General features: G+C 40.6%; 2 protein-coding genes across 16 annotated transcripts; one reads left to right on the top strand and one right to left on the bottom strand.

Moving 5' to 3' along the window:
- Positions 1–2,439: 2,439 nt before the first annotated feature.
- On the top strand, positions 2,440–59,333 carry USP28 (ubiquitin specific peptidase 28). Of its 15 annotated transcripts, none has more exons than XM_029208276.1 (29): positions 2,472–2,582; positions 3,186–3,267; positions 11,265–11,393; positions 12,601–12,662; positions 12,831–12,894; positions 14,004–14,096; positions 15,803–15,880; positions 16,889–17,021; positions 23,864–23,969; positions 24,885–25,044; positions 30,413–30,499; positions 31,209–31,346; positions 32,292–32,365; positions 33,901–33,980; positions 35,248–35,396; positions 37,142–37,269; positions 40,042–40,137; positions 43,157–43,336; positions 45,347–45,564; positions 46,444–46,514; positions 47,919–48,147; positions 50,011–50,205; positions 50,808–50,947; positions 53,080–53,258; positions 53,361–53,439; positions 54,236–54,315; positions 54,881–55,004; positions 56,454–56,649; positions 57,791–57,966. In XM_029208276.1, the coding sequence occupies exons 7-29, from the start codon at positions 15,812–15,814 to the stop codon at positions 57,964–57,966; spliced, it is 3,087 nt and encodes a 1,028-aa protein (XP_029064109.1). In that variant the 5' UTR covers positions 2,472–2,582; positions 3,186–3,267; positions 11,265–11,393; positions 12,601–12,662; positions 12,831–12,894; positions 14,004–14,096; positions 15,803–15,811. The 15 variants fall into 15 exon arrangements, with proteins under 15 accessions (XP_029064119.1, XP_029064105.1, XP_029064114.1 ...); XM_029208274.1 differs by having other exon boundaries at positions 2,557–2,582; positions 3,049–3,267; XM_029208277.1 differs by lacking the exons at positions 3,186–3,267; positions 11,265–11,393 and having other exon boundaries at positions 2,473–2,582.
- An 11,048-nt stretch (positions 59,334–70,381) lies between these two features.
- Positions 70,382–71,073, bottom strand: CLDN25 (claudin 25). The gene is given in 2 exon segments (XM_029207343.1): positions 70,382–70,752; positions 70,755–71,073. Coding segments are annotated over 2 exon segments (690 nt in total).
- Positions 71,074–71,625: the final 552 nt, after the last annotated feature.

The raw sequence follows: 71,625 nt of genomic DNA on the forward strand, positions 1-71,625 counted from the left end.
AAGGCCATTTTCCTAACTGCTGAGAAGCTGGCTCTAAGGACATTCCTGCCTAGATCATTCCTGGAAAGGAATCCATAGCTCAAACAACAGTCACACCTGTTAGTCAGCCTCAGCCATCAGCTTTCAAATCCAGTTGCAAAATTATTTACGGAGTGAAGCAGAGAAGAAATATAAGTACACATTGCTTTCTTTTCCCTTTTTTCCTTTCCTAACATTTCCCCTTCATTGTCATTTAGCCCACACAAGCTCCACACCAGTATTCAATAACACTGAAATGGGATCATTTCATTAAAACAAACTATACTTTGGAATTGAGGTAAATCAGAGGTAGAAATATAAATTCATTGACTCAGAAAATAATTTAGCATTGGGACAAGAAGATTTCCAGGAGAGGAAATTTTCTCTTTGGGAAAATACTCTGGAAATGATTCTTTTTTTAAACAAGTCAATTATTTGCTACTGCTTGTTATTATTTCTTTTTTTCCTGAATAGTCTTCAAATGATTATCAACTAACAACGCAATTATTCTGGAGCCTTCAAGTATGGTTTTAAGGACAAATGAGAAGGGGTTTTCTGTAGTGACATTCCATGATAGCTACTTTTTATATTTGATCACCATGAAGATTGCCAGCTGATGGCCAAGCAATGACATAGAGTATTCCTTAAATACTCTGGTTGGACGGGGGGTCTCTAGCTGATTACTACATCCAGGACCAAGTGGTAGTTAAACCCAAGGGGGCTAAGAGGATTTACCAGATCTACGGCTCTCAAATTATAACAAATTTATTAGATCTGGAGCCCTGTTTAGAACCATATAGCAGAAAGACACTTAATCAAAACTCAGGGGCCTGTATTTACAAAATGGCTATGCATACCTCTTTCAGATATATAGGTGTAGAAGGTCTCTGGAGGTCTTTTAAGGAAATTTTCATAAACAAGAGTTATAGGTTTCCACCGCATTTAAACACATTAAATAAGCAATTTCCTAAAATCAATGTGCAAAGGCAAACGAGTTGCTCCAGAGACATGGTAAAGACACACGGAAACAGAGCTTTCTGACAATGTAGAAGTATGCAATGCTGCAAAGAAAGTGGACTGAGAAATCAACTTATTTTGCTATGACCCCCAGGTTGAGGCCAGGAACACACGTTTTGATTACCCAGGAGAAAAAAAAAAAAAAAAGTCAAAGCCACAAGCATAAAGAGTCCTACAACCATCAGACATAAACACATAGCCTGCTGAACGTGGAAGATTATGATCACGCTGCCAGTTTACCTGCCAGGGAAAAGAGACCCCCTGAATCTCCAGGTGAAGGAAGTAGCAGCAGTCGTGGTCTGGGCTCCTGAGAATAATCAGGTCTCCCATGGGAGCTGCACCTGCTCTGTACCTGTCTCCTTATGCCTCAAGCTGTGCTTCCATGCAGACTAGAAACGCCTGCAGGTGAAACATCACAATCACATGAGCACAGGAAAGGCCACCATCCACATAAAATTCACACTGAAGGTGCTGCCCAAGGGCTAGACCAGGGCAACCAGATAAGCACTACCCTCTAAAAGAGGCCCTTCCCTACCCAGCCTCCACACAGATTTGGACCAAAGTGTGCCAAGTGGATTGTCATTGCGATACATGTGAATAAACGTGAGACAGGGTTTAGCAGTTACAATTTCCATCAAATTGTTGAAAACACGACCCAATTGAGGACACCTTAGCTCTTAATGTGCCATCATAAGCATCTGGCTCAAACTTAAAACCCTATAAAATTTCAGTTTGAACGCTATAAAATCTAAAATGGGAAAACTGGGCAATTCTTGCTCCCCATGCCCAGGTCGGTGTTAGGGCACTTCCCTGAGCACCAGTGAATCCAGGCACTGGTCCGTTTGGTTAGCTTTACCCGTCAGACCACTCCATTAAGCCTCTGCCTTTCCTTTTCTCCAGGATGATAAATTTTTCGTGTCACTGGACTTGGAAATGGCTCCACCGCCAGGTGGAAAACCCTCTATTACGCGGTCCCTAGACAGGTTCCCCAAATGGGGAGCAGCCTGAACTCGTCTGTGAGGAGTCTTGAGCCGGTGGTGAGTCCTAAAAATGAGCAGGTTTGAGGGACGACGGCAGAGAAAGAGACTTGGGAAACCAGGGTCCACAACGCACACCACCATTTCCTGGGCGTCAACCGCCCAGAACACACCGCTCGGGGGCAGACGCCGACCGTTAGGCGCGGGCGGGGCCTCGGTCACGTGACCGGCGCCGGGTCCTATCCCAGCGTATGCGGGAGCACGTAAAGAGCGGCTCGGCCCTCGGCCGCGCGCTTGGCGTGCGCGCGCAGACCGGGGGCGGAGCGTGTGGGCTGAGCCGCCGGCGCGCGGCGGGGCGGAGGCGGGGCCCTAGCGGGGTGGAGGGCGGGGGCAGGACCACCTCCTCCACCTCCTCCTCCTTCTTCTCTTCCTCCTCCTACTCCTCCTCCTCCGGCGAGGCTGGGCTGGCCGCGGCGGCGGGAGGTGGGTGACCCGCGGAGCGGCGCCTCGGCCATGACTGCGGAGCTGCAGCAGGACGACGCGGCCGGAGCAGCCGACCGCCACGGCTCGGTGGGCCCCGCGGCGGCGGGCGGGAGCCGGGGGGGCTGGCTCCGGGTCCCGCGGGAGTAGGGGGTGCGGGGCCGGGGCGGGAGCGGCGCGGGGCGCGGGCGGGCGGGCGGGCCTGCGGGGCTCCGGCGCGGGGCCAGGCGGGAGGGGGCTGCGGAGGGCTCCCGGGCCCGGCTGGGGAGAGGGCGGCGCGCCGGCCGGGGTGAGCCCCGGGGCTCGAGGAGGAGGGTGAAGTCTCTGCAAGGCTCGGTCGCAGAGATTGAGGACCCTCTTCGGGTTCGGGGACGGGCTGAAGTTCGAGGGAGATTAGCTAATTTGGAAAATCAAATATAAAGGGCTGGACGTGGGCTGTCTGCATCAGGGATCTCTAAGAAGAGCGCTCCTGGCCCCCGACCAAGGGTGAGAAACTTCCGAAAGGGGCAGCTTTGGTGGTTTTTGTTTTTTGTTTTTGTTTTCGAATCCGTTTTAGGGCAGTGCTGTTCTAAGAGTCTAAAGCAGACCGAAGTTACCTAAGTTAAAGCCAGGATTTATCTACACCGTGTGAAAGACCAGGGGTCCTTGTTACCACTTCATGCCTTCCACACACACCCCTATTTTTTTAAGCAGAAAGCAGCCTTCCCAATTACTGCATTCATCACTCTAGATTTTTAAGGAAGGGGGAGGAACAGAACAGCGCGATGAATACAAGGTATGCTGATAATGCTTTCCCTTTTCTATTATCTAAGAAGATTGAAATCAATACGAGGATTTCTGGGCTAAGGTGGTGAGAGTAAAAGAATACTGGTTTGAGAGAAAATCAAACGGCTAATGTCTGTGCGAAAAAAAACTTGGGAAGTGGGCAATTTGAGAAAGTCTTCTAATGTTACTTTGGAATGTTATAACTTAAGACTACCCGTCACCCGTCAAGTGCTAAGCTGTTTCAAGACAGAATTGGAATCCTGTACCAAGTATTTAAATGCGAGTTTGGAAGTGAGGAATTTCATAAAATATTTACAGTACACAGCTGTCAGATACTTCCACGTGAGAAACCTTTTATGCCTTTTTGTTTTTCCTCTTCAGGCACTCGGGAGACCAATAGTGTGTAAAGTGACCGCACTTACTTTTTAAACTCCTGTAGTAAAAGATACCTCTGGGTCGTGGACTCAAAAATGAAAGTAGGCAGATGGTGTTTCATGTGCTGATTTGTAATAGAAAAATTGTTAGGTGTTTACCAATGCCTGTTGGAACCTGAGTCAGGATTTTCTTTGGTTTCAGAGATCAGTTCTGTTTGTTTTTAGGACAGTGAGTTAAAAACAGGTGGGAAAATCTTAGCTTTGAGACAGTCATGTTGATTTGGAGAAGAGACTCTTTTAAGGGAGAGCAAGTCATTTAAATTCGTTGGTTGACACCATGTGCCTTTTGGTCAGCAGCAACTGCATTTACCTCTGCTGCAGTTTGATAGGTGACCATTGTCTCAGCACTCTCTGTTTAAGAGTTCGTATGTGAGGTGTTTGATGAACACTTGTATATAAGTCATAGCTGTTTTTGGAAAGATTTGGAACTCCAGTGGCTGTGGCTAGCTGGAGGACCCTGATTCCTGGCAACCTGCAGAGTGATGACATTTACTGCTATTCTCAGTGATTCGCCCCATACAGACAGTTGATAAGCTTGGAATGCTTGATAATGTTTGCCCTTTTTGTTTTTGCTAATGTAAAATGCTTGAAGTTAGCAGGCTAGGCTGAAGGAGTCTTATATGAGGAAATTACCTTTCACATCTCAGAGGAAAGATTTTAATATCTTCTTCCTAATCGTCGTAAGTTTCATGTTAGAATGGACTCTATTTTGAATTCTCTGAAGCATTCTACATTGCCCTTAAAGGATCTTTAATTGCTGTAATTGAGGGGAGCTCTCCTCCCCTGACACTCAATCTATTTAAAACCTAGAATGCTTCCCTTCCATCATTGGTCATTTGTACATGGAACAGGCAGAACCCATGATAGCCGTCCAAGATTCGAGTGCAAGAAAAACGTAGTACTCTTGAAATATGTTCTCAGTATGTACTCGAGTCTAAAAGAGGGTACTATTTCAATCAATTCTTGACTTAGATGAAAACCAGCAGCAATGTTTACTGTTATTGTAGTTTACAACTTGAAGTCAGGTTGGCTCTTAGAAACCTGTGGTTCTTGGCAGCTAAACCAGGGCTCATCACACGTTCTGCTAACTGAAGCCCTGTGAAAACCTGTCAGTTTCCGTGAAAATTTAATGCTTTCTTTTGATTTTTTGGCTTTACACCCTCTTTTTTTTTTTTTTTTTTTTTTGCGGTACGCGGGCCTCTCTTGTGGCCTCTCCCGTTGCGGAGCACAGGCTCCGGACGCACAGGCTTAACGGCCATGGCTCACGGGCCCAGTCGCTCCGCGGCGTGTGGGATCCACCCGGACCGGGGCACGAACCCGTGTCCCCTGCGTCGGCAGGCGGACTCTTAACCACTGCACCACCAGGGAAGCCCTTTACACCCTCTTTTACCTTGTCTCATTAATTGTGATTTTTGGAACGTCAGTAAGTCAGTGCTTGGTTGGCTTCCACAACTCTCATGCCTCCAGCTACAAACAGTTCCTATTCACACAGTACTTTTAGTAAATTTATAAAACACATTGACAAGTAACACCTCACCAGGCAAGATCTTTCCATGTATTTTGTTTCATCCAAGAAATTTAAAGCAATAGCCAAGTGAAACATTTTTCAAGGAAAATAATGACGCTGATAATAGTAGTAGATACCATTAATTGATCATGTACTGTATGCCACACCCTGTGCTACGACTTTAACATATATTATCTCAGTACTTATGAGAGCTCCAGGAAATTTTCTTGTTAAATAATTTGCCGAAGGTCACCAAGCTAGTCAATGGTACAGCCAGGATTGAACCCAGGCGCTTCTGACTCCAAGGAGCCCAGGAAATCCCTGATCCTACTTCTTAGTCAGTGGACCCATTGTTTTGGGTCAGATCCTTTCTATTACTCTCTAGAACTGTCTTCCTGATGTTTTAAACTTCCAGTCCTCCCTGCACTCTTTCTAAATAGATAACCTTCCTTTCTACTTAACTGAGCTTGCTGATACGTTAAGAGCTCTCTGTCTCATATTTGGGTTTTTTTCCCTCCTCTTTAGCATCCCTTTTTCTCTCAGTGGAAGAGGTACCCTTCCCTTCTCCCTTCATTTCTTAGAGATGAATCTAAATCATTGGTGTCTAGAGACCTTTTTGATTGTGACTACTGGGGGAGAATGCTCCAGTAGAAGCCAGGGATGCTGCTAAACATCCTACAGTGTACAGGATAGTCCCCCCTAAACAAAAAGCTGTCTGGCCCAAAATGTCAATAATTTTGAGCTTAAGAAACCCTGATTTAGATGTCTCTCCTCACATGCCTAAGTTTTCTTACATCTTCCTTATCCGAACCTAACCCTCAGGCACCTTCACTGACTTCTGCTCCCTTGCGACTCAGAATATGGTCCATGGACCAGCAGCATCCACATCACCTAGGAGTTTGTTAGAAATGTAGAAATTTTGGGTGTGTTGTAGCCAGCTTGTACTTGTCCTGCTTCCAGACTTTTTTGACAGTTTATGAAGCACTTTAACATTTATTCTCATTGAATCCATGTAGCAACCCTATGAAGTAAAACTTAGTGCGACTAGGAAGTAGAATTTCCAAAGTGACACAGCTAGTAAGTGCTAAAACCAGAACCCTGGCACAGGCAGTTTTCTCCTAGGATATCAGTATTTTTACTACGACCTCTAGATGAGTTTTGTTAGATGGGCAGGTCACAATGTTTTACATTTAAAAATCATGTTTTCATTTTAGTAACAATTCCTGTATGCATTACTTCACTTCATAGTCACACCAGTGCTGTCAAGGCTTATGGTATACTTTATTTTCCAGGTGTGGAAATTGATGCTCAAGAAAGTTGAAATTTGCCTAGAGGCTAATGTGTGCTAAGAATCTGGGCTACTTAGTGCTATTTCCACCATCAAGGCTTTATAATAAAAAGGGAGGTCAAAATACCAGACATTCAAAGCCAGATTAAGGATCTGCGTGAATAGGGGCTGGCAGCTGCAGCGTGATGGTTGGTAGTTAGGTTAAACTTGAGATGCCCTAAACAAATATGTCCTTTTTCAATATTCCAGCCCAAGTTAGTACTTTCCTGGTGTCTTTTTTCTTCGTGTGTGTGTGTGTGTGTGTGTGTGTGTGTGTGTGTGTACATGCGTGCGCGCGATTGTGCAAAGCTTTCCCTTTTTATTCAGTTGAATAAATTCATATAATATAAAATTAACTATTTTAAAGTGTACATTTAGTATATTCACAGTATTGCACAACCACCACTTCTGTCTAGTTCCAAAATATTTTTAACACCCCAAAAGAAAACCCGCTAAGCTGTCACTCCCTACTCCCCCTCCCCCTGGCAACACCCGTCTGCTTTCTGTCTCTGCATTTACCTGTTCTGGATGTTTCATGTAAATGGAATTGTATAGTACGTGACATTTTGTGTCTGGCTTCTTTCACTTAGTTTAATGTTTTCGAGGTTCATCCAAGTTATAGCATGTATCAGTACTTCCTTCCTTTCAATAATGGCTAATATTCAACTCTATGTATCTATTACATCTTGTCTGTTTTTCCATTGGTGGACATTTGAGTTGTTCCCACCTTTTGTTTTTTATGAATAGTCCTTCTGTGAACATTCACGTACGAATATTTTGAGTACCTGCTTCCAATTATTTTGGATATATACCTAAAAGTAGAATTGCTGGATCATAGGGTAATTCTATGTTTAATGTTTTGAGGAACTGCCAAACTTTTCCACAGCAGCTGTACCGTTTTACATTCCCACCAGCAACGCACAAGGGTTCCAGTTTCTCCACATCCTCCCCAAACACTTGTTATTGTCCATTTTTGCTTTTGCTTTTTTAACATCTTTATTGGAGTATAATTGCTTTCCAGTGGTGTGTTAGCTTCTGCTTTATAACAAAGTGAATCAGCTCTGTACATATACATATATCCCGATATCTCCTCCCTCTTGTGTCTCCCTCCCACCCTCCCTACCCCCACCCCTCTAGGTGGTCACAAAGCACTGAGCTGATCTCCCTGTGCTATGTGGCTGCTTCCCACTAGCTATCTATTTTACATTTGGTAGTATATATAAGTCCATGCCACTCTCTCACTTCCTCATTTAGTTTTGATTTGCATTTTCCTAATGGCTAATGTTGTTAAGCATCTTTTCTTATGCTTATTGGCCATTTGCATCTCTTCTTTGGAGAAATGGCTGTTCAGGTCCTCTGCTCATTTTTGAATTGGGTTTGTTTGTCTTTGGTGGTTTGAATTGTAAGAATTTTAATATAATCTGGATGCTAGACCCTCATCAGATTTATGATTTGAAAATATTTTCTCCCATCCTGTAGGTTGTCATTTCACTTTCTTGATAACGTCCTTGGATGCACAAAAGTTTTTAATTTTGATGAAGTGCCGCTTACCTGTTTTTTCTTCTGTTGCTTGTGCTTTTGGTATAATATAAGAAGAATCCATTGCCAAATTCAAGATAATGAAGATTTACCTTTAACTTTCTTCTAAGAGTTTTATAGTTTTAGCTCTTATATTTAGGTTGTTAATCCATTTTGAGTAAGTTTTTGAATATTGTATGAAGTAGGGGTCAAACTTTACTCTTTTGGAAATGGATATCTAGTTGTCCTAGCACCATTTTTGTTTGTGGTGTGTGTAAATTTAAGGTGTACATCATGTTACTTTGGAAAATTTGTATATTATCAGATGTTTGCTCCTGTAATGATATTTATCATATGACATACTTATAGTGCAATATTATTGTCTACATTCAATAAACTGTACATTAAATCTCTGTGACTATTTTAGTACTTGTTACAAGTTTGTACTCTTAAACACCATCAATCTTATCCCTACAGCACCCCCAGTACCATGTTTTGAAGAGAATATTTTTTCCCCATCAAATGGTTTTGACACCCTTGTCAAGAATCAGTTGACCATAGATGTATAGTTTTTTTCTGGACTCCCACTTCTTTTTCATTTGTCCATATGCCTGTCCTTATGCCAGTACTACACTGTCACGATTATTGTAGTTCTGTAGTAGGTTTTGAAATGTTAAAGTGTGAGTCCTCTAACTTTGTTCTTTTTCGGTATTGTTTTGGCTCTTCAGGGTCCATTGAAATTCCATATGAATTTGAGGATCAGCTTTTCCATTTCTGCAAAAAAGGTCATTGGAATTTTGATAGGGGTTACACTGAATTTGTAGATCACTTTGGGTAGTATTGATATCTTAACAATATTAAATCTTTGTAATGATTAGTTTTATGTGTCAGCTTGACTAGACCAGAAGGTGCCCAGACATTTAGTCAAACATTATTCTGGGTATGTCTTCGAGGGTGCTTCTGGATGACATCAGCGTTTGAATTGGTAGGCTGAGTAAAGCTGATTGCCCTCCCTAGTGTCTGTGGGCCTTACCCCTTCAGTTGAAAACCTGAATAGAACAAAAAGCCTGAGTAAGAGGAAACTTTACCCACCTGACTGGGTGCAGGTCTTCTCCTGCCCTCAGACTGGAACTTATATCATCAGCTCTCCTGGTTTTCAGGCTTTCCAGATCTGACTGGAATGACACCCTTGGCTGGTTCTCCAGCTTGCCAACTGCAGATCTTGGGACTTCTCAGCCTCCGTAATCCCAAGAGCCAATTTCTAATAATAAATTTCTTAATTCACACGCACAGGAAACTAGGAATACAGGGTCTCTTCATGTGCTCGCACACACATGTGCCCTGTTGGTTCTGTTTTTCTGGAGAACTCTGACTGATACAGTCTTCCAATCCATGAACTTGGATGTTTTTCCATTTATCAAGGTTTCCTTTAAGTTCTTTCTCACTGTTACGTAGTTTTTAGTGTACAAGTCTTTCACCTTCTTGGTTAAATTTATTCCTAGGTGTTTTATACTTTTGGATATTATTGTAAGTGTAATTGTTTTCTAAATTTCCTTTTCAGATTGTTCATTGCTGCTGTGTAGAAACACAACTGATTTTTGCCCGTTGATCCTGTACTCTACAGCTTTGCTGAATTTATTTATTAGCTCTAGTGACTTTTTTGTGGATTCTCTGGGATTTTACATATCATGTCATCTGTGAATAGAGATAGTTTTACTTTCTCCTTTCCAGTATGGGTGTCTTTTATTTATTTTTCTTGCCTAATTGCTCTGGCTAGAACCTCTAGTATAATGTTGAATAACATTGGTGAAAGTGGGCTTCTTTGTATTCATACTGATTTTAGGGGGAACTCTTTCGGTCTTTCACCATTGTGAATGATGTTAACTGCGAGTTTTTTTAAATAAAGGCTCTTTATCATGTTGAGGAAATGACCTTCTCTTCCTAGTTTCCTGATTGTTTTTATCATCAAAGGGTGTTGGATTTTTTCTGCATCGACCAAGATAACTGTGTTTTTATCCCCTTCATTCTGTTAGTGTGGCATATTACATTGGTTGGTTTTTACTGGTTTCCTTTCATGTCTTCATCAATCACGTTTTCTTAGGCATCCATTTTCAAATATTTGGCTAAGCTTTATCTCTTCATTCTTTGAGATGTGCAGAGTATACTCTACCTTTCCATTTCTCCTGCCAGCTTCCTATCTCTGTCATCACACTTGGTTTATTCAGTACCCCTATAACTCATGGTTAAGCTTTCTTTCCCTAGTCTCATCCCACTTTAAACTAGTTGTTGACATGTGCTAGATGAATCCCCTTAAAGTACCTTTTTTACCCCTCATATTTCTTCCCTGCTGAGGAACCTGTAATAATTTTTTATTGTTCATTAGATCAAGTCTAAACTCATCCTGACATTTAGAACCCTTCATAATCCAATCCCACATCACCTCTCTGGTCCCTATTATTTACCAAAAATGGAAACTACACACTGAGGCCTATCTAATAATAACTTAAAATTTTACTGTTAGATTTCTAAAACTATAACCGTGTAAACTTGATTTCTTATATCTTTTCCCATATTTTCTTAGTTTCTCAATAAACCTTAGCAGTAGATTGCTGAATGGCATTTTCTTTAATTTTTGAAGATACATTTCATAAGACCTTATTGTAACAGTTTCCTGGCCTTGTTTCTTGTATTTAGTTGGGGCACATATGTATTTAAAGAAGTGAAAAAAATATTGTCTTAATGTATTCAAAAGTAAGAAAAAAACAAGGTGCAAGACATGATGTATAGTATGAAAGAATATATTTGTGTGCATAGACCATTTCTGGAAAGATATGTCAGAAACTATTAATAGTGATTACTCTTGGGAAATGGGACTGGATGGGAGGAAGAGGGAAATTTCCCTTTCATTTTATATCTTTTTGTGCTGTTAGAATTTCCTACTCAGTGAATGTGAAAAAAAAAAAAGATGAAAAAATTTGAGTAAATAATGATTAGGTTTTTTTTCTTGCTTTTAATTTTAGTTTAAACCCCACTATACCATTTAGAATTAGCTAACTTTTAAAAACTTTTAATGCTTTTTAAAAACTTTAAGCCAGTTGATGAACTGAAACAGTGATTTTCATCACATACGTAATTTTTGCACCATTAAAATAAGTTATCAAGTAGCCCATTTCGGGGGATTTAGTTTCATCCACTAAAGAAATGCTATTTGTCAATTGTAGAGTCATAAGGCACTTTAGATTTCTACGTTATGAGTAAATTGGACCAACATGGAGTTGTTGCTGGGAGAAAAACTGAAAAAATACCAGGGCTTTTGTGGACTTGTTCCTTGTTTCGTGGAAGTTGGAAAGGTTAGTGGCAGTCTCAGACTGTGTTGTTAAGACCCTGTTGTATAGGTTGGGTTTCTGGAGTTGCTGCTGTATATTTTCTTTGACTCCTAAAGTTATTCCTTTGCTTTCCTTGGGTATTTAAGTTTTATTTTAAAATTAGAAAACGAGATCTTTAACTTTGGAGGGAATTTTATTAGGCACACCTTGGTAGTTCTTTGGAGTAAAGTAACATTTATCAATTATGTACTTAGTTTTAAATTTAGAAATGGCTTTGTAAAAAGAGACAGTTGAGATCAGGAAATGTGTGCATGAGAATGATGAAAATAGCATCCCTGTTTGAAGGAATGGAATAATCTAGAAATTATAATAAGAAATAACTATAAAAAAGAAATCTAGCATCACAGTGCTAAACTGGGTATTTGAAGATTGTGAGATTAGTAATCTCACTAATTTGCTGATCAAAGATTTTAATTTAGTTGCAGTGGGATTAGGACTAAAAAACTTCATAGTTTAATGTTTTACTGGGTGACTAATCCTGTTTATTGCTTACTATAAGGTGAGTTATTGTCTTTGCTTTAAGAAAACCTCAGTCCTGAGAAGTTTTGCACCAAAACCACAGAGTAGTTGAGGTCGGAAAGCTTGAGTTCCTTCTTTCTAGAGATTTCTGTGTGCCTGTCTTTTTTCACTGCCTCTGGGCAAGAAAAGAGAGTACTCTTTGTTTTATGAAAATAATGTGTATTTAGCTATAGGGAAGTGCAAACACGTTGGCTCTTGCCAGTTATTTGACCTCATTATGACTGGAGCACAGGCTTTCTCTTGTCTCATGTTGGGTGTGTACTTTATATGTAGCATCATAGTTAGGGTGAAGTTAATATTTAAATCAGCTTCCTGTGAAGTTCCAGAAGAAACTGTGAGTTAGCAATACCGTAGGATCCTAATGAGCTTAGCTTGTCTGTTGTGGTAAAATTAACATGTCATATATAGTACTGATCGCGTTGTCTGTGTGAGAATTTAGGTTTACCTAAATATTTATAAGACTGAGTCATGTCATAGCAGTTGTTCATGTGTATCACTAGCATGGCTTAATCCTTGTGAAACTTGTTATTCAGACTCTTAATAGTTATTTTTGATTAATCTTTTAATTCAAGACACTTGATGACAAAATAGGTTTTGTAAACCTTAGTTTTCTAATTTGCACAATGAAGATAATGATTCTTAACTTTTTTAGGGTTGTTCCAAGGATTTCGTGTGCGTGTGAGGCATCTAAGGTTCCTGACAGAAAGGCGTTCAGTAAGTGTTAGTTACAGTTGTGAATAGCACTGTCCTATGGCTAATTCAATTCAGCTAGTGTGTTGTGTGATTCTTGCCTTTACAGAGGCAGGAATTTCACTTAGAACAGTTAGGAAACCACATGGTGAGAAATACCAGGTAAAGCCAGTAAGTCCTATTCCTTTGCAGGCTCATTCGTTCCCTCAACATGGGAAAGGGAGAGGATAGTGAGGGACCAGAGTTCTTGAAGGAGGTAAGATGAATATAATGTCGTTCTTGACACTGTACAAAATGATTTTATGTAGCTGTCATCTCTGCCCAATAGCTTTTAAAAAAGGGAAACAAAGAGTTTATTTTCCTTTCCTGAGTGTATTATTCTAGATGTGTTAATGTCCACTGCTACCTGTTACAAAGTGGAGACAGAGGAGTGGGACTTTAACCCACAGCCAAATGTAATGGTTAGTAAATTATTTATCATTTCCATACCGTATTTCATTGATTAGCATTTATTTGGCATTCTGAGATCTCTGAAATTGAGATGGTCCTTACGTTTACTATCACCCAAGCAGCACATGTGGTGTAGTTACCATAGTCTGCACATGTGTGGGCTTAGTCATAGCTGTTCCTGCCGTCATGGCAGTCGGGTTATATGCACTCTTGGTACCGCACGGTTAGTTTACTTGCCATTTAAAAGGGCTTTAAAAAGATCGAAAAAACTATGAAGAAAGGCATAGAAATAGAACAGCAGGGTACAGATTTGATTTCATGTGAAGTAAAATATTTGTCATTGGAGGAATGATTGCAGTTTCAAATTTTCTTGCAAAGCTACAATCAAGTGCATTATGGGACCTCAGAAAGGAACATACTATAGGTGTTTTAAGCTTTTTTTCGTTTTTGCTGAGAAATATGCCAAAGAATTATCTATTGCATGCCAGGCAGTGCACCTGGAAGTAGGGTTAATTGCTCTATTTCTCAACATAAATGAGACATTTTGGAGCTACAAGAAGCTGATGTGACCAATTCATGTGTCTCCTAGGACTGTCACGAAGGACTTCGTCACACTTCACTGTCATGAAGGCATTTAAGTGGCAGCCGTTTTTGTCTTTGGTGGTGCATAATAATGGTGCTTTTTATAACCGATGGCACTTTAGATTCCGTCCATTATAGTGTTTACCTCTCTACTTCCTGATGATAGCTTATTTGGAACTGATTGTACTAAGTAATCAAAATGGTGATTATATAAGGGCAGCTAAAATAGGAAACTTGTTAAGATGCAGAGATCAAGGTCAAAATATAAGAATAAAATGTTTGCATTGTTTTGCATTAAATAGGTATTCTTGCCTGTTTTCTTTGTTTTCTCAGATACAGCATGGCATAGAGGTTAGAGTGCAGACTCTGGAGTCAGGCAGCCTGGGGTCAAATCCCAGCTCCACCCCTTACTAGCAATAACTTTGTGTAAGTTACTTAACATCTCTATGCCTCAGTTTTCTGTCAAATGGGCGCAGTGTCTATCTCACAGGTTTGTTATGAGGGTTAAATGAGTTAATACATATGAAGTGTTTGGAACAGCACCTGGCTAAAAGTAAGCAGTGGGTGTGAGCCATTATTTTAACTGGGATTGTCTTCTGTGACTCCTGCATCAGTTGGTACACAGAGTAATTTGAGGTGAAGATGTGATTGTCTATCCACTCTTACCTTCTTGGTTCCAGTTCAGGGCTGATATGCTACGCATTTCCTCATCCTTTTATTCCACCCTTTTTTGGGTACATTGATTTGGATTTTTTAGAAAATTGGTTATGATTGACCTATATAGATTCACACACTTACACAATACGATCAGTGGAATTAGAATTTGTTTGGAAACAAACTTTTTAATACTTTATTTTTCTAAAAATCATATGCTGTGTTTTCAGTGTTTTCCAAGGTTAAATCTGGATACCTCTCAGTGTGAGAGTCACTCTAGCAGTGCCCAGGCGGTGACTGCCTTTGACAGACTCACAGCCTCCAGGGCTGCTGGGCTCAGCAGGGTAGGGTTCCATTTCTAGCCTATGACGATGACCTGTGACTAGAACAGAAAGACTGTTGATGCTTTTCCAAGGACTGTACAGGGGTGTTTCAGTTCGTTATTTCTAGTGGTGTGCTGCTTGAGTGTTGCATTGGGCCCTCAGCTGTTGAAGAACAGAGGATACTGTTTCTGTTACAGCTGGCAGTGAACTAGACTGCCTAATGCCTCTTGGAGACATAGTACTAACTGAAAGACAGTTAATGGTCAAGCATCAAGTATTGAATTGGGGCTTCATTCTAGTACAATGTTAAGAATAAATTAGATTTCTTCTCGCTGGATTAAATTTGAGCTATTTCGTTTTCAGCATTCATCTGTAAGATCACTGTGTCTTCACTTGGGCCAGCCAATTGTTTAAATTGTTGAAAAGCTTACTTGTAAATAGGTGTTTTGTGTTAACTTGTCAGTTGAAGACTTTAAGGCTGAAAAGGGTTATAAACTGATCTTGTAGCTGGAAGTTAATAAGAAAGGTTTTTCCATGATTCAGATTAATGAAGAGAAAACATTCCATACTTTATTCCCTCTGCAATTGTATTTATAATTCAGAAAATTCTAGCTTTATCTATACATTTTTTTAAGCAATCAAACCTAAAGTTTCAAATATGACATTGGTGGTATCATTTGTTAATTACATGATTGGAAACTTAATGTCAGTGAAAAATGACACACACAAATGGCATGTGCAGTGAAGCTTAAAATAGCACATCTTCACATCCATGCAAATTCCCTGGACTCCTTATAATGACCTACTTACATACTGCTCACAGAGAGAAACCTGAGGCACTTGAAGCATCCATTAAAGCTGGAATATTACATTCAAATGTTTTATGTATTTGTAGTTTTGCTATTTACTCATGTTTCGTCCACAAATGCCAAAAGCATTTTCCATGATTAAGCTTTAGAAAGAGCAATACATTTGGCATTTCAGAATGTGTCTGACAGTCAAGTACCTTGTTCCTTGGAGCTTGTTGGTTTTTTAAAGTAAACAATGCAAGTCTCAAGCCTGTTTACCCAAGATGCTGGTGTCTATTCTTTAAATGTGTCCAGGTTTACTTTCCGATTGACACGTGTGTGTGTTCTTTCTGTTTCTCAAATACAGAGCTGCCAAATGCTGTTAAATCAACTGAGGGAGATCACAGGCATTCAGGACCCTTCTTTTCTTCATGAAGCTCTGAAGGTTAGTCTCAAGGCCTCTATTCAACAGGTTTTAAAACTGTTGTTCATATCATAGTTATGTCAGTTCAAGCTATATTTATGCCAAGATGAATGTGCATACGTATAGGACGGAAGTTCTAAAGGTCAAATGACCCAGTATCTTCAACATGTAAATTATAAGAGCAGGAAAAAGTTGAGGAGGGGAGAGACTCATAGTGCGGGGGGAAACCTACAGAGATTTAAGGTACCTATCAACTAACTGCACCGTATGGACCTTTTGTGGATCCTGATTCGAACTAAAAAGTATTTGAGTCAGGGAAATTTGAACTGGTTATTTGTGTGAGGATAGCATTATGGGTTATATTTTTTTAAAAAGATACATTCTGAAATGTTGACTGATGAGATGATAAGACACTTAGAGTTTGCTTCAGAGTATCTGGGGGAGGAGAGGCAGAATAGGTAAAATAAGACTGACCAGGGCTCGGTAATTATCGAAGCCGAGTGATGGGCACATGGGGTTCAATTATACATTCCCTCTCCTGTTGTGTATGTTAGAATTTTTTCCTAAGAAAAGTTTAAAAAGTTAAAATGAAATAGAAGTGTGGTCATCACTTCATCACTATAGAATATGGTAACTGTTTGGCACCTTTACCGTAGGGGCTGACTTCACTTAGAATCTCTGTGTTAATCGCCAGCCCCCTTCTTGATACATCATGCCGTAGCTGTTCTGTGAAATCAGCCGGCATAGTATCCAAAGCAGTGAGATTTCATTCTCGTTTGCATGTTGTGGGAAATCAGAGCATGGCAACTCCCTTCCTGTAACTAGGAGTTTAATGGCAGTGCTTTAAGCATAATAGACCTACTATCCTCCACTGTACTCTGTTTCCTCCTTTATACCCTAGAATTATGCCTAGACTTATTCCGTATGTCACCAGGGTAGTAAGAGTTATAACCCCCAGACTAACTTGCTGCTTATTTTAAATGCTGTGATGCTTTACTTTTGAAATTTCTATTTTTTTCCTCCCCTCAGGCCAGTAATGGTGACATCACCCAGGCAGTCAGCCTTCTCACTGATGAAAGAGTTAAAGAGCCCAGCCAGGAGACTGCTGCTACAGAACCATCTGAAGTAGCGGGCAGTGCTGCCAACAAAGAAGAATTAGCAAGTAGGTATATCCTGGCTTGGTCCCGCTCTGAACTAGCGGAGAGTAAGAGATGAGTTTACGTGAGTGTCCTTTCCATCACATCAACCCTTCGGAAATAGTAGTAATAATGGCTAATTACTGAGCCATTACTAGGCGCCAGGCACGATTCTCAGCGCTTAAATGGTTCCATTCATTCGGCACTTATTTAATGAACCCCTATTATGTGCCAAGCCCTCTTTTAGGCACTGGAGATGAACAAAAGAAACAGGAATTGCTGCCCTGTGAGAGATGAGGCCATTGAGGGAACAAATGGGAGGCAGATCTTGCGGAGCCTTCATAGCTGCTTGGCATTTACTCTGACTTAAGAGGACTAGCCATTGGAGAGTTTGGTGCAGAGGAATGCTGTAAACGGGTTTCCTTTGGCTAAAGATCATTCTGGCTGCTCTGTTGAGAACAGAATGTGTGGGAGGGAGTAGCGAGCATGGGGCAGAGCAGGGAGCCCAGGACGACTCAGGAAGCTATTGCAGATGAAGGTGGTGTGGGCCAGGATGCAGTAGTGGAAGGGTGACAAGTGCTTGCTCTACAGGATTTGCTTACAAAGGATCTGAGGGTTGTGAAAGAGAGAGGGGTTAAAGATGACTCCAGGTTTGTTTCCTAAGGAGCTGAAAGGATGGAGTTGCACTTAACTGACATGGGAATAATTGCAGATGGAGCAGATTTGGGGTGGAAAATGAGGAGATCGGTTTTGGCAATATTAAGTTTGAGATGCCTGTTAGACATCCAGGTGGAGTATGAAAAAGGCAGTGGAGGTCCAAGTGTGCAGTTCAAGGGAGAGATCTGGACTGGAGGTGGATAAAACCTGGAATCATAAACCTGTAAATGGTACTTAAAGTTATGAGAAGGGATGAGCTCTCCAAGGGAGTGGGTATAGAAAACAGGAAAGGTTCAGTGACTCAGCAGTAGATCTTCCAGTGTTGAGATGTCTGGGCGGGGGGCAGGGGAGTAGGAGGAAGACCAGGAGAGTGGTGCTATGGAGGCCAAAGAGGCTTCCAGGAGGAGGGATCTATCAGCTGCGCAAGGTGGTGTTAATGGATATTTGAGCTTTTGGCAATTTTGAACTATTCTGAATAATGCTGCTGTGAATATTCTTGTATATGTCTTTCGGTGCACGTAGTGACTTTTTCAATCCACATTTTTCTTTTCGAGACGCATCCATGTTGGTTGTACCTGTAGTTATTTCTTTTGACTGATGTGTAGCATTTCTTGGTCTGAATATACAACAGAATTGATATATTTGTTGATTGACTTTGGGGTTGTTTTGAATTTTTTTTGCTGTTGTAAACAAGGCTGCTGTGAGCTTTTTTGATTTATGTTTCTTGTGCATGTATGCAAGAGTTTCTTTAGTGTATATGCCTAGCAGTGTAATTGGTGAGTATTAAGATGTGCTCATCTTCAACTTAGTAGTTATTATTAGTGACATTTTCCAAAGTGATTTTTTAAAAAAATATTTATTTATTTATTTGGTTGTGCCGTGTCTTAGTCGCGGCATGTAGGCTCCTTAGTTGCAGCCCATGGGCTCCTTTAGTTGCGGCAGGTGGGCTCCTTAGTTGTGGCATGCGACCTCTTAGTTGTGGCATGCATGTGGGATCTGTTTCCCTGGCCAGGGATCGAACCTGGGCCCCCTGCATTGGGAGTGCGGAGTCTTAGCCACTGTGCCACCAGGGAGGTCCCCAAAGTGTTTTTTTTTACATATTTATACTCCCACTAACAGGGTTTGAGAGTAACTCTTGCTCTCAAATTTGTTAGATTGTAAAATTGTTGCCTGTCTTTTTGATATGAAATGATAATCTTGTTTTTAATTAGAATTTTTAAAAATTAAATAATGAGATTGAACATCTTTTCCCTTTTGACCATTCATGTTTCCTCATGTGAAGTTTCTTTTCGTGTCTTCTGCTGGTTTTTCTGTTTGTTTGCCTCTTTTTATTGATTCCTGATATTCTTATTGATAATGACCTTATATTCTTGATATTAACCCATTTTTCTGGACTTGGGTGTTGCAGATATCTTCTCCTTGTTGATGACTTGTGTTTTTACACTATGGTGATGAACTAACAAATAGCTTTCACTTATTAATCTTCTGCTATGGTTTGTGTTTTTTGTTTAAGAACTCCTATACTGTGAAGTTATAGGATATTCTGTTATATTTTCTTCTAAAATTGTAATGTTTTGCTTTTCACATTTAAACCTTTAATTCATCTGAAATGGATTATCTTGGTAAGGCATAAGATAAAAACATAGTTCGATCCACCCCCTCACTTCCTCCAGCTATTCAGTTGGTTCAGGACCTTTTATTGAAAAGGCTATACTTACCCACTGTCAGATTTTCATGGTTTCCATTCTATTTCATTGAGTATCTGTTTTTAATTCTTTGGGATATATACCTAGGAGTGGAATTGCTAGGTCATATAACAATTCTGTGTTTAACTTAAAAAAAAAAACAGGACTCTTTTTTCATAACTGCAACAATATTATCACACTTAAAAATTAATAACAATTTCTTAATCTCATCAAATACCAGTGTAGAAATTTCCCTGATTGTCTCACTAACAATATGTGTGTAATTGGTTTGTGAGAATAATGATCCACATAAAATGAAAACATTAAAGTATGTTTGAAATGTTTTTTAAGATCCCTTTTATCTATATAGTCCCCCTCTCTTTTTTTCTTGCAGTTTAATGTTTGAAGAAATAAAGTCCTTTGTTTCAGGATTTTATTTGACAGGATTTGCATGATACCACATGATTGCATTCCTGTGGTATCCTTTAGTGGATTTTTATGTTCTCTGTCCTTCCTATTAATTTAGATGCTTATCTGGCATGACAAAGTCATAGGTAGTGGTGTGTGTATTTCTTCTATTTTGTCGTATCAAGAAGTAAATAATGTCTGGTCCATCTTTTTGTGCTGTTAAAATTGTTAGTGTGTTCAGATTGTTAGTTTGATTAATTTATCATAAAATTCCCCACCTAGTATTTCCAGCCACCATTGGTGATTATTGCTTAGATTCTTTATTTTATTGGAGATTTCAAAATGGTAATATTTAATCTATCATTGCTTAATAATTTATTAGTTGGAATTCTTTTTTTTTTAATTGTAGTTAAATTAAGTTTAATTGTAGTTAAAATGTAAATAAAATTTACATTTTAATCTTTAAAAAATTTTTTTTCATCATGGATATTTTTGGGGGGGACATCAATTTTAATTAATTAATTTATTTATGTATTGGCCACACCACGTGGCATGCTGGGTCTTAGTTCCCTGAGCAGGGATTGAACCCTGCCGGCTTCAGTGGAAGCAGAGTCTTAACCACTGGACCGCTAGGGAAGTCCCACATTTTTAAATGTACAGTTTAACCATTTTTAAGTGTACAGTTCAGTAGTGTTAAGTATATTCACATTATTGTATAAAAGATCTCTAGAACTTTTTCATCTTATAAATCTGAAACTTTATTCCCATTAAACAACCCTTTTCTCCCTCCCCGCCCCCAGTAACAGCCTTCTACTTTCTGTTTCTGTGAATTTGACTACCTTAGGTACCTCATATAAGTGGAATCATACAGGATTTATTTTTTTGTGACTAGCTTATTTCATCTAGCATAATGTCCTCAATGTTCATCCATGCAATGGCATGTGACAGGATTTCCTTTTTTTTTTCTTTTCAATTTTTTTAATTATGGTAAAATACACATCACATAAAAGTTACTATCATAACCATCTTTAAGTTCAGTGGTATTATGTACATTCATGTCATTGTGCAACCATCACCACCATTCATCTCCAGAACTCTTTTTTTGTCTTGCAGGACTGAAACTCTCTACCCATTAAACAGTAACTCCCCATTACCCCATCCCCCAGCTCCTAGCAACCACCATTCTACTTTCTGTTTTCTATGATTTTGACTACTCTCAGTACCTTATATAAGTGGAATCATACAGTATTTTGTTCTTTAGTAGCTGGCTTATTTCACTTAGCGTAATGTCTTCAAAGTTCATTCAGATTGTAGCACGTTAGAATTTCCTTCCTATTTAAGGTTGAATAATACTCCATTGTATGTATATACCAAATTTTGTTTATCCATTTATCCATCAATGGATATTTGGGTTGCTTCCACCTCTTGGCTTTTGTGAGTAGTGCCATTTGAACATGGATGTGCAAACAGCTCTTTGAGACCCTGGTTTTTCATTTTGGATATATTCCCTGAAGTGAGATTGCTCGATGATATGGTAGTTCTACTTTTAATTTTTTAAAAAGTGTGGGAACCTCCACACTGTTTCCCATAGCATTTGCACTATTTTATAATCCTGCCAACAGTGCACAAGGGTTCCAATTTCTCCACATCCTCGCCAATACTTGTTATTTTCTGGCTTTTGTTTTTTTGATAGCCATTCTAATGGATGTGAGGCATTATCACATAGTGGTTTTAATTTGCATTTCTCAATGATTAGTGACATTGAGCATGTTTTCATATGTCTGTTATCCATATTATATCATCTTTGGAGAAATGTCTCTTCAAGCCTTGTGCCCATTTTAAAATCAGATTAGTTGATTTTTTGTTGTTGTTGGGTTGCAGCAGTTCTTTATATACTCTGGATATTAACCCTTTATCAGATACATGATTGGCAATTATTTTCTCCCATTCTGTAGGTTGCCTTTTGACTCTGTTGATTGTGTCCGTTCATGCTTTAAAGTTTTTAAGTTTGATTTAGTCCCATTTGTTGATTTTTGTCTTTGTCGGTGCTTTTGGTGTCATATCCAAGAAATCAATGTCATGAAACATTTTATGTTTAACTTTTTGAAGAACTGCCAGCCTCCATTCTTCTAACTTCCACAACAGCTGCACCATTTTACATTCGCACCAGCACTACACAGGGTTCTAACTTCTCTACATCTTCACCAACATTTGTTATTTAGCCATCCAAGTGGGTGTGAAATGATAATCTCATTGTGGTTTTGATTTGCATTTCCTTAATGGCTAAGGATGTGGAGCATCTTTTCATGTGCTTATTGGCCATTTGTGTATCTTCTTTGGAGAAATGTCTAATGAAATTCTTTTCCTATTTTTAAAGTTGGGCTGTTTGTCTTTTTATTATTCAGTTGCAGGAGTTTATATATTCTGTATATAGGTTTCTTACTAGATACATGATTTGCAAAACTTTTCTTTCATTCTGTGGGCTGTCTTTTCACTATCCTGATGGTGTCCTTTGAAGCCCAAAGATTTTTATTTGATGATGTCAGATTTACCAATCTTTTCTTTCACTGCTTGTGCTTTGATTGTCCTCTCGAAGATGCCATTGTCTAATCCAAGGTCATGAAGTTATACCTGTTTACTTCTAAGAGTTTTGTAGTTTTAGCTCTTATCTTGAGGGCTTGATCCACTTTTGAGTTCATTTTTGTAAATGATGGGAAGGAGGGGTTAAAAGCCACTCTTTCCCTATTGAATTGTCTTGGTACCTGTGTTGAAAATCAGTTGACTATAACTGTGAGGTTTATTCCTGGACTGTCAGTTCAGTCCCACTCATTCTGTTCCATCGATCCATATGTTAGTTCTTATGCCAGTAGCACAAGGTCTTGATTTTTTGTTTCGTGTTCTTTGTGGTTTTTTTCTTTATAAATTAAGTATTTCATTGCTGATATATAGACATTCATTCAACTTTTGTTCATTGATCTTTTATCTAACCATCTCTTATTTTTTTTTACATCTTTATTGGAGTATAATTGCTTTACAATAGTGTTAACCATCTCTTATTAATTATAACTATTTTCCATAGATTATTTTGGGTTTCCCTTGTAGGTGATCATTATCTGTGAATTATGACAGGTTTGTTTCTTATTTTGCAATCTTTATTATTTTTTTAAAATTTATTTTATTTTGTTATCACACTGCCTGGAACTTTCAGAACCATGGTGAATAAAAGGCCTCAACAACAGACATCTTTGTCTTAGTCTTGGTTTTAAAGGAAATGCATGTAACATTTCACGATTAAGTGTAAAGTTTGCTGTGGGCTTTCCATGGATATTCTTTCTCAGCCTAAAAATATTCTTTTCTCTTCCTACTTGGCTTGGAGTTTTTATTCCTTAATGGAGGTTGAATGTTTTAAAATACTTTTTCTGTATCTATTGAGATGATCATTTTTTCCTTTAACTGTTAAGATAGTGGATTTTACTGGTCTGTTTTCTAACATTAACTCAGTATTTCATTCCTACAGTGAATTCAGCTTGGTCTTAATATATAATCTTTTTTGGTGTGTTAGCAGGATTCTATTTGCTTTTGTTCAGGCTCTTTGCATCTGTGATCATGCATGAGTTTGTCATTTTTCCTCTCTCTTACTGTTCTTGATTGGTTTGTGATATACCAAGGTGTTATGCTGACTTCATAAAATGAGTTGAGGAGTATATCCTCTGTTCTCTAGAATAGTTCCTGTGAGATTGAAAATATCCATTCTTTGAATGTTCAACTTTTAGCTGATAGTTTACAATGGTAAGTAAAGAGACTATTTAACCTACAGGTATGGGATATATTTCTGACTCTGTGAAGTAAGGCTGCAAAAGGGGGTATTTGACTCATTGCGTTTTAGCAGCTTGTTATTACTGTACTGTTAGCTAATCATAAGGTTACAGTGTAGCTGTAAGTTATTCATTTGATTCTAGCATAGAGTAATAAAGTTGTTTTTACACAGAAGAGCCATTGTATTGAGAGTTAGGGAGTGTATCTAATTTTGTGAATGCTTTTACCTTTTTTCCTACAATACAAACAGAAAGGCAATGTTTCCTGCATGTAGACTAATTAAATTTCTATTTATCTTACAGAAGTAATAGACCTTACTCATGATAGCAAAGATGATCTTCAGGCCGCCATTGCTTTGAGTCTGCTGGAGTCCCCCAAAATTCAAGCTGATGGAAGAGATCTTAACAGGTTATTGATTTAATTTATAGTCTTTGCTCTGCACATCAGTGTGTAGGTCAAAGGCAGTATCTCTGAAACAGTTCTGCCAAGCTTCTTTAATTGCACCTAAATGAAATTTCTTTCATGAGAAAATTTAAATTCACATTCGCTTACTTACTCCTTGGTTCACTTTTGAAAAAGCTAAATATGATAAGGGTCTTACTGCAGCCTGTGGTCTTTGAGTAGAAGCCTGCAAGGTTTTGTAGTTCATATTTGCTAGTGGGGAAAAAACTGTCTAGGGCAAATATCTGATAAATATGTATTCTCTTTATTAACTTTGAGCCTTTGTAAACTTTGAATGTTTTGTTGTTGGCTATTGAAAATGAAAGTTATCACTCAGCTGCCCTAGGACTAGGAGGATATATGTTTTGAATTGGTACTGATTTGGTGATTGTCTGGTATTGTTCACAGATACCCAGTTCCAGTGGTGCCCAGTCAGTTTCCAGACATGTTTATCCCCTCATACTGCCAAGTTGTTTCTTTCAGGGAAACATAGGGCCATGGTTTGTGTGCTAAGCAATTTCGAGGCTCTTATCTTTAGCAGAGTGTCTCTCCTGCCTCTTTCAATGGCAAGGTCTGAGATAAGGCACTATTGTTGAAATGTAAAACTTTTAATATGGTAGCCATAAATAGTCTTGAGTCTCAACTCATTTCCATCAGGGCCCTTGTTAGTAATAATCTCTGCTTTGGCAGGATTAACAACTCGATGTTTAAACCTTTTCACTTATGTTGCAACCTTATAGTTATTATATAGCCAGCGGTTACCCAGTAAATAGTTTATCTGGCATTTTGAGTTACCTGTGAAAGCTTACCTACATCCTCCATGTAGTATATTGTTGTTTAACTCTTTTCTTTTTTGATGTGTGATATGTTGGCACAATATAGGATGCACGAAGCAACCTCTGCAGAAACTAAACGCTCAAAGAGAAAACGCTGTGAAGTCTGGGGAGAAAATCCCAATCCCAATGACTGGAGGCGAGTTGATGGTTGGCCCGTTGGGCTGAAAAATGTTGGCAATACATGTTGGTTTAGTGCTGTTATTCAGGTATGGTATTAAGAGACAACTGTGTCTTCTGGAAACGATTTTGTAATTTATTAAACTGAAATGTAAGAAACATAGCTTTAAAAAAAAGGAAACAGATAAATAAAACTGGAGGGTTTTCCCCATGGCATTATTGTGTTTTGGTTGCTTTCTTGTGTTTTGGACCTAGATGCTCTTGTGTCTAGCTTGGTCAGTACTGAAAACGGAATCTTCTGTGGTTATAAATAGGTTGAGGAGGTGTTTTGGTGAATGCTGTATTACAGCAGAGCAAGAGCTAATAAGGAGAAATCAGTCTTTGGGAGGCTATCATAAATGACCAGGCAGGAAGGAAATGATGATGGCCTGGAATAGAGAAGTGGCATAAGCCATGGAAGGGAGGAGTCAAAGCATTCACGAGGTATTTAGGAGATCAGATCTATAGGATTTGATAAGCAACTGGGTAGGGATATGTGCAGGAGGGGCTGAGAAAGACTGCAAGGTTTCTAGCTTGAGGTACCAGGTGGACGATAGTGCCATTTAACACTGGAGGAAGAATAATTTGCGTGAGTGTTAAACGGGGGATTTCAGTTCGCTTCATACATGCTGAGTTTGAGGGTCCACGTGGAGATACCGTGTAGGCGGTTATCTATGTGAATCTGTTGTTCAGTAAAAAGATCTGGGCTGCAGATATAGTTCTGGGAATCAGTAGCATGTAGATGGTGATAAAGCCAAGCTAGAGGATGAATTCGCCTGGGGAGCGTGTTGCCTCTTAAACTTAACGTGGCTGCCGTGCAGCACTTGATCCCGCCCTGCCAGCTTCTCCTTCACAGTACTTGACACCGACCCAGCTGCTTAGCCAAAAATGGAATCCTCCGTTTACACACATAAAATCCATGGGTTCCGTCAGCTTACTCTGTGCCTGGACTGTTTTAGCACTGGGGAAACAGCAGTGGATAAAACAAAGCCCTCACTCCCATGGAGTTTACTTGGAAAAGAGTGGGACCGACAGGAAACAAAATATATATCAGATGGCAGTAAGTGCTATAAAGATGAATGAACGGGGGCAAGAGGGGCTAGAAAGGGTTCAGCTAGAGAGGGAAGGGGTGCTGTTTATATAGGGGGGTTACGTATGGCCTTTCTGCTAAGGTGGGCATCTGAGTAGAGGCCTGACTTAGGCGAGGGAATGAGCCATGTAGTTCCATGAAGAATGTTTCATATAATTATATAGAGGACACTGCAGACAGGGAACACCAAGTTCGGAGACTCAGGTCAGGAGCTGAGAAATAGGGAGAAGGCTGGAATTGAGTGACCGAGGAGGGGGAACAGACGGCTGTGAGCGCAGGGAGGTGGTGGAGGCGGGGCGGGGGAGGGGGAGCTTGGGGTCGTGATGAGGGTTCAGGAATCACGTGAGGTGGGAAAGTATTGGAAGGTTTGGAGCAGACAAGTGCTGCGATCCTACTTCCATTTTAAGAGGCTCACTGGCCTCTGCATTGAGAGTAGGATGTAGGAAGGTCTTGGGGAATGAGGGACACGAGTCAGTTCTTTCCTTTTGAGAGAGAGGGAGAGATTGAGATTGAGACCGAGACCCTTCCCTGCATTCACTTCCCTCCTGTGAGAGATGGTGAAAGGAGCGAGCCTATGGAGGGGATGACTGAGAAAGGCTTCTGAGAAAGCATGGGAGGACAGGACAGAGAGCAGGGCGTGTGGGGAGGGCTTGGCCTCCGACAGCAAGAGGGCAATAGGGTAACAGGGGAGAGGACAAGGAGGAAATGATGACTGCCAGTTAAAGTGGAAATAGTTCCTAGTAGTCGTTTTTTCCTCTGAAATAAGCAGCCATTTTTTGAGGCAGAGTGGAAGAGTGACAGAATGAGGTTTTAAAGGGAGTGAAAGTTTAAATGGTTGTTGTAAACAGCAGGAAACCAGTTGGCGCCAGAATACAGTGGTAGGATTTCTGAAAATGTGAAGGTCTACTTGAGGTTGTAGACCTTAAATGTATAGTGGTATCCACATGTCCTGTTTGCTCGGGACTTCTTCTCTTAGCAGTTCTCCAAAACGCTTAAGTGGAAAATTAAATTCATTTAAGTTGGAGGATTTGCTGGGTATGATGAAAGGACAAAAGAGCAGTTTGAGGGACTTCCCTGGTGGTACAGCGCAGTGGATGAGACTCCACGCTCCCAAAGCAGGGGGTCCGGGTTCAGTCCCTGGTCTGGGGAACTAGATCGCACATGCATGCTGCAACTAGGAGTTCGCATACCATAACTAAGGAGCCTGCATGCTGCAACTAAGACCTGGTGCAACCAAATAAATAAATACATAAATAAATAAAAACTAAGAGATTGTTTCAAAAAAAAAGAGCAATTTGAGAATTTAATGAAAGATGGGTAGAGACCACGGAATCAAAGCTGGGGAGGGGGAGAAATGAAGACAGGAAGGGAGGACAGGAAAGAGGTCTGTTTGCTTGGGTTCCTGATGACGTCAAAGCACAGGTGTCCTGTGGGTCATTGAACAAATGAGCCAGAAGACAGGTTATGGTTCAAGAGGAGGTTTTTCTGAATTTGTGATCTGAGAAGCGGCAGTGTTTCCGGTATTGACATATCCTGGGTATGTAGAGATGGAGTGGAGGAATAGGTCATGAGACATAAGATGCTCATGGGAGCTGGGGGGTCCCTCGGCTGAACAAAAGTACCTGTGTTCCCTCAGAAAATGTGAATTGGACTCCTGCTGTGTGCCTAGCACTGTTCTAAGCCCTTGAGATATAGGAGTGAACCAAACCAAGACAGAGACTTGCCCTTAGGGATTTAGATTCTTGTGAGGCAAGACAGACAAGGAACAATAAATAGTTGAAATAGGAATCAATAAATAGTTGAAAAACTAACTAGTTAACTACATAGATGTTTATATAGTATGTTAAACTCTGGTCAGTGTGATAGAAAAGAGAGCAGGGTATGGGAGATTGGAATTGCTGCAGGAGGGACGGGAGCAGGTTCCAACATAAACTACGATGTTAGGTTAGGCTGTGTGAGGGGATGAGATTGGAGCAGTTGCCCTGGACGCAGCAGGCGAGGGAGTGAGCCAGGCAACTGTCGGGGGAGAGCGTTCCATGTAGAAGGGGAAGCACCAAACAATGGCCACAAGGTGGGAGTGAGCTTGGCGTGTTCACAGGACATCAGAGTCCCGAGTGGCTGGAATGCTAGGAGCGGAGGCAAGGATCACTGGAGGTGGGGTTGGAGAGGTAACTTGTCTTTTGCTCTGAGTGAGATGGGGAGTCTTGAGGGTTCTGAGCAGAGGAGTAATGGACTCTGACTCGAGTTTTAAAAGGCTCCCTCGGGCCACTGTGAGGAGAGCAGAATGGAGGGGGCGCGGATACAAGTGGAGAGACCTATGAAGGGGGCCGCTGCAGTCATCACTGAGAGGCCGTGCTGCCCTGGACCAGGCTGGTAGCCGTGGAAATAGAGAAGAGGTTGGAATCTTGATTTATTCCCAAGGCGGAGCTGACAGGATGTCCTGTGGACTGGGTACTGACCAAAGTCACCTAGTAAGGATGGCAGACTTGGGATGGCAGAGCTCTCACCATATGACAGTCTTCAGTGAATCAGGTGCTTTATTTTGGTTACATTAGAAAGATAGTTAGAAGGAGCTGTGTGGAGAGTGGGCTGGTACAGAGGAAGTTCTAGAGGCAGGGAGACGATGTGCCGTGATCCAGGTGGGCAGTGATGGGAGTTTGATTAGAGCAGGTGATAGGGACTGGTAGAGAGGAGGTGGTTATGAATAAAATAGCGCCCCAGAGGCAGAGTGCAAGGGACTTCTTACTGGATGTAAATGGTTGATAAAGGGAAAGGAGACAACGATTATTCTGAAGTTCTAAACTTTGATGCCTGGAGGAGGAGGATGTAATTAGTGATACAGAGACTACAGGAGAAGAAGCAGATGTTGGAGGATCAAGTTGATATTGGTTTGGGAAATGAGTAACATCAGCTCACACTGTTGTAATTTTTAAGAATAATAGCATCTTTGGGAAAAGCCAGATTTTGGTGAAGGTGAGGAAGTGGAGTGAAGGGACTTGAGAACGTAAGGCCATTTTTCTCAAGGTAGAACAGAAGTGGTGGAACATGTTACGGGATAGTCAGCCAAGTAGGGGTGAAACCAGGAGGAATGGAGATGCGCTAGGTAGACATGGGAGGTGGGAAGAGAAGAGATGGGGCTACTTGTAGAGCTGAGCATCCCAGCCCCGGCTCCAGATAGAACTTTGGTATCACATCCTAACCCGACTTAAGTTCCCAGTCCAGGTGTACATTCCTCCTGTTGGCTGAATCCCGGTAGAGCTTGTCGTGGAGTGGGGGAAGTCGGAGGTTTATAGTCCACCCAGGATGCTGCTTCAAGAGTTCCAGTCTGTAGGCTGGAGGGCTTTTCATCTGAGGATTATGTTGGGATGAGGAGTTATATTCATACAAGAGGTTTTTTTGTTTTTTTTTTTTTGCTGTACGCGGGCCTCTCACTGTTGTGGCCTCTCCCGTTGTGGAGCATAGGCTCCGGATGCGCAGACTCAGCGGCCATGGCTTATGGACCCAGCCGCTCCGCGTCATGTGGGATCCTCCCGGACCGGGGCACAAACCCGTGTTCCCTGCATCGGCAGGGGGACTCCCAACCACTGCGCCACCAGGGAAGCCCGTACAAGAGATTTTTTAAAACATTAACTTTCAAAAGATATTCGTAGTTGGAAAAATGTATGATTTACAAACAGTAAAAAGGAATTCCTTTCCCTAATTCTGCCAGCCAGAGATATCTGTTAAAATTGCTTAAAATACAGTATTTAAGGCAAAGAGTGGCGAATAGTAAAGCTTTAGAAAGAAATGTTTCAAATCCCTGTGCTATTAAGTCCCCATTGTACCCATCGCCCGTCATACCACCCCCTTCACACAGATACAACCACAGGTGTATGTAACCCTAAACAGTGTATCATGTTGTTTTATATGATTAAACTTCTTATGAGCAATATAATACTCTGTCTTTCTACACCTTTTTCTCACACAGAATATTTCTGAGATACATCTGTGTTGATACATGTAGCTCTTGATCACTCATTTTTACTGTGTAGTTGTCCTTTTATGAAAACATTGTTTCTACAGTATTATTTTAATGACTATATAATAATCCGTTATACAGATGTACTATAGTTGATTTAATCTTTTCCTGCTAGCCATTAGGTTTTTTCTAGTTTTTTCCTAAAAAGGATTAACATTCTTTTGGCGAAATTTTTATGTGTAGCCATTATTATTTCCTTAGACATAGTAGAATTACTAGGTTGACAGTTATACATACTTTTAAGGTAAAAAATATTTTTTTGCTGCAGTTATTTTGAAAGAAAGGCTATTAATCCATTTCTTTATTTCAGTCTCTGTTTCAATTGCCTGAATTCCGAAGACTTGTCCTCAGCTATAGCCTACCACAGAACGTACTTGAAAATTGTCCAAGTCACACGGTAAATTGGCGTCAAGGAATCTTCACTGTTGTTTAGTCCCATTCTTCCCAAAGGCCTTTTAATTTTGGTTAAAGCTGGTTACTGTTATGCTCTTTGGCTTGTGCAACATTTGTTTTCATTTCCAAATGGCTCTTGTTCTTTCTTTGTGACAAGAAATAATGTAAAGTTAAGCAGGAATAAAATTAGGAAAACAGTTCTAAGAAAATGGCAGGTCACCCTGATGGCCTCAGCTTTTCTGCCTCTGGGTGGGAGATTTAGAAATCCCTGTCTGTTTGCGCCTTCTTCAGGCTCCTTTAGTCGCTTGCGCTGAGGGATGCAGAGTGGATGACATGATGCCGGGAGGCCTGGGCCTTCTTAGAAGAGTCTTTAGTCCATTCTTGCCAAAGGATATAGCCTCCTGCTGAGATCTAACCCTTCCCAGGATTTCCCTTGGTGATGCCTTTCCCAAAAGGAGGGATGGCAACGGTTTTAGAAAATAAACACTTTTGCTTTCTGACATTATTCTCTCTCTGGCTTCTACATAGATATTCTCGAGTTTAGGGCAGTCCCCTACACAGACTTTATCAGAGTACCTATAACAGTTTGAGACCTGATTCCAATCTAGAACTTCGTAAATATAAATTAGAGATTGTTGACCACTTTTTTCTTTATGTGTTCAAATTTTCCAAATATGAGGTTATAAGAGTACACATCGCTATCCTTCCTGCAGGAAAAGAGAAATATCGTGTTTATGCAGGAGCTTCAGTATTTGTTTGCTCTGATGATGGGATCAAATCGCAAGTTTGTAGACCCTTCAGCAGCCCTGGACCTCTTAAAGGGAGCATTCCGATCGCCTGAGGAGCAGCAGGTACAGGAAGCCCATAGTCCTCATTCTTTCCCTCGACTCTGGAGTTTGCAATGATGCCTTGTTACTACTACTGTGATGTTGCCTTGTTTCAGCTGTGTAATAAGCTACGAATGTGACTATGCAGGACTCCGGGTGCCTGCTTTTGCCCTTTGTAGTCCCTAAGGAACAAGTAAAACAAAGTGTGTGCATGTACGTGTTGTGTGGGGGAGGCTGGCTGTTTTAAAGGGAAGAAGAAAAATTAGTAGAAAGAATAGAATTTCCCAGGGGCTGTTGAAGTAGAAAGGAGGAGATTGGAAAATATCTCAGTAAATCATGGCAGAGGGTCACCGAGAAAAGCAAAGTCTGTCCTTTGTCTGCACCTTTGTCTTGGGATGGCCCAAATAGAAATCCTATTTTTAAAACGATCTAAACCTGAGTTCAGTAGCTTTTCTGAGCAGTCTTTCTCTTCTAGACTCTAGTACGTTCCTTTCCCTACCTCTTATTCAGATCAAAGCTATCACTATTAGAGCAGCTGCTTCTTCATAAAATTACTTTTTTTTATCTATTTGTCTAAAGGTCCTGCAGTTCTACAGAATTCTCAAAACATTTCATAAAGGCTTCCTTTCTCCATTCAGATCTCATATTGTTCTAGAGAACTTCAGTCTGTTCTTTGGACCTTTTTTTCAAGGCCTAACTGGAAGATTTTGTTTGTTAGTTTGTTACAAATAGATGTGGCTGGAAGGGGTAGTGTTCCCATTTCCTTCTAATCAGAAATCGCCCAGTGGGTCTTGTGTGTTGTCTGCAGCAGCTGGGTTCCAATGTTCCTTGTATCTTCACGATATTTGGACCTGAAAAAGAAATCCTTTGTAGTAATAGAATCTTAATCATTGGTGGGATAAGGGCATATTTTCATTTCCCTAAGTATACTGTTGGGTCTAACTCATGCAATTTGTGCGTCTGTTACAGCAAGATGTGAGTGAATTCACACACAAGCTCCTGGATTGGCTAGAGGACGCATTCCAGCTAGCTGTTAATGTTAAGTGAGTGTTGAGGATTTGTTTGTACATCCTTCCTACTCACAGCGGGCCAGTGAGGATTATGATTTGGGGGGAAATTATTCTTCTCAAGTAGAAATTGCTGATTTTTACCAAACCCTGTGGGGTAACCACTCATATTTGTCATTGTTTATCCCCCTTGCCTTTGGTTTTTCCCCCTGTAGATAATCATATTAATCTGTAACTTTTTTTCTAAAAGGGTCATAACTATTAACTTTTTAAAAGCCATCACCTGTGCTGTAAAAGTATTGAAAGATACAAATCAATCCTTGATGTGAGAATGGAGGTATAATATGAATACATTGAATTTAATTATTTCAGTCACTGACAGAAGTAAAATTCAAAGCAAAGAATATAAATAGCCCTTGCCAAATACAGATGCAGAGATACTTGCTTCCTAAGTTTTTTTTAAACTCATAAAACAGCTTTCCAAATAGCATCTTACATAGTTAATTTAAGATAGGCTTATAGAAATAAGCTGTTTTCATTCCATCTCTATTGTGCCACCAGGAAAGCATTTTCATATTCATTTGGAAAACTGAACAAGAGGGTTCATTCTTACCTTTATATGACTTCTATACCTTATATATTTCTGTCACTGGATATAGATGTATATATTGAATGTACACACACACATGTATTTGCATGTATGACTCCCCTATTAGACTTGCAGTTCTGTAATGCCAGGGATCATGCCTGTATTGCCTTTGTGTCTCCAGAATTTGGTACAGTGCTGGGTATATACTTGTTTAATGAGGGTTTTTTTTGTTTTTTAATTTTCTTTAACATCTTTATTGGAGTATAATGGCTTTACAATGGTGTGTTAGTTTCTGCTTTATAACAAAGTGAATCAGCTGTGCATATACATATATCCCCATATCGCCTCCCTCTTGCGTCTCCCTCCCACCCTCCCTATCCCACCCCTCTAGGTGGTCACAAAGCACCGAGCTGATCTCCCTGTGCTGTGCGGCGGCTTCCCACTAGCTATCTATTTTGGTAGTATATATAAGTCCATGCCACTCTCTCACTTCGTCCCAGCTTACCCTTCCCCCTCCCCGTGTCCTCAAGTCCATTCTCTACATCTGCATCTTTATTCCTGTCCTGCCCCTAGGTTCTTCAGAACCATTTTATTTTTTTCTTTAGATTCCATATATAATGTGTTACCATATGGTATTTGTTTTTCTCTTTCTGACTTGCTTCAGTGTATGACAGACTCTAGGTCCATCCACCTCACTACAAATAACTCAATTTCGTTTCTTTTTACGGGTGAGTAATATTCCATTGTATATATGTGTCACATCTTCTTTATCCATTCATCTGTCGATGGACACTTAGGTTGCTTCCATGCCCTGGCTATTCAATGAGTTTTTGAACTGAACTAATCCGTTACTTATTTTAGAGCATACTTAGATCTTTGAGGGTTGATGAAAATGTATTATTTTTGCTTTTGAATGCTGGTTTGGCTTAATGTATTGCTTATCTGATCCAAATGATACAGAATTGTTTCCTTGTTTTAAAAGCAGCAATCCCAGGAACAAATCTGAAAATCCAATGGTGCAGCTATTCTACGGTACTTTCCTCACTGAAGGGATTCATGAAGGTAAATTCTCTGCTCTAAATGTTAATTCTAGACTTGTGACCACATCTGTATTACTGTGAAATGGCTTGAGAGTCAGACAAATGCAGGCCTGGATACTGGTTCTGCCTCTTAGTATGTGTGTGATCGTGGACAAATTACATGAGATCCTGGATCCTCAGTCTCTTCATCTGTAAAACGGGCACAGTGTTCGTCTCAGAGTTGCTATATTGAATTGTGTAATATTTGCACAGCCTAAATCTGGTATTAATGTCAGACACACACTGACGTTAATCAGTTTTCTCTGTTGTTTTATCTAATCTCAAGGTTTCATTGAGTCAGGCTGCCAAAAGTGTGTCTACTCTAGGGGCTTATCTAAGCTGCGTGTTGGACACATGGCCAATCATTCTCCATCTAACACCTGTCTTCTTTTACCCCTCTGATAGCCTTTGTAAAACAGTCTAATCCAGGGACTTCCCTGGTGGTCCAGAGGTTAAGACTCTGTGCTTCCACTGCAGGGGGCATCGGTTCAATCCCTGGTCAGGGAACTAAGATTCTGCATGCCATGCCGTGTGGCCAAAAAAAAAAAAAAAATCCAATCCACCGTCACTCCCAAAAAACAACATTTCTTGATATCATATAACTAGTCAAGTGTTCGAACGCCCAATTTGTTTTACAATTTCATGTGTATATAAATATATAATTTTACATATGTAAAAATAAATACACTTCCCCATATGTATACTTTTTTACAGTTTGTTTTAATCAGGATGCAAATGTGGTTCATTTATGATTGGTCTTTTAAGTTCTTTTCAGAATCTGCAGACCGTCCCTTCCCTCCATTCTTTCTTCCTTGAAATACATTTTTTAAGAAATTAGGTTGTTTGTTCTCTTATATTCTCTACAGTCTAAAATTTTGCTGCTTGCGTATCTGTGATATAGTTTAACATGTTCCTCTTTGCTCCTCTTTTTGTAACTTGATAGTTGGATCTAGAGTTTGACCAGATTCAGGTAAGGCTTTTTAATTAGTCAAGACTAACTCACAGGTGGTGGGACAGTCTTTGACCAGGAGGCATAGTTGGTTGTCTTTCTTTTTGTGATGTTAGCAGTTGTTAATGATCTATGCCTGGATCCGCTGGTTCATTAGAGGTAGCCATCCCGGCTAAGGATACTTGTAACCAGTTCTCAGCAAGTTGCTGAATTAAGAAGATACTGTCTGTGTGGTGCCAGGAAAAAAGCTTTCGATAGCAGTAGTGATGTCTTTTAAAAAGCAATCTGTTTCTTTGCCTAGGGAAGCCCTTTTGTAACAATGAGACCTTCGGCCAGTATCCCCTTCAGGTAAATGGTTATCGCAACTTAGACGAATGTTTGGAAGGGGCCATGGTGGAGGGTGACATTGAGCTGCTTCCTTCCGATCATTCAGTGAAATATGGACAAGAGGTGAGTTGGATATTTTTATTTGCTTTGCCAAGACAAAGCCAGTTAAATAGGACTGAGCTTTTGGGCAAACTGTTTTCACATCACATATTAAATAACTTTACACTAACAGGACTTGAACTAGTCTGAAGTCTCTCATGAGTTGATAAGAGTTAGTGAGTCTTAGTGTTTGATGAATAAATTCTTGTATGAATTTGAGTTAATCGTATAAAGGTTGTATGCTGCTTCTGACGTTTTAAGTATGATCAAGTTTCTCTCTTTCTGTTGAAGCCTACCTGTACCTGAGTAGGGAGAACCACTGCCTCCATATTTTCGGAGGGTAAAAGTACAGTGATTAACTCCTATGGTATGCCATTTAGAATATTTTCCCTATTATAGTGTTTACTTTTCTCAGTTGTAAATTCTGCCTTTGCTTTAAAATTTTTTATATGTAAGATTCATTTATTTATTTTTGTGGGTTGGAAAGAAAGGGGGAATTACAGGGCAAGCAAGGGTAATTAATATCTCAAAGTTCCCGTTAAGAATTAGTTACATTGTAGCATAATTGCCAACACCACACAGCTTGGATTATTCTCCTTTCATCATACATTTTGAACAGAATTGTGCCTTATATGAGTCCAACTCAGTAATTACTTATAAGAGAAAGAAAATCTTTCTTGAATTAAATAGGGAGCCTGACTTGAGCCTTGTTAAAAGTGTATTAGCTGTAGAGCAGTGTTGGAACTGGGAGAGAGCTACTGCCTCCCTAGCTTTCCAAGGAAAGTATGAATTCCTGATTGGGAGGCATATCATCTGTGCCATCTGTGCAGAGCTGATGCTTGCTCTTACAAAAGGCAAGGAGTGTTCATTAGCGACTTAGACCTCTGGAGACCTCTATTCAAGAATGGGACCTCTCTATTTAAAAAAAAAAGAAGAAAATTGTGCCTATTTAGGTATAGCTCTGAGGTGGCCAGACAGGCTGTCTGGATTCACCTCATGCTGACAAGGGTATGGGGAGGGAATATAGCTATTTGCACCTTTGGTAAAGGGAACATTTTAAAGCTGTTCATACAGACCTCTGGCATACAGGTGAATTGAACAGAAATGCCTTTCCGGGTTTAGCTTTTTCCTCATCCACTATCAGTGACAGTTGAGATCTTCTTTATATTTCAGTGCTTTCTGTTCTTGAAACTCAAGGCAACATTATAGGTTGATTTGACTAGTCCTTTGTGAGATCTGTAAATTCTTGGAATCCAGAGATTTTCTCAGAAACTTCAGAACTCATAATCATGAAGCTATTTCAAGTTTCCTTTTTAGAAATAAAGGGGATTCAAATTATGGTTAATAGACTGTAAATAGTATATAGTATATGTACACATATTAATCTTTCTGGACAATTTCTAATTCTTTGGTTAGGCTAGCCGTTTTCTCCAGGTTTTAAACCTCTTGAATACTGATGGTGCAGTGAATGATGTGGAGATTCTTGGTGAAGTTCACATATTTAAGGGTCGTCATGTCTGAGGATGATAGTTGAGTTAAAATGTTGTTCACTGGCTTGTAAATTTGGAGTCTTGAGAAGTGTTTAACCATATTCTCTAAGAAGGCATGATTCTAAGTGGTCATTTTACTGTTTGGAGTAAAAAAAAAAAAGAACTCTAGTATGAGTTTCATTACCAAAGGAAGAAAGTCTGATGAGGGACAGTTTAAATCTGGCTATTGCTAGTTCCTAAAATTAACTTTTCTCTCCCGCATTTCTACGCCTGACATAGCGTTGGTTTACAAAACTACCTCCAGTATTGACCTTTGAACTCTCAAGATTTGAGTTCAATCAGTCCCTCGGTCAGCCAGAGAAAATTCACAATAAACTGGAATTTCCTCAGATCATTTATATGGACAGGTGAGTTCTGTGGTTGATTGTCTTCTTAATGTGTTGTAGCAGTAGAAGTGAGCATATACTAAGTGTATTGTACATAGGACTCACCTGGAGCTCTTGATAATATACATATTTAGATTCAGTGGATCTAGGTTGCGACCTAAGAGTTTGCATTTCTAAGAAGCTCTCAGGGCAATGCTGTTTGATGCTTCTGATCTCTGGACCACAATTTGAGTAGCTAGGCTTCAGGTGAAAGCCCTGCTGTCTGGTGAACAGTATCTGGAGTAGCTGCTGTGTATTTCTTGCTCATTTAATACTATTTGTATTCCTGAAAAAAGAAAAAAATCCTAGACAGACTTACATTATAGAATTTTAATCTTCTTAACGTCTGTTTTATTGACATATAGTTTACATACAAAGAAATGTTACCGTTCTTAGGTGTACAGCTGATGAATTTCAACGAATGTATACAGCCAAGTAATACCACCATCGCCCGGAAGGTGATATAGATATAGAACATTTCCATCACCCAGAAGGTTCCCTCGTGCCCCTTTGCAGTCAGTCCCTTCCCTCCACCTTCAGGCAACCAGTTGTTTTCTGGCCCAGTACTTTTGTCATTTTTAGAATGTCATAATTAGGGACATTAATATTCAGTATGAGCCCTCTTGTGGCCGTCATCTTTCACTTAGAATAATGTATTTGGAATTCATCCATGTTGTTGCATATATCAGTGATTTGTGTTATTGAGTAGTATTACATTGTATGGAGGTACCACAGTATTTTTTCCATCAACTAGTTGATGGACATTTCAGATGTATCCAGTTTTAGGCTGTTATGAATAAAGCTGCTGTGAACTTTCACAAAGAAGTCTTGGTGTGGTTTTTAGTGCTTCTGGGTAAAATACCTGGGAGTGAGATTGCTGTTGTATGAAAAGTATATTTTTAACTTTATAAGAAATTTCCAAACTGTTTTCTAAAGTGGCTGTACAGTTTTGCGTTCCTATCAGCAGTGTATGAGAGTTACATTTGCTCCAAATCCTCAACGATACTTGGAATTATCAGTCTTTTAAGTTTTAGCCATTCTCTTGGGTTTGTAGTATTTTATTTTTCTTTTGATTTATAGTTCCCTGATAACTAACAATGTTGACCATATTTTCATGTGCTTAATTAATGGTCATTTGTATATTTTCTTAGGTGAAGTGTCTGTTCATATCTTTTGTCCACTTTTTAATTTGGTTGGTTGTGTTCATACTGAGTTGTAAGAGTTCTTTATATATTTTAGATACAAATCCAAATATTTTCTAACTCTACTTGTCTCTTCCATTTCTTTACTGGTATTTTTAGAAGAGTAGGGGTTTTTGGTTTTGATGAAGTCTAATGTATCAAGTGCCCTTTTATAGTTTGTGTTTTTTTGTTTTCTAATTAAGAAATCTGCCAACCCAAGGTCACAAAGGTTTTCTTCGATATTTTCCCAGAAATTTTGTAATTTTAACTCTTATGTTTATGTCTATGACCCATTTAGAGTTCATTTTCATATATGGTATGAGGTAAGGGGATTTTTTTTTGCAGGCTGCGTAAGGCGGCATGCGGATGTCCAGTTATTCCAGCATCATTTGCTGAAAAGACTCTCTTTTCCCCCATTGAATTACCTTGGTACTTTTTTCAAAAATTAGTTGAACTTGTATTTGTAGGCCTTTTTCTGGAGGTTTTATTCTGTCTGTTGTATAATCTTATGCCAGTGCTACATTGTCTTGACTACTGTGATTTTTTTTTTAACATCTTTATTGGAATATAATTGCTTTACAATGGTGTGTTAGTTTCTGCTTTATAACAAAGTGAATCAGTTATACATATACATATGTTCCCATATCTCTTCCCTCTTGCATCTCCCTCTCTCCCACCCTCCCTATCCCACCCTTCTAGGTGGTCACAAACCACCTGACTACTGTGATTTTATTGTAAATCTTGACATCAGATAGTGTAAACCTCCCACTTTGCTATTCTTTTTAAAAAATTGTTTGGGCTATTCTGATCCATTTCTATCTAAATATTAGAAGCAGCTTGTCAAAACCCCTAATAGCTATTAGGATTTTGACTGGGACTGTGTTGAACCTATAGATCAATTTCGGGAAATTGACATCTTAACAGTTTTTAGTCCTTCAATCTATGAATATGGTATAGCTCCATTTACTTGAGTCTTTGCTAATTTCTCTCAACAGTGATTCATAATTTTTTGTGTACAGTTCTTGAACATATCCGATTGTTTATCCCTAAATAATTGTTGCTTTTGATGTTATTAAAAGGCTTTTTAAAAAACTTTACTTTTTGTTTGTTCTTTACAAGTATACAGAAATGCAATAGATTTTTTTCCTCTTTCTTTTTAAATTGACTTTGCATCTTTTGACCTTACTAAGAAATTCACTTATTAGTTCTGATGCATTTTCGTAGATTCCTTGACTTTTCCTATGTAGATGATCATGTTATCTGCAACTAAAGGCAGCTTTACTTCTTCCTTTTCTATCTGTATGACTTTTACTTCTTTTTTTTACCTTACTGCACTGGCTATGCCTCCAGTAAAACATTGAATAGAAGAGGCAAGAGTGGGCATTCTTGGATTGTTCCTGATACTAGGGGAAGGCTTTCAGTCTTTCACCATTAAATATGATGTTAGCTCTGTGTTTTCATAGATATCCTTTGTCTGATTAAGGCAGTTTCCTTGTATCCCAAGTTTGCTGAAACTTTGTGTCATTAATGTTTTTAAATATAAATTGTGTTTGTGGGATTATTATTTGCTCAGGTACATGTACAGGAGCAAAGAGCTTGTTCGAAGTAAAAGAGAGTGTATTCGAAAGTTGAAAGAGGAAATAAAAGTTCTGCAGCAAAAACTGGAAAGGTAAGTCATAGACAGCTTTGTACTTAGAAATGTGAAAGATAGCGTAGGATACTCAAATCGGATAATTTGCTTTTATCTAAAAATTCAGAGTTTTAAGTATTAACTAGTGTTATTTTATAAAATAGATAAGAAAAATGTGTTTCTAAGTGTGAAACTGTCTTTAAGATGTGCAATAGTAGTCCCAGGGAACATTAGTGTCCCAAGTCACACAATTGGCAGTGTACTGAAGGGCACCCAAGTTCTGATTTCACAGCTCTTTACTTTTTCTGCTCTCCTTGCCGTCTTTTTCACAAACACAGGAGAGGTGACTGCCACAAAACTCTAATCGCTTTGTCTTGGGAAAGCAGTTTTGAGGTGCCTGGGGAAGGTAAAACAATGGTGTTCTCTCTAGAGTGGTGCTGACTCAAACTGAAGGCTTGTATTTGTGACACATACCAAGTCCTTTCTCCTGTGGAGGGATCTTTCCCTTTTTGTTCATCTGTTCTGCAAGGAATGTTTCTGTGGACTCGCCACGTGACTTCTTAAGGAGGAGTCATTGTCATTTCTCTCTAGTAGAAGAGAGCCCACTGATTTAATGTGCAGGAAAGAAATCATAAGTACACTGTCAGTGGCTTTTCCCCCTTTATCTACTTAGCATTTTTGCTGCTACCACCCCACCTCTACCCACTTCATTGCTAGCTCAGTAATTTCCCTGACGGGAAGAACCTTCCATACCAGCCCGAGAAAGACCCTGTACCTATAGGTGCCCCTCTCCAGCTCCCTCTCTCTCACTTAGGAAGAACTTATCCAAGAGGTATTATGATCCATCATCTAGTTGTCTAAATATAGACTTAAGCTGGGGATTGATTCCTCACATACTCCTGGAAGTGACTTATGGGACTTTATACCTGTGGCAATATTTTACTTTTAAGATTTTAGTGATACTTTGTAAGATTGGAAAGTTCTGTGTTTATACAACCAGTTATACGTGATGCATTATAGCTCAAAAATGCTCAATTTTCCAGTAACCAGCAAGGCATTCTGGCTTATTTAGATTTTAAAATAGTGTACAGGAGCATTTTCTATAGTATGATACTACTTTCTTTTTAAAATAAAGTGACTTTTAAAATTTCAGATAATTTTACTTGGGTAATTTTTTTAAAAAATTGCTTGTCTGTGTGTGACATAATCCTGGGAATCTATACAAGACACTGTTAATGGATACCATTAGGTGGTAGAAGTGAGATGGGGGTGGATGGCTTTTGTGGTTTGTTTTACACATTTTTGTAATTGTTTTCTTACCAGGTGCATGCATTACTTTTATTATTCAAAAAAATAAAAATGTTCACCATTTCTTCTATAAGGTACTCTAATATTAAAAGTAAGATTTCTTGTGTACAGTGTAGACATCTTTTTTGAAACTACTTTTGCTCTGATTCTACTAAATTAATACAAGTGCTGCATTGGATGAAGTAGTTGGTCTAAAGGAATTCAGTAGAAGAACAGAAAAATGATTGTCATAAAATTGAAGATAAGTTTCTTAGAGAAAATTTTTTCCTGAAATTTTGTAGAAGTATCACGTTAAAATGCAGCGAGCCTGAGAAGAGTTACAGATGTTAAAGAACGGCTTAGAATCTTATGCGATTATCAGTGCTGCTGTGCCAGTAAGAAGACGTTTCCTTTGGTCCAAGCCAGTGCTGTATTAATAACTTCTTTCAACAAACACTGAAAGCTTAAGAAGACATGTTAACCATGTCTATGGGATAGACAAGAGGTTTAGTTCATGTACTGTAGGAGTTCAGAGAGGGGAGATCTTCCTTTGGCATTTGGGGGCATGGCATATGGAGGGGAGACTTCATGGAGAAAGTAGATCTTGAAAGACCAGTTGAGTTTAGGTAAACTGATAGCTGCAATTAAGCCAAGGAAATAGGAATGTAAGGAATGGAACAGTTCTTCAAAGTTCTTCTAGTTTTACATATTTAATATCCTTTTCAGTGAAAGCTGTAACTCTCTGTGGCAGGCAGATCCACAGGAGAAGTCATTCTAATTCTCCTTTCAATTAGAGTAGCTGAAGTGTCTTTGCTGCATACCCTCTAACGTGGTTGATTTTGAGTCGCATTATTTTTTTTGTTTGTTTCATAATGTCCTTTTTGATATAGAAACAGACAATTTTCCTTCTTCCTAGTTTTATGCCTGTTTCTTTTTTCACTTTCTTTAGAGAAATGTGAAGTGACTCTATCCTTTTGTAAATGGAATCCCAGGATTATAGTTTACCTGTACCAATGAGTCAGCTTAATTATGTACCATTTAGACTGTCTTCTGCAGTGAGCTGTAGAATTCACTAAAGTAAATCGCTTTACTGAGTGTAGCATGTGCTAGTAATGGCAGAACATTGGGTATTATTAAAATAATTAATCAGTTGTTTTGGTTACATATTGAAGACATTTATTGTTTACTAATCCCAAAGAAATCTTCAATAATTTATTCCTGGCCTGGCCTGTTGAATGAGTATGTGAATAATAGGGTACGTAGGACTCGGCAGAAGAAAGATTTGCGTTTTCTTATCTCTGACCTTTGTCAATACCTGCTTCCCATTTCCAGATTTCTCTCTCTCATTTTTCCTAACTGCAGAGTACTTGATCTAAAGGGCAGCAGAGAAGAAACCGTTGGATACTAGTTCACCAGCATTATTTTCAGATTTGAGTAATGATAATATATCCCTTTTGCTTTAAGAAACAGAATTTACTTTTATGACAAGAGCCTAAATGTGATATGAATCAAGAGGAAGCATCACTGGCGTGGCTTTGACTAGGAGCCCATTTTAAATGCTTTTTGCCAGGTGTAAAAATTTAGGTTATTGTCAGTTTTCACTTTTGTAGTTAGAGAACTTTTTGCTCTATAGATTAACGTATTAAATATTGTATGGCATTTAGGAATAAGCCTTTCCATTGACTCTTCAGAAAATAACAGATCTTTTGTCAGCGAGCCTGAAAATACAAGGCAGCCTTGGCAGTAGAGTACCATTGTCTCTGCCTCCTAGGTATGTGAAGTACGGCTCGGGCCCGGCTCGGTTCCCACTCCCGGACATGTTGAAATATGTTATTGAATTTGCTAGTACAAAACCTGCCTCAGAAAACTCTGCATCTCAAAGTGATGCACGCATGACGTTACCACTTTCTTCTGAGCACTGCCCGGCTTCTGACCTGATATCCAAGGAAAGGTAATGCAAACAAGTTTTAAAAATAGTATGTAATGGGTTTTTTGGTTTAATTTGAACCGTGCACCATCTTTCCACCTGATTAACACTCACCCCGTAAGAGCTCAAAGGCCGTGAACTCTTTGTCTTAAAGGGAAGGATTTTGCCAACTGTCACTTGGGTGAATTTTTCATAATTCCCACCGGTGCCTTCGTCTTGCCCACACGATAGTTGGGATTATTTCAGAGGCGTTTTGAGCTGTTTGGAATAGTGTTCATTCTCCAGCAGGCCCAGCTTGCTTTGAGCTTGCTATAAGCTAGGTGCCACAAAAGGCCTTCCTCAGAGGAAACCTCAGCCCCTGAACTTCTAAAACATCTCATTTTCTCGTTTGCTGAAGAAGTGTGCATGACTAAGTAAACATCAAGGGAAGGGGAACTTACAAATAGAAAATTAAGATATGGAAAAGAACTGGCTCGAAATGGAAGAGGACAGCCTAGAGGGGTTTATCCAGTAAAGAGACAGGGAGGCCACGTCACGTGAGCCCTTGCTTCTCTTGCGGCTCAGCCGTGTACAGCACCCTCTGTGGCCTGGAGGAGCCACTGGGGCCAGCGCGGATCAAATTTGATGTGTGTGTCCTGGCTAACAAAAACACTAGAACCTGTAGAAAAGGTTAGACTCTGATGTTAAAAAAACGAAACAAAACAATCATTCTTCCAGCTCCCCCCGCCGCGCACACACGTATTAATACTCATTCATTGATGTTTGTGCAGAAGTGCATATGTGGATAGAACATACCAAATGGTAGGAGTGATTATCTCTAGGGGATGGCATGAGGCAAGGGGTGGGGGGTTCCTTTACTTTTATACTCTACCTATGCGTATTTCTTTGGGCTTTTGTAGAATGTTTTTATGTCGTTTGTAAAATATAAATGGTTTTAATTTTTAAAAAGTGGCTTAATAACATAAAATAGTACTGCCTATATTAGATGTTAAAGTGCTCTGTGTGTGTGTGTGATCTTTTCTGAGATTGAGATGTCTGCTCGTTTGCTTATGTTGGGCTTATTTTTCCATATGTATGGGTCCTTAGGGAAAAGAGGTTTTCTCCATTACTCTGTGTACGGGAGAAAGGCAGGTGGGAAAGGGAGAGAGGGTTGCTTTCAAGTCAGAGGTAGGACGTTTATATGCTTCAGTTTTGGTGTGAAACAGAAACCTAAGCACAGTCACAGGATTAGTGTATCTTCCTGCTGGTTTGTCTCTGTGCGGTTTGTTTGGCATTAGGTAATTAGTAGATAAATTAACATTTACTTTACATACTTTATTCTTGGTTTACAACAAGGATGTAAAGAAGTTAACATCCCACATTTCATAGCTGAGGTATCAGATAGATTACTTGCCTGAGGCTACTAACTTTTCCTTGGGTATTTGGCTAAGGCCTGGTAGAGCTGAGATTGTCTGCCTTTAAGTCCTGCACCCTGTGCTCTCCCAGGGGGCCACCTATTTGCATTCCTGTGAGTTGGATGTTGAGCTGATACTATTTTTCTTCTGTGTATTTTGTTCCTGCATCTGTCTCTCCGTCTCACTTTAGTCAGTTGCATCTTGGAAACACTATAGTTGATTCCTTGATTATTCCAGTCCCAGTCTTCTCTTCTCCATGTTCCTTCTCATCCTTTCTTCATGAAAAGGCAAGTGGTTAGAGAGCAGGAGGCATAGACTCTTAAACCCAGGCGAATCTGGGTGTAAATCCCTCTCTGTCATTTACTAGCTGGGTGAACTTGGATACGTTGCTTTATTTCTCTAAATCTTAGGTCTGTAGTTGGTAAAATAGGGATGGTCATAGTACCTGCCTCATGAGCAAGTTGTGTTAAATGAGATGATGCATGTAAAGGAAAGGTTTGGCTCAGTAACTGCAGAGTAAACACTCACTGAGTTATAGCTGTACTTCTCCACGTAGCAGCTTGCTTTAGAAAGCGCATTAATTTAGGCCAAGGCGTATTTTGGAAATCATCATCTGAGCATGTTTTTTATCTTCCTTCAGTACAAGTAAAGAGAGCACGTGTCAAGATGCTGAAAGCACCTTTTCTTCTGAAGGTTCTCTACACAAGTCTAAGGTGGCGAATCAGCCACTTACACCTTCCCGATCTTCCATGGAAATGCCCTCACACCCAGCTCCTCGAACGGTCACAGAGGAGGAGATAAACTTTGTTAAGACCTGCCTTCAGAGGTGGAGGAGCGAGATTGAACAAGATATACAAGGTTGGCTCTTTCAATACTTCCCAGTTACTCTTTGCCTTTTCTGTTTGTTTGAATATGTGGAAGTTAGGTACCTTGGGTACATGTCCTGCCATTGCCATGTATACTGTTGAATTTTGGGGATTGTGACCTCTTTGGTACTTTTTGTTCCCTGTGAGATTGGGTCACACACGTCTGTTTTACAACCATGAAAAGATTCCCCCCCTGGATTCCCTCCTCAAAATTTCTGGGAAATCCTGGGTAGCTTGGACACTCATGACACTTAGCTTTGGCTGAGAATTTTCTGCATCTGCTGATTTTCTTTTCCCATAGTTTATCTGAACTCTGGCTTCAGTTGACCCAAACTTAGAATTTTGTTTTCCTGAATTACCACTTTTAAAGTCTTTTCTACATGAAGTATGCTTTATTGAAGGTTAATGAAGCAAAGAATATGTGAGTAATGCACGCAGTGTAAAATCGTATTATTCAGATTCTGTTCCGAAAATCCTTTGGCCTCGTTGTCTTGTTGCTCAGACTTCCCCTCCTCCCCTTCTTTCTCCTTTTATCTAGGGAGCAGTAAATAAAGAAATAATACAAATCTAGATTCCTCCCAGGTGCCCCATTAAGGTCTTTTTCTAGAAACTGTTTTCTCTCTAAGAAATTCTGGTGTGAATTATAAGAGGTGATTTTTTAAAAATCTTAATGTAGTTATATTAAACTAAAAGCCTTTGTAACCTAAAGCTCCACCTACTTTAAAACTGTGTCCTTCTTCGTGGTTCATAGAGTGAAGTTGAACTGGTCAGAACCCCAGGTGCAGAGAAGCAGTACTCTTCGCAGAGCTAAAGCTGCCTGGGTGACGTGTAGTGAAATCATTTTAACTAAGTATTCTTTTTTTTTTAACAGATTTAAAGAACTGTATTGCAAGCACTACCCAGACTATTGAGCAGATGTACTGTGATCCTCTCCTCCGTCAGGTAGAATGAAAATTGATGGGAAGGTAGTCAAGGCATGTTCTAATGGTGCTAATGGTAGATACAAAAAGAAAAGTTGATGGTTTTCTTTGAAACTGAATGGAAACTTCCCTGAGATATAAAAATAACTTTAGGAAAGAAATAGCTATTATTCTATATTTTAGGCTAAAAAAAAGCAATGTATCTTGTCACCAACAGAACCTAAAATATATTTGTTTTGATTCTGCCACATGGTATTTTTTTCATGTATTTGAAAAGTTTGTCATTAAATATTAATAAAAATTTCTCATAAAATGGTTAATTTAAGTAGTGCAGTGGGGGAAACCTGACCAGGAACTGGTTCCCCATCCTTTCCAAAGTACCATGATCCTTCGTGATCCTTTGTTTAGCAGCGTGCTTTCAAGCTTTATATCTCTAGTAATTCCAAAAGGGAGGTAGGCAGGGCAGAAATTTTAGTTTCCACATATGTTTTTGTTTAGAGTAACATTCTGGGCATAGAGGGGAAAGAGGCTCCAGTTAGGGGCATGCCCTCCACTGGCTTCTGTGTGAACGATAGGCCGCGGGAGGAGAGCTCTGTTTCTAGGGTCGCATGGAGGCACAGTTGTGTTGCACAGCAGGAATGCATCATGTAAATCTTGTCTGTTCCCCATTTTCTCTTTTCTGTTATTTAAAAAATTTCACCACCAGTAAAAACATGTCAAGGTACTGATTAAATGTAAGTTTACTTTGGTTCGATGGCTGACTTTCTTTCACCAGTACTTACTTGGCACTTAAGCATTGCTCTATTTTCCCCATATTGGGGGAAAAAAAGGCTTTTCACATGTTGAAACAAACAAGTATGTCGTTAAAAGGGTCTTCACCCCCAGATAAGTGGATGATAACTTGCAAGAAGAAATATAGAGACCACGAGACCGACTAATAATGAAATATGCTAACTTAGATTTTGTTAACAAATAAAATAGGCATAGAATAAGATAGCTGCTAAACTTGTTGTAGGTACCAAGTGTGGTAAACATCTTCTCAACATGAGTAGTCATGGTGATTCTGTTTTTAGATAAACTGAGTTTGGAACTCGTGGAATAAATAGGTCTCAGTTATCTTTCGTTTTAGACGTATAATCATAGGAGTTTAGAGTTGAAAGGGGCCTCAACGAGGTCATCTAGATCAATTGTCCGATTTTAAAGATTCAGGAACCAGGACGTAATTAGGAGATTCCAAGGCTGTGTTTTTGTTAGTTCATCTTGAATCAGCAAGATGTTTTGATGTGAACCTAACATCAAACACATGTATAAACAGGCAGTTTTCTGATGTCTGACAGTTGGGTATACTTTTGAATTTTAGTAACCTAAGTCTTGTCAGATTATTTTGCTTATTAACCTGATACAGGAATTGCTTTGTGATTTGCAGGTGCCTTATCGTTTGCATGCAGTTCTTGTTCATGAAGGACAAGCAAATGCAGGACACTACTGGGCCTATATCTATAATCAGCCCCGACAAGTCTGGCTCAAGTACAACGACATCTCTGTTACCGAGTCTTCCTGGGAAGAACTTGAAAGAGATTCCTATGGGGGCCTGAGAAATGTTAGTGCTTACTGCCTGATGTACATTAACGACAAGCTACCCCACTTCAGTGCAGGTAAAAACACCTTAACAGAAGCCAGGGGTGGGGGAAATCTGTACTGCTCAGGGAAGGGAACAATCTTGTAGTTTAAAATAAAAATTTTAACTCAGATTTATTACAAAGTAATCATGTATTTAAAAAATACAAATAGTATAAAGGAGACTAAAAAGGAAAAATAAATTTGCTTTCCTACTCCCGTCCTTGAGCCCAACGAGTATCCATTCGTAGGTCTCACGTGTGGTCTTCAAGAAGTGTTCTATGCGGAGGCTAGATTTTATTTATCGATCTCTCTCCCGCCCGATTTCTCCCCCCAAAGGGGACATTTTTCCATTCTGTTCTGCGTCTTTTTCATTAATTGTTTTTCGTAGTGATCTGCATATTTTTATAAATAGAACCAACTTATTCTTTTTAACAGCTGCATAATAATTCCATTGCATGGAATACGTATATAATCTGTTAAACCAGCCTCCCATTGACAGACTTTTAAGTTGCCTCTAGTTTTTTTTTCTCTTTTAGTGACATTCTTGCACACATATTTTTACACCCTTTGGAGAATAGCTAGATGTTACAAGTGGATTTGCCTGAACAGTTTCATACTTCTCATAATACTACTGCTAATGCTAAGAGCAATTATAATTATCATTTATGTTGGTACTTTACTCCTTATTGCACACTTTCAAACTTTATTTCTCTAATAACTTATAACTCTAAAAGGGAGGTAGGCAGGGCAGGAATTCTTATCACCCACATTTTCCAGCTGAGGTTCTGCACTTGTCTGGAGTCTTATAGCCAGTAAATATTCTGATTCCAGGTTCTGTGCTGTTTTCCATTTATATTACTCTCTCTTTCTTTCTTCCTTTCACATCTGAGATCATGGAAGGCATCTTCTTTTAGTGTTCAAACTTCACTGTGTTGCATAAGTAAGGAAACACATAAGGCATTTTGTCCGGGCAGCAAATGATCTTTCTGATTTGTTAGCGTGTGCTTGAGGGATAAGCAATGGAGAGAATGATCACTTAACGGTAACTGATCTTCATAATTGCATGTTTGCAGTGTGAAAGCAGGAACAGCTGCTCGTGGGAGTTACTGTGCAAATAATTGTGCAGGCTGTTGGTGGTATCTAGGAGCCTTGTTGTTACACGTATGGCTCATTTTTATATTACAGAAACAGACAAAAAGTGGAAACTGTCATTTGCTTAGTGAAAAGACTAGTTAATAGCAACGAGTACATGGATGTGCTATTCTGCTGTAGGTTTTTATGTTTTGTTTTGGTCACAGGGTTAGAGATGAGATTTAATATGTCCTCGCTATCCTTGCCATTTTTCATCATAGCCTTTGATGAACCAGGAATTACTGACCATCTAACCTTTGTATCAGTTTGCTTTCTTATAGCATTTGATTGTGTGAAACTTAAGGCGGTATAAATGTCTTGGAATTCATCTCTAACCGTCTTGAGATGGATATTCTTATCAGTAATAGGAGCATTGGTTACACTGATAAAACTGTCTACCTTGAAATATCCATTGGATCTAATGATTTTCTCAATTTCCAAGAAATGTTTGGTTTGTTCTTGCTACTTTGTCACTGATTGGCCTCTACTCCAAATCCTTAGTCATTATCGTCGATTGATTCGTTTAACAAATATTCAATGTGCCTACCTACTAATATGCCAGGCACTGTTACTGGGGTGCTGTGACTGTTGGCCTGATATTGTCAGTACTTCAGATGGATTATGTACGTGTGTATGTATTTTTCATTAGGAGTAAGAAAAAAAGACAAAGTGTCTTATTTTCCTTCTTTCTAGAAAGGACCTTTGGATTCCTTGAGACCTTTTGCTTGGTGGAACTTCGTTTAAACTCTGTCCTTGTTCTTCCTCAGAGGCGGCCCCGAATGAATTAGATCAGATGTCAGGAGAAGTGGAAGCCCTCTCTGTTGAACTGAAGCATTACATTCAGGAAGATAACTGGAGGTTTGAGCAGGAAGTAGAGGAGTGGGAAGAAGAGCAGTCTTGCAAAATCCCTCAAATGGAGTCTTCCACCAGCTCAGCATCACAGGATTTCTCTCCATCACAAGGTACCTGAGAAGGGCATCTGTGCCGGTGATCTGGTGGGATTCATGCTGCACTCCAGTAGCCAGTCCCGTGCACTTCATCTGAGTGAGCCGTGCCACGGTCTGCACACTGGAGTTCAGATAGAGTTGGTGTTGCACAACCTGACGGCCTAGCCTGTGGCTCTAGACTGTCATTTCTGCTGAGCAGAAGTAAGAGCAGAAAGACTAGCTGCCCGTACTTTCACTCTGTTTCGTTTTTTGCTTATTTCCCAGGTTGCAGGAGAAACTACGTAGGATTAATAGGTAGATTTTATGAAAACTATTCTCCAAAGGTGATCTTCCTAACAGATGGTTGTTTGTAGGAAGGCTTCTTGGCATAAAGAAATATGACAGCATCAGGAGCACATTAAACTTTACAGCATCGTCAGTGGCTTCTTGCTAAAATAGCCATTTCTTTTAGTCACTAGTTTCTAGGGGAAATTCTAGGTTTTTTTAAAAAGGTTTGTTAGAAGGTTTGTTAGAAGGTTTGCACATGAAACTTTGTTTCAGTCCTGCTTGCCGTTTACAGAGTGTTCTAGAGGTTGCTTCTCATCAGATGCTCATTCCTTGGTGCGGTTCTTTATCAGAGTCTTCAGTCGCCTCTTCCCACGGGGCTCGCTGCTTGTCCTCCGAGCATGCCGTGATCGTGAAGGAGCAGACCGCCCAGGCTATTGCAAACACGGCACGCGCCTACGAGAAGAGTGGTGTGGAAGCAGCGTTGAGTGAGGTGAGAATGGCTTAGAAGCCCAAGTGCAGGAGGGGTGGGCTCTTGGCAATAACGGCCACAGTTTCTCGCATTTCTGTTATCCTGTGCCTGCTGCATTTAACCAATCCCTCTTTATTTCTTCTGTTTTTTTCTTACTCTTTCTCTCCATTCTGCTGCCACAGCTTAAGGAAGCTGAACCCCAGAAGCCCATGTCCCCGGAAACAGACCTTGCAGAGCAGCCCGAGCAGCCCACACAGGCTCATGACGCAGAGTCTGCTGCCCAGCCTAATGCTGAGGTCTCTGAAGTCGAGATTCCCAGTGTGGGAAGGATTCTGGTTAGATCTGATGCAGATGGATATGATGAGGAGGTACAGAGATGAGTCAGGGTTTAGCTGTCTGTCGTCAGTCTTGTATTTCCTTCTCACGTGACTCAATATAGTTGTGTGAGGTGTTTGGCAATAGTTACTGTTTTCTCATTGACGCAAATAATGGGCGAGAGGGCCTATCTCAGTTACCACTGCACACTGCTGCCAGTATATACCTACCCAGACCTGTCCTTATGAGGGCCGCTGCAGAGCCAGATGGCTCAGAAAGGCAGAATTTAGTTTTTTGTTTGGTATTATGAGCAAAGAAATTGCCTTTAGGAGTCTTTGTCTTTGGTCATATTAGTCCATTGTGTCTCCTCCAAATATAAAGTTTTCAGTTGTCTAGTGAGCAAAAAAACAGATGTGACTTGAAGGTGTTTTTAATTCTGAAGCTTTAGGGAGAAGCTGTAGAATCCCGGGTTGTTCATTGTCTGCCGCCTGTACAGTTGTCACCACACACTAACTGTCGGGAATCCTGTCCTCAGGTTTCTGTTTTTTCCTGTGGGGCATTTTTTTAATCATTGTAAGAGTTTCACTTTGTAAAGTGTTATTTGTGTATCCCCTAGTTTCCAGACTGTTTAAAATGTGCTCTTCATCGTAGTAAAACTCCAAAGTACTGGTGTATTTAGGATATACACCCAAATTATAGAACTCAGTTGGAACTCTCGCCTCAGACACTTCCCCTCTGAGAGTTGTAATTTAACTCGATTCTGTAGCAGCGCCACATCACAGGTATTTTTAGACATACATCTTTATTCATTGGCTAAATTAGAGAGAATATGTAGGAATAGCTTGTCTTGGGCAAAGTCTTGACATTGTGCAGAGGGCCAGGGCTGTGAATGTGTGTAGGACCCGGTGTGTGAGCGTTGCCTCGCAGTGGGTTCCAGCCACGGAGCACGCTGCCATGCTTCCCTGCAGCTGTCTGTTCACCTTTCTTTCATACAGTCTTCTTTTGAACCTTTCTTCTCTCCTTTTTCTCTCTGTTTTGTGCCCTCTTGTGGTAGGTGATGCTGAGCCCTGCCATGCAAGGGGTCATCCTGGCCATAGCTAAAGCCCGTCAGACCTTTGACCGAGATGGGTCTGAAGCAGGGCTTATTAAGGTATCTCTGTTTTTTGAATTCTCATCCTTATACCACAGGTATCATAACACGGGGCAGTAATTTCCTTAGATGCTAAAAAATGGGATTAAAAGGTTTTCATCGAAGTAAAACATAGAACTTCCTTTCCTGCCCAGCTAACGACCCAGCCACCTCACAGCACTGATGGCTTCTCCTCTCTTGGCACCGACGCGGCTTTGGTGTTCTGTGTTACACCCGGCCTGGAGGGCTTGTTGTTGTTCTTAGGAGCCATCTGTTCATAAAGCTGTGAATGGGACCTTGCCTTTGTAATTTGGGGGCCATGATATAAGAATGAAGGCCATGCTTTTTAAGGTACTTGAATAAAATTTAAGGTACCTGAAGAAATTGCATTCATGTCGGTTTTTAAATGTCAGGCCCTTGGTACTCAAGGATATGCCTGAAACAATTAAAACTAAATACTTGTTTTTCTGAGAACTTTATGAGGAGGATGAGTTTCTTGTGAGTATGTCTTTGGTGCCAGAGGAGTTTTATCCTTACGAAATGAAAAAAACTTTCAGATTCCATAGTTGCCTGTGTCATGTCTCAGTAAGAAGGACTTCTCAGAAGTCTTCTTGGAGTGATGAAAACCTCTGTAGCACTTAGGCGTCAGTTTCTGTGTGTAGAAGGTCACAGTGTGCGCTTTTCTAACCACCAGTTCTGTCTTCAACAGGCATTCCATGAAGAGTACTCCAGGCTCTATCAGCTCGCCAAAGAGACCCCCACCTCTCACAGTGATCCTCGACTTCAGCATGTGCTTGTCTACTTCTTCCAGAATGAAGCGCCGAAAAGGGTAGTAGAGCGGACCCTTCTGGAACAATTTGCGGACAAAAATCTTAGCTACGATGAAAGGTGAGGAGGGGCTACTTCGGTGAACCACCCTTCCTTCTGGGCCTGGCTTGACTAACTCCTCTGAAGGGGGAGCTTTCATTGCTTTCTGAACTTCGTTCACAGGTCAATCAGTATTATGAAGGTGGCTCAAGCGAAATTGAAGGAGATTGGTCCAGATGACATGAATATGGAGGAGTACAAGGTGAGATCTTCTCTTTACATCTACAAAGCAAACACGTTAAGGCCAAGCCAACAATTTTATATTATCACAGACTGACCACCCGCTGCCCACCCCCCAGAGAAAGCTGGGTGAGAATGAATGAATGATCTTTTCTTACCCTTAGAATGGCCAGTTTCTTTATTCCATTGTTCTGTTAGACTGAATCAGCACTTCATTCCTCTTAAATACCCACTTTAGCCCTGTTCTGGGCAATAAAATTCTTGAATTCATGGCTTTGCTTTGCTTTAAATAATTTAGCTCTCTAACATTTCTATATCTGAAATTAGATTTTTGCACATTAAAATGCATGCATGACTACAGATTTTCAAAAAAGGCTTCGTGTTGTAGGAAAGACGCTGTCCTGTGCCACCTAAAGTATGTCACCACCCCCACTGAGCTTAGCGTTGTTCTGTGAGGTTGGAATGGCCGTGTCCCTCCGTCTTCCGTCATCTGGATGGTTTTGTCAGAACTCGGGAGGCCGTTCATTTATACCAGAACTGAATGACTTTGACGTGGGTGTTGGAAATTAAGATCCTAAATTCTAAAGCTCATGTGAAATGAGTATTTCTGTCCCTTGGGGGAAGGAGCAAGACATGGAAAATTAAGGTCGGCGGTAGACGTTAATTCTAAATGTCGAATACTTTATTATCTGAAAGCCTTTGTGTCTCCTGTTTTTGTGCCTGGCCATGTGTGCTCAATGAGTATTTGAAGTTTACTGTGGCGGAAAGGGTAGAAGCAGTGGTGGTCATAATCATGAATGGCTGTCATTCCTTTTCAGAAGTGGCATGAAGATTACAGTTTGTTTCGAAAGGTGTCTGTGTATCTCCTGACAGGCCTGGAACTCTATCAGAAAGGAAAGTAAGTTGGCCTCTTATGTCACTGAGATTACTGGTCAGGACACTTATTTATTGATGCCTATCAGGAATTCAGAGGACCACAGCACCCTCACCCCCCTTCTCACATGTACCCTGTGCCTCTACCTTTTTCCAGTGTTTCACTTCACTTTTGCTCTGAACATCACACATGATTTTTCATCCTTTACATAATGATAGATTTCTTAGTTGAGAGATATAATGGCCAGGTTTTCTTTGTGATAAACGAAAATGAACTCAGAAAGTGAATTTTAAGAGTTGGTGTGGACCTTAGTGAGCCTCTCGTCCACTTCTTTGTTTTAGAGTTGGGAGAAACAGAAGCCCGGGGAAGTTCCATGATTTGCCTTGGGTTTCTCGGCCAGTTTGCAGAGGAGCTGAGACTGGCTGTGGTCTTTGGCCCTCAGGCTTTTCCCAGTGCTCCATGCTGCCTCCATCATTAAGACTTTTCCATCATCTCAGCCAGTTGCATTCTTGTATTAGGGAACAGTGGGGACTAAGCCCTGGATTCGGGGAAGGAGCACTGAGCTGTTTTTTATCTGCCACTTTCTAAGGTACCAAGAGGCGCTTTCCTACCTGGTGTACGCCTACCAGAGCAATGCCGCTCTGCTGACGAAGGGGCCCCGGCGGGGCGTGAAAGAGTCGGTGATCGCTTTATACCGAAGAAAATGCCTTCTGGTTTGTACTGATTGTAAAGCCTTACGACTTTTTAATTATCTATTGTGTTTACCTCTGCTCCTTGAAGCCGTGAAGAAATAACAACTTAAAAAAATCTCCAACAGGTTTTAGATTTTTCCAAACTCTGAAGAGTAGTTTTACATGGAAACAAATTATTTTAAGTTACTTCAGTGAATGTCATTCTTCTTCCACCCCTGATAGAAGTTAGGTGAGAATCACTTATCCCCATTTCGGTGCCCTTTCTATGTACTGCATTATAGCTTTTATCACATGGCCTGTCTACTAGACTGTGAGTTCCTGAGCACAGATCCTCTTCTTATTCAGCTGTTTTCTTGGTGCCTGGCCCAGAGTAAACATGTAAGAAATGTGTGTTTTTCCTGTGTTCCCTGCTCAGCTAGTAGATGAGCGTTTTAGTGACTTCCAAAGAGATTCCAGTTTTTTAAAGGTATGAACCGTCAGGATCGGCCCTGCCATTCTGTTAATACCCTCGTCACACACCACTGGAGATCTATCCTGACCTATTTTGCATTTGGCCGCCACGTGGGAAGGAGACCCATGTCCCCTCTGCCTCCCCAGGGGTTCCTGCAGGTGCTTGTCCTTCAGAAACTACAGAGGCGGCTTTCCCAGACCCACGTGCTTGCCTTTAGCCTCTCTGACACCCGGCAGGATCCCCCTTCACGGGAGGAGTCAGGCCAGCGTTTCTCCCACTGCCTCCGTTAATACCAAGTGGAGGAGGTTAAGTCATGACATGTATTCTCTCAGAAGCGCCATTTTCTGACTGCACTTGGGCTCCTGCATCAGTTACACGTATGGCGGGCACTTCGAAGCCGAAAACAGGGCCTTGTAGACTTGATGGGCCTCAATTTTAGCAAAGACATGAGTTTATTTTTTAAATCACCAAATACGGATTGCATTCTGAATATCCCGCTCAGCCGCCACAGGGAGACAGTACTAGGGATTTAGAGTCTTTCCACCTCTGGCTCTCAACCTCCAGTGTGCGTCAGAATCGCCTAAGGAGCTTTCAGATGGTTGGGACCCAGGCGTCTCCCCAGACAGTTAAACCAGTCTCCTGGGGAGGCGCCTGGGCACCAGCTTGCCTTCTGCAGGTGATTCTGATGTTCAGTGAAGATTGAGAACCATTGAATAGGCCTTTTGATAGAAGCGGGTGTTAAATATGACCTTGACTTGTAAGTTTAGGCCACTGGGTCAGAGACTTTGCTGCATTCGGATCACCTTGGGAGCATTAAAAAAAAAAAATCCCAGCGCCCAGGTCACCCAAATACCAGTCAGTCAGCTTGCTTGGGTTGGGGCATCGGTAGTTCTTAAAGATCCCCAGGCATTTCCAGTGTACAGTGAAGTTTGGGAAGTACTTGTTTAGGCTCTTCTAAAATAGATACTTATCTTCTCTTTCAGACTTTTATTTTTGTTCACTCTGTTTTTTATCTATAGGAGCTGAATGCCAAAGCGGCTTCTCTCTTTGAAACAAATGATGAGCACTCTGTAACAGAGGGTATTAATGTGATGAATGAGTTGATCATTCCCTGCATTCACCTTATCATTAATAACGACATCTCCAAGGATGACTTGGATGCCATTGAGATCATGAGAAACCACTGGTGCTCTTACCTTGGGCAAGATATTGCAGGTGTGCTGTTGTTGCCACTTCCAATAATTTCTAAGGCCCTTGAGAATTCTAGAAATTACAGTGGACTCAGTTTGTAGTACCGGTTGTCAAACCACTTTAAGGCACTGGAATCCCCTAGAATATACAAGAGTCAAAAGTACATCTACTCTATTGAAACAAGGAATGGGAGCCTGCACCCCTGTCCTTCTTAGCCTCCCCTTACCTCCTCTGTGGCTGCTGAATCACCTCCACAGCCAGCCAGCCAGCTCTGTTTGAAATAAATCACTGCTCTCCAGGAATGTCAGACTGCTGTTACTTTTTCATCTGCCGAAATCTGAACTTTAATTTTATAGTTTAAAAATAAAAATCTATTTATGCAGCTTGATTACCTGTTGGTGCCGTAATTAAATTTTCCTGTGACTTGAAGTTGCAAGACGTAAACATATTATTAACTGTGACGCCTTCAAGGTTAACAAATTAGTAAATGGAACGTCTGTGCATGTCCAAAGCATTTTGGAGAGGGAGCCTAAAACTAGGTATTTTTAGGTGAGTTTGATAGATTTAGAAAGTTGCTACGTATCCTAATACGAATCCTCTTTGTTAGTTTCTCACTGATGTAGAGATATTCTATTGACTTGTTAAAGTGTTCAAGTTTATAATATTTATTGAAAAATTCTATAATAATTAGTAGCTGTGAATTTTGTTTTAATGTCTTCAGTTTTTATTTAGACCATGTGTGATATATAGCTTTACATAATGCCGTGTACACACTGGTATATTTTAATTACTTGAAGGAAAAGAGCAGCATTTTATTTATGGCAATAGTATATTTACGGTATGTTATATTTATGGTACTTTCTCAAATTTTAAAGGATGATTGATTGGAAGACGTGTCCATGATGAAGTGAATATATAGTGTTATTCTGCCACACGTCACATGGCTTAAAACAGTGACCTAAAACTTTGGTATATTTGGCAAATAGGTCTTTGCTACTGGTTTGGCCTGAAGGAATCATCATTTGTTATTAGCTGACCAGAACAATGCTTTAACCTTTCAGGTTGGGTGATGGCTATATGAAAGACCTTCTCCTATCATTGCAGACTTAGTTTTTACTCAGAGATTTATTTAGCTGTACAGTAACCATCCATTTTTCCTCCACAGAAAATCTGCAGCTGTGCTTAGGGGAGTTTCTACCCAGACTTCTAGATCCTTCTGCAGAAATCATTGTCTTAAAGGAGCCTCCGACTATTCGACCCAATTCGCCCTATGACCTTTGTAGCAGGTTTGCAGCTGTCATGGAGTCAATTCAAGGAGTGTCAACTGTGACAGTGAAATAAGCCCCCACGTGTTCAAGTCCCATCCTGGTCTTTGGTTGACTGCCTGTTGCACAGAAGTCTGTTGTCACAGTGTTTACCTTGGGAAGGGGATTAGGTGGAAAAGTAAGATTCAGATCCAGACCCCAACCATACTGTGTATGTAAAGAAGGATTGAAAATAAAATTGCACTTTTTAGGTACAGAATCATAAAAGCGATTTCACTAAAAAAGGCAGGAACCAGTGTATTAAGGTATTGATTTATGGCAGAAGACCTGAAATGCCTCTTGTACCTACCGGCGTGCTTGGGCTTTTCTAAGCCTCTTGACACTTTTAAAATTATCCTTCAGGCATAAGTGTTTTTGACAGCAGAGTAGAAGGGTGATTCATCAGAACCTGAACCATATGAACAGCTACTAGTTATTTTATCAAATACAGATGACATTAAAAAATTCTTAACTGCAAGAGAGGAGAAGCATACACCTCGCCTGGCTCTTGACAGGAGATGACAAGATACGTTGTTGATGAACCACTGCCCTTTCACACGTGGGTAGAACATAAGGTCATGCATGTGGCAGTAAGATGTTCAAAAGTCAAAAGAAAGCTGCCTCTCCTTTCTTTCTTCTCTCTCTTTTACTTTATATTTTTAAATAAACCAGAAAACCTCATACTCAGTCCTGAGTGAAAGAAAGGAAGGCATTAAGGACTTCAGATGGAGTAACAACATTGTGAAACTTGACTAAAGATCACGTTTTCATAGTCAACCATTTAGGTAAAAATTTCTAGTGTCTGAAAATTGTCAAAACCCATGTCTAAGGCTGCTGCTGGCCCAGAAGAACATTTTGATGCCCCTCCCCTTTTTTGCTTTTAAAAAATAAGGGATGTGGGTTTGTAAAAAGAAAAAAAAAATCTATATATATATGTATATGTAGAGAGAGAAATATCCCCTCTTGATAATTTTTAAAAGGCTCCAAATTGGGTATCCAAATTTTAAGATTAATGAGGGAATCGTGGGAGGGAAAAACACTTACTACAACAATGCAGATTTTATAAATGTGCAATAAAAGTATTTGTTTTACCTTTGGTATGCAGTATGGCCTTTATTTAAATATATATTTTCTGTTTCGGAAATGGATGGACTCAGTAAGCGTTTCTCACGTTTCAGCTTTTCTTCTTGAAAAGAAAAAGGCAGATTAGAGCGTTGAGAAGCTTGAGGGGGATGAAGGGCAGTGGTCACTTCACCTAGTGCTGACTGATCTCTTTTCATCTCATTCGCTAGTTGCATTGCATGTAAGTGTACCCACTTTGTAATTTTTCTGATTTAGAAGGCAAAAAAATTATTTTCTTGAAACCAAATTCTTATATTTTGGTTAAATTAATGGTTAGGCCATCTTTTACAGATATTCAGAGGTGATTTGTGTTTTAAAGCTCACTGCAAAGATCTGTTTCATGGGAAATTAATCACTTTTCTTACCCATTGATTACCTTTTACTATATAAAATTCTAGGCAGTAGCACCATTTGCCTTCTGCTTTTAAATACCTGTCATTACTGATTACTGTGCACAGTTATATAACAACCCTGGGATGAAAACGGGGACTATGGTTTGCCCAAGGTCATAGGTGTCCTAAGTAGTGGAGCCAGGACACTAACCCTTGGTGTGTCTCACTTCATAGCCTGTGCTATATTAACAACTGCTTGACTGCCCTTGGAAGTCTTGTAAAATCTTTTGCTTTGTACCTTTCCACACTAGTTATTTCCTGATGAGCTTTTGAGAACCTGCAGTTGGTGAAGAAAGGAACAGCTAGCTGTACATCTGTAGTGTTGGATCCACTCAGACCACCATGGCGGGTACTGGTGCTGCCTTAGGTACAGCTTAGTTTCTTTCAGGGTCAGCAAACTGTCTCAAGCTAAGAAAGGCTTTACTTATTTAAAGGGTTGTGAAAAAGAAGGATGAGGGGAAGGGATGTTGGGGGTGGGGTGGGAGAAAGAACCAGTGTGACCCTTAACCAGAAATGATTTCAAGAGTTTGGGCAGGGTACTTGACCTCAGCATAAATTCCCTGGAGACTGGGTTTAGCCTTTCCCTGGTTAACTGGAATTGCAATCCTTTTCCATTTGGATTTGTTAATTGGCTCTGTCAAGAACTATGGAGCATATAAACTCATTGTTATCCTACCCACTTCAAGAAAGAGGTGTGAAGTGGATACATAGAACAATTTAAATAATGAATGAAGAAGAGGCAAGGGTTGAATGAAGGGCTGGGATGTAGCAGGGATAGGATAGAAGGGAGAATTAACTGCAGCTGTAGTTTCCTCATTTTCCTTGCTCGGTTTATTATATTTCATTGGATGAATATACCTCACAATTTATTATGCTAATAGTCATTTGAGTGTTTCCAGTTTTTGGCTGCTACCCGTAATGCTACCAGGAACGTTCATGTACATGTCTTTTGATGCGCCCAAGAATGCGTTTCTGTTGGTATGTAATTCTGAGTGGAATTACTGGATCATTAGAATATATGGGTCATAGGAATAGGTAGATGTATCTTTATTAGGTTCTACCAAACAGTTTTCCGAAGCAGTTATACCAATTTAAACTCCTACCAGCAGTTTATAAGAGTTCCAGTTGCCCCATATCCTTGTCAAGATTTGATTTTGTCAGTATTTTTAATATAGCCATTCTGGTAGACATGTGATGATATCATTTTGATTTGCACTCCCCTGTGTCAGCTGAAGAAAAATGCACAACCTACAAGTTGCAAGTTATGTTTTATTTAGGGACCTTACTGAGGACTGTGGCCCTGGAGGCATCCTCTCAGATAGCTCTGAGGAACTGTTCCAAAGAGGTAAGGGAGGGGAAAACATGTAGTTGAACATTAAAAGACTACTACTAATCTCAAAAACACCAGACATTTCAAGTTAATGATTTTAGTGCTTTTCTACCTATGAGAAGATGCGAGCCTCATTGAAATTTTTCCTTAGGTATGCACCTTAACTATCTAGGGCCAGTATCCTGTTTTTCTCTGTCCTGAATTCCCCTCAGGGTGCACCATCAGGGCTGGCTGCAGTGGCTGATGGCTTGATGGTGGGCAACATTCCTTTTTTTCCTGGGATGGCAGGCAACATTCTTTTGTCCACATCTGTGTCCTAGGGATGTCCAGCATCTCTTAATATACTTATTGGCCTTTGGCTATTCTGTTTTTTGAAATACGTATTTAAGTCTTTTGCCCACTTTTTTTTTTTCTTTTCCTTAGTGATTTATAGGAGTTTTTTGAAAATATAGTCCAGTTATGGAAGCTTTTTTGGTTATATGCATTGCCTATATCTTCTCCCACTCTGGCCTTTCATTTGATGTCTTTGGGTCAAAACAAGTTTTTAATGTTAAGGTTGTCTAGTTTATCAGTCTTTTCCTTCATGGTTAGTGCTACTGTGCCTTCTTGAGGAAATTATTTCCAAGGTCATAAATATATTCTGTGTTATCTTCCAGAAGTTTCACTGTTTTACCCTTCACATTTAGTGGACTGACCCTCACCATTTATTGAAAACATTTTGTGTTTCCCAGTGCTATGCCTTTGTCATAAGGTGTCTATGTAGGGTTCTGCTTCTGGGCTCTTTTGTCTGTTCTATTGGCCTGTTGGTCTGCTTGTACCAATATCACATTGTCCTAATTTGTGTAGCTTTATAAGTCTTGATATCTGGTACAATAAATTGTCCAGTTTGGGACATCTTCAATATCATCTTGGCTATTCTTGATTTTTTTATATTTCCATATAAACTTTAGAATCAGTTTGTCAATTTCACACATGCATACACAAATCTCCAGGGATTTTGATGTGGTTTATAGTGACTATAGATAATTTGAAGAGAATTGACATCTGATCTATGAACATTGTGTATACTTTTTATTTAGGTTTTCCTCAGTTTCTGTATAAAGGTCTTCCACCTCTTTCATAAGATTTATTCCTGGATCTTTGATGTTTTTCAACCTATTGTAAATGCTGTGTTTTTTTTTAAATTCCATTTTTAATTGTTTGTTGCTGACATCTGGAAACAAATGGATGTTTTTATATCAAGCCTGTAAGAATTACTTATTAATTCCAATAGTTTATCAGGTTTTTTTTAGATCTTCTGTATACACTATGTTATCTGTGAATGATGACTTTTATTTCAAGTCCTTACAACGTTTCTTTTTCTTGACTGGTCACACTAGGACCTCTGATATAATGCTGAATAGAAGTGGTGATAGTGGATGTCATTATCCACCCCCCCCCATATCAGGGAGAAAGTTTTCAGTATTTCACCATACTGTAGGCTTTTTATAAATTCCGTTTATTAGGTAAAGAAAGATTCCTTTTATTCCGAGTTTGAGTTTTTTTTAAATTATGAATGGGTGTTGAAATTTATCAAATGCTTTTGCTTTATCTATTGAAATGATTACATGGGTCTTTTCCTTTACTCTGTTCATATGTGAATTACATTTAGTAATTTTAAACCAACCATGTTGCCAGAAGAAACTGATTGTGATATATTTTTGATATGCATATGGAATTTTTTCATATTTAGGACTTTTGCATGTATATTCATGAAAGAGATTGGCCTTTAATTTTCTTTTCTTGTAATGTTCTTATCAAAGTTTTGGTGTAGATTATTCTGGCCTTATTGCATGAGTTGGGATGTTCTCTCATTTTCTATGCTCTGAAAGAGTTTGTATAAGATAGGATTGTTTCTTCCTTAATTTCTGGCAGAATTCATTGTTGAAGCCATCTGATCCCAGAGTTGTTTTTTTTGTGTGTTTTGAAAAGATGCTTTTAATTATAGATTCAGCTTCTTTTATACATTTAGGGTTTTCAGACTTTTTTTGGTTACTCCTTGTGTCAGTTTTGGAAAATTATTAGAAATTCGTCCAAAAAAAAGAGAAATATGTCCATTATGTCTAAAATTTAAAATTTACTTGGCAAAAAGTTTATAATAAAGCCTCGTGTGTGTGTGTGTGTGTGTGTGTGTGTGTGTGTGTGTTTAATGGCTCCAGGATCTTCGTAATGTCCCCCTTTTCATTACTGATACTGGGTGACATGTATCTTCTTTTCTTTTTGGTTAGTATTTCCAGAGGTTTATTGGTCTTTTCAAACAACTTTATTTTGTTTTTATTTATTTTTCTCTTGTGTAAGTTTTTTCCTGTCTTTTTATTTATTTATTTTTGGCCATGCCATGAGGCTTGTGGGATCTTAGTTCCCCGACCAGGGATCGAACCCGTGCCCCCTGTAGTGGAAGCACAGAGTGTAACCACTGGACCTCCAGGGAATTCCCTTTCCTACCTTTTTAATTCAGAGCTCTTCGGCAGTGATTCCTAACCCTGGTCACCAATCCAGAATCAGCTGTCACTTTAAAAACCCCGGTTGACAAGGCCTCAACCCTGCAGATATGGACTAATTAGACTTCCCTGGACCCCAGGTGCTTTTATGCTTGGAAAGCATCACAGGTGATTCTGATAAACATACAGGCACAGCTGAGAACTACTTCTTCATAGAACTTCCATGCCTACTAGTAAGGTGGCTTTTACATTGTCCTCAACACACTGAGTTCTGTGGTTTCATAAAGTCTGTAGAATATTCTGCAATGATAGTTTACAGGCTTTTATGCTTTCTGAGTTAATGTATTATAACTTTGGTGTATTCCTCATGTTGTGAAGCTCAACTCTGATGGAGATATAGAAAAATACATTTTTTTCTGTGTAATTAACCTTTCTTTTAATTACCGTAAACACATCAGTTCCTTAAAAGTTCGCTCACAGGCTCAGCTTCTCAGCTATTCAGTCATTACACTGCTTTTCCCTGAACCTTTAAAACAATTATCCACATTCTCTTAGGCTATTAAACACTAAATTGACATAGTAATCTACTACAAATCAGAGTGGAACTGCCTTAAGAGATTTACAGGGCACTTTCATGTCCTCCTCCTTTCAGCCCTCTTGTTTGCTGCATTGCCCAATAGGCTGTTGGCTAGTTACCTGATTCCGCAACCTCCTTGTTGTGTGTAACTGATTGGCCATTTACAGACAAGTGAATGGGTCTTATAAGGTAGAGACCTGGTCTCCTCCCTTCTCAGATAAGATAAGCCTGGATTGTTCCTGCTATGAGGAAGACAAGAAATTGTGATATTAAGCAATGAAGCAGGAATATTAACTTTGAGTAGGAGAAGGGGACAGAAACCTTCTAAAGAATTTAGGTGACTTGGGCAACGAAGAGTAGCCCCCGCTCGACACAACTAGAGAAAGCCCGCACACAGCAGTGAAGACCCAGTGCAGACAAAGACAAAATAAATTTTTAAAAGAAGAATTTAGGTCACTTGGAATTGATAAGCTGCTACATAAGTACTGAGGGATTGCCAAGAGTGTGTGCTGGTCCTTGTATTAATCATGTTCATGGAGGTACGATCAGTTTTCTATCTAGAGCCCTAACGGTGGGCTAGAGGTATCACTCATGTCAAAGATGGTCTTCCCAAATGAGCATTTAGATTTTAACAGTAAGGATGGAACCCCCAATGATGACCCAGGAGTAGCATCATCATTCACTAAGTCATCTTGACCGTCTCTACTTAGGGAATAACCAGACCTCATTCATGAGGTGAACAGTTTTACAGCTTTCCTGATTTATAAACCACTGCTGAATCAGTGTGTCTCAGGAAGATGTAGTTCATGGAAAGAATATTGGCATCGTTAGCTAACAACTGAGTTCCAATACTGGCTAAACCTACTTTCCTGGTCTATAAAACCAAAAAATCCTTAACCTTGCCGTTATGTTCTAAGGGTTAAAAGAAACAATAGATGCAGCAATGATTTGGTGTAAAGTATTGTTAGCTGCAGGTCTCGTGTGGAAATGTCTTGTGGGGCAAGGTCTTTAAGGCTTCTCCTTGGCCTATGTAGGGCTCACAGGTGGATGCTAAATAACTGGGACGTAATGTAGACATCCAGGGTGCTGTAGGTCTCTGGCAAGCGGATGTGATCATATTTTAGCCAGTCTGACTGGAAGAGAGGTGCTGAAGGGATCCGGGCCTATGCTGGATAGAAAAATTACAGTTATCTCCTGTCGGGTTCTTTTCTTGCTTTGGGTATATTTTTTCTTTAATCATTTTATTGAATGGCCTAAACTTGATAGGGAACAGTGAGTCAATAGCTTTCTTTTTGTTTCCATGGCTACCTTCCAGTATGATCCTTTGGCTGTCCTTTCCCTGAGAACTTTATTGTCCCGTTTGATTATGGAAAGAATAATTTTCATGTATTACAGCGTCTGGTCCAGTCTAGATCAAAATTTCACTCTCATCCATTTGCTTCAGTGCTTCTCCCCTCATCTTAGTCCAGGCCTCAGCCTGAAGTTCGGGGGCTAGCAGTAAGGAAGGAGCCGTGGGATGTTTTTCTACTCCCCTGCTCCGTTCCCCTCCTAACCCCCAGCTCTGGCAGCCCTAGAGCCTGGGGGAGGAGAGTTTATAGCAGAAGAAGGCAAAGGGCAGTGTTTACTTTTTTGTTTGTTTGGTTGGTTGGTTGGGTTTTTTTGTTGTGTTTTTTTTGCGGTACGCGGGCCTCTCACTGCTGTGGCCTCTCCCGTTGCGGAGCACAGGCTCCGGACGCGCAGGCTCACCGGCCATGGCTCACGGGCCCAGCTGCTCCGCGGCATGTGAGATCTTCCCGGACCCGGGCACGAACCCGTGTCCCCTGCATCGGCAGGTGGACTCTCAACCGCTGCGCCACCAGGGAAGCCCCAGTGTTTACTTTTTAAAGAAATAGTTTTGTTTCTAATACACTCTTGTTCTTTGTTATGGCAAGAATCCAATTACTAGCTCTTGGGTGGGGTATTTTATGGGTTCTTCAGAGAGCTCTGTAGAAAACTTCCAGATCATTCCCTGATATGGCTTTTGGACTTCCTGGCTGGCCTCTTGCAGTCCCTCTCAGCTCCTGCTCTAGTCATTCACACCGTCCAGCAGTGCTCTAGGACAGTGTCACCCAGACTGCCTGCCCCAGCACCCATCTGGGCTACAGAAAGCTTACCATCCTTGCCCCAGTAAAAGGCAGAAGGGCGGGTGCTGCCCCACTCGAGCCAGCCCCCTGCTGCAGGCTGCTCCGGTGGTGGTCAGGCACCCTCCTCCGTGCCTCTATAGCCCAGGAGTTTCCGCAGCTCAGCACAGGTGTGATGGGTGTGTTTCCGATACCCATCTTCCCTGCTGGGAACAGCTCCATCTGTGATTGGTTCTTCTGAGGTCCATCTCCACCCCACTCCTCACAGGGAAGGGTAGAGACACCACAGTCCTCCCAACTGTTACGAATTCCCTTCCGGGAAGCCTCCCTAATGAGTCTGGGTGTTTCTCTTATGTAGTTGTTGGGTGTGAAGGCTGACCACCAGTCTGGTTACTTCTTAGCAGCAGTGTGGTGAGCCCCTGTCTTTAGAATCCAGGGCATGTATCACCCATGGGATTTGGCTTTGAGGCACTATTCAAAATTCTGGGCAACAACAAAACAGTCTGTACACATACTATAAATGTGGCAAGGTAGCAAGAACAACTGGCTTAAAAAAATAAATCCATCAGTTAGTAGAGTAGAATGTGATCCCAGCTTCTTTCAGTTCCATATCAGAGGCCAGTGACTGCAAACATTTCCCTAACTCTGAGTTTTGTATTATCCTAACCCTCCCTGGCTGCTAAGACACGTCTCCTGTCCAGAAGCCCATAAAACTATTCCTTACTTTCCTCCCATCCCAAAATGTGTCTAACCCTTGGGGCTTTTCCCTTAGAGCTAGTCTCAGAGGCTCAGAAGGGTAACAGATGAATGTTTTGATAGGGACCTTCTGGAATGCCTTCTCTGCTAATGATGAAATGTTCAGACCCAAAGGAAGGCCGGAGGAGAAGACAGCACCGAACATACCAAATTCTAACTGCATCACGTTTGGCGAGTCCCCGGGTTATTTTCTTACAATGCTTTGCACATAATAAAAGCTTTTGCCTTGGAACGTCGATTGATTGATGTCCCTTTCTGTTCCTAATACATATGACAACACACCTCTCCATGTGTAACCACAATAAAGAAATGTTTTTGATGTTAATTTGCCACAAATGCATGAGAAAAGGCTGAACTGAAGCTAAGATTTAATTCGTTCTATTTTTATTTCTCATTCTTTTCCCTACAACGCAGGTAGATTAAAAACAGTGGCGGTTTTTGGTGAAAAGCATCTTATTCCTCAGACTCTTTCTATAAAAGTAGATTCTGGCCAGAATGCAGATCACTTTTCCTTCAGGGGTAGATTCTGGCCAGAATGCAGATCACCTTTCCTTCAGGGGATGACATGCTATTGACTGCTTGGGAATCAGTCAACAGTCCCTGCCCCACTCCTGTTGTGTTAAGAAATGCCTTTGGGGACTTCCTTGGTGGTCCTGTGGGTAAGACTCCGAGCTCCCAATGCAGGGGGCCCGGGTTCGATCCCTGGTCCAGGAACTAGATCCCACATGCATGCTGAAACTAAGTAGTCCACATGCTGCAACTAAAAAGATCCTGCGTGCCGCAAGTAAGACCTACCGCAGCCAAAATAATAAGTAAATATTTAAAAAATGCAAACCTTGGGGGGCTTCCCTGGTGGCGCAGTGGTTGAGAGTCCGCCTGCCGATGCAGGGGACACAGGTTCGTGCCCCGGTCCGGGAAGATCCCACATGCCGCGGAGCGGCTGGGCCCGTGAGCCATGGCCGCTGAGCCTGCGCGTCCGGAGCCTGTGCTCCACAACGGGAGAGGCCGCAGCAGTGAGAGGCCCGCGTAACGCAAAAAAAAAAAAAAAAAAAAAGCAGACCTTTAAAAAAATTTTTTCAATGCCTTTGTGTCCTTTATAAAGGAGAGTTAGGAAAACAGGCTATTTTTTTTCTTAATAAATCTTTAGTTTGTGTCCAGTTTCTTTGCAGAGGAAGCCATAATCACATGCTGATGAAAAATACCATCAGCGCCTGCACACGTGGGATTAGGATGAGGGCTGCAGGTCACCAGCAGGACCAGGTGAGCCACCTGGCAACACAGATCCTGTTTAGACCTCAACAAATGCACAGAGCACAAGATTTTTCTTTTAGGTCTTTGTTTTTTTCTTCTGCTTGGGTGCTAGTTTTTCCTTTGGTCTGGTGGATTGTCTCAATCACCCATCCCCATGAAGCAACAGGATGGGGTGGGTGACAAAAGCCTGCCATGGCATCCAAGCCTTGGATTCAAGTCTCATCCAGCTAATTACTCACCGTGGGCATGTTGCCTAAATTCTTCATTTTCTCATTAGCAAAACAAATAACATCTGTTCTCCCAATCTCAAAAAAAAAAAAAAAAAAACCTCAATATAACAGTAAATAAAACACAAGATATGTGAAAGTACGTTGTCATCTCTTAAACCCTACACAACTGTGTGGTAGGGATACGGCCCAGGGACAAGGTGTTAGGAAAGGTGGAGCAGGCTACTGTTTCGGTCAGCTGACCTCCTGTTCCTGGCCTCATGCTTGGCTTCCCTTGGTTCTGAGAACAGAGACAACATGCTCCTTCCTACTTCACCAGCCTTGTCTTTTACTTTTTTCTCTATCTAGAATTGCTATCCATCCTTTAGCTTGTAGGCAGTTATCATTTCCTTAGGGTACCCGCTCATTTAACCTGACTAGGTTAAATTGTTCCTATTGCATGATCTTATAGAACCATGTACCTTTCAGGATTTGTAAAGTTTGTCACAACTACAATTTGCATTGATGTGATTTCCCATTAATATCTGTCTCCCCTAATTGCCTATATGAGGGGCAGGGATACATTTTGTCCTACCGTTTTATTTCTGGTTGCTAGCACAATGCCTAGCACGTGGTAGGTGCTCAATAAGTATTTGTTCAAAGAGTGAATAAACGGCCAGATGGAGGAATAACAAAATGAGTCCTTCTTGTAGATCCTATGGGATCCAAGGATCACTCTTGGATATTTGAGCTTCACCCCTGAATGAAACTTGGCCTAAAGATCCTTGAAACATAATCAAGAAGGGGTAGTTGATAAAATGGGCATTGGAACCAGAGAAGGCCGGAAAACAAATTTGATGCAAACTGCTCTTTTATACTCAAAAATTTATTTACCTAAGAGTCATTTGGATTTGTGTATGTCAAGTGGACATATACAAAAGGACATACTGGGAAAGGAGCTTTCTGGAGAAACTGTGACTCCTAGAGGATGCTATTCTGGGTGAGAAGGTAACTGAGTCAGGTGCTGAAGACGAAGTTGCACCTGAGCAGACTCATTTCCTCAGGAAAAAAAAAGAAAGGAACTGGTCTGGGCTATGCTGGCAAACTTGTTTATTCTCGTGTTGGTGCGTGCGTATTCTGTGGTGGCTACCTCAAGATACCAGGGCTATGCCGATGTTATTTAATTGAGAAGGAGAGGCATCTGAGCACAAGCAGTACAGCCTCAAGGCAAAGCACAGTACCAGCGTGTGGAGGGAGGGAGCTCCTCAGTCCTGCGAGCAAAAGGTGCCTCTGAACTCGGAAAAGGGGCATATCTGGGGACACTGGGAACCATCACCCTTAGCTGTTCTCCTATGGGAATTGTTGACGGGGTCAGTGGTGACTCTCAACTGATTAAGGCAGTGGGAGGCAGATGGTAGCCGAGGACCAGGGTGGACACGCAGGGTAGTTTCAGCTGATGGGCAGGTTTATGAGCAAGCGGGAGGCTCCTCCTTGAGGACTTGCAGAAATGCCTGAGGAAGACCTGGCCCAGGCGGTCAGGAAGCAAAGGAACTTGGGTCACTGTTGTGAAAGGGACTTTACTGGTTGCCACAGCCTAGGTAGTTCTGCTGACATTTAGGTTAAAATTTAAGGGATTTATAATGTGATTTTGCATATGGTAAAAGACATTTCCGAGTAGCTGATAATTCTCTCCACATGTACGCCCACATTGGGCAGTCCTTGGGTACAGCCACAAGGACTGATATATTGTGAAGCTCCCTTTCAAATCGTGCACCCGAGACTGAAAATGAACCCAAGGAGGGTCCCTGTCCTGAGGTGATATAATATCACCAGTAATTCATTTTCATTTGCAAAGGCATATCTTTAGCTTTTCTGTCTTCATATCCAGTAAGACTAGGTTTTCTAGGTTGAACGCTATTTTGTAATATGTTTTCCCTAGTAATAAAAGAATCAAGTATATAATTAATGTTATGAGTTTAAAAGTATTTTATGTAAATAAAATCTAAATCAGATAAACATGTCTTTAGAAACTGTGCCTTGATTTTTCATTCTGAAATTAGGATCACCATATCACCAAGATAGTCAAATTCTTGAACAAATGAGACAGTGACTACCACCTCTAAAATGAGGCAAGCAAATATAGAGTGATGGAGGATAAGGAAGAGAGAGGATTCTCCTGACATTCCTCTGTTCCATAGATTTCTTGGCAAAGCTTGTCCTAGATGAACAGGGTCCTAGGTCTTGGCATTAGGTGAACCGAGCGATCGGACTCCTCCGCTGGAGCACAGGATGGTGGGGCTGCTGTAGGGACAGCCATCTGGACAGAGGGCACATCTTCTTTTCCCAGGCAGGCCGAGGAGATAAGGAGTAACCCACCAAGGGCCAGGAAAACATCAGCAGCCCAGCCCAGCTAGAGGGCATCTCCAAACTCCCACCAAGGCACAATCTCAGGGACGCTGTCATCCCAGAAGTCTTGGATTGTGGCGCAGGCCACCCAGGAGACTGGAAAGAGGGGAGTGGCCAAAGCTGATGCCTCCAAAGTCCCTCCCAGGAGGCAAAGCCACCTCTGGAATACCCATCTGATCCTTGAAACTGGAAGCATTGGGCCCCAAAACCAGAGAGCAGAAGCCCCAGTAGTCCCAGCCCATGGGAGGCTACCATGAGGATGCGGGATGCCTGGAGCTCCAGGGGCAGAGACGAGAAGGACTCAAAGGCCTTACACACAGTGGCAACTTCCTCCTGATCTAGGCAGACCTCCCAAAGTCCTATGATCCAGGTCTCCATTTCATTCAGCTCCAGACTGAGAGTTTTCCATTGGGGCAGGATGGTGGTGACACATGAACAGACCCAGCCAAGCAGAGAGAGGAGCAGTCCCCCAAGCTGGGCTTTCCCACGGAAACTCCAGGCCATGGTTGCTCCCACCACAGAGGAAAGGCAGAAAGAAAAGGAGGACAGGCGGCTTGGTGGCTGATGAGCAGGCAGGGCTCTTGGGGAGCTGAGTGGAGTCCACTCGGCAGCTGAGGCAGGCGCCAGGAACTTGGCAAACTTTGGGTGTAGGGGGTGTGCCCAAGATTGGATGTGGGTGTGGATCCTGGGGGAGGGTCCCATGAGAGGCAAAAAAGCCAGACAGTAAGCCATCAATACATATTTGATGAGTGAATTCATACACTTAAATCACTCCCCAGTTCCGAGAAGACGAGAATGATGTTCTGGGAATATACATTGATGTACTCTTTCTGGAGGGTAACATGACTTCATGTTTTACACTTTTGAATATCTGCATACTTTGACCCAGCACCCTACGTCCAAGAACTTACCTTAATTTACTGTGACTATTTACCAATATTTATGAAAATATCCACTGAACTAGTGTTAATAATTGTATATTATTATGTACAATTTAGGCAGCTGTTTTAAATTGATGTAGAAGAAATTTTAATGACATGAAAAATGCTTTTGGGG

This window comes from Monodon monoceros, unplaced genomic scaffold, assembly GCF_005190385.1.
Source record: "Monodon monoceros isolate NGI ecotype Baffin Bay Population unplaced genomic scaffold, NGI_Narwhal_1 Super_Scaffold_7, whole genome shotgun sequence".
NCBI classification, from domain to species: Eukaryota; Metazoa; Chordata; class Mammalia; order Artiodactyla; family Monodontidae; genus Monodon; species Monodon monoceros.

Excerpts from the sequence above, each read along its gene's own strand:
- USP28 (XM_029208286.1), top strand. The coding sequence starts at position 2,526 with ATGACTGCGGAGCTGCAGCAGGACGACGCGGCCGGAGCAGCCGACCGC. Across the intron at positions 15,881-16,888 it reads TTCTTCATGAAGCTCTGAAG|GCCAGTAATGGTGACATCAC; the intron begins GTTAGTCTCAAG and ends TCCTCCCCTCAG. Across the intron at positions 40,138-43,156 it reads CTGCAGCAAAAACTGGAAAG|GTATGTGAAGTACGGCTCGG; the intron begins GTAAGTCATAGA and ends TCTGCCTCCTAG.